Source organism: Ranitomeya variabilis, chromosome 4, assembly GCF_051348905.1.
Source record: "Ranitomeya variabilis isolate aRanVar5 chromosome 4, aRanVar5.hap1, whole genome shotgun sequence".
Lineage (NCBI taxonomy): Eukaryota > Metazoa > Chordata > Amphibia > Anura > Dendrobatidae > Ranitomeya > Ranitomeya variabilis.
Window position 1 is genome coordinate 24,719,169 of NC_135235.1, and position 72,089 is coordinate 24,791,257.

At 46.6% G+C, this 72,089-nt stretch overlaps 1 protein-coding gene across 2 annotated transcripts; it reads left to right on the forward strand.

Moving 5' to 3' along the window:
- The first annotated feature begins 10,559 nt into the window (after positions 1-10,559).
- Positions 10,560-59,717, forward strand: MFAP5 (microfibril associated protein 5). Of its 2 annotated transcripts, none has more exons than XM_077258148.1 (8): positions 10,560-10,823; positions 41,939-41,998; positions 43,126-43,167; positions 52,548-52,577; positions 53,202-53,237; positions 54,858-54,945; positions 58,625-58,698; positions 58,786-59,717. In XM_077258148.1, the coding sequence occupies exons 1-8, from the start codon at positions 10,586-10,588 to the stop codon at positions 58,872-58,874; spliced, it is 657 nt and encodes a 218-aa protein (XP_077114263.1). In that variant the 5' UTR covers positions 10,560-10,585; the 3' UTR covers positions 58,875-59,717. The 2 variants fall into 2 exon arrangements, with proteins under 2 accessions (XP_077114263.1, XP_077114265.1); XM_077258150.1 differs by having other exon boundaries at positions 10,685-10,819.
- The last annotated feature ends 12,372 nt before the right edge of the window (positions 59,718-72,089 follow it).

A 72,089-nucleotide genomic window follows, 5' to 3' on the forward strand; every position in this document is an offset into this window, starting at 1 on the left:
GTATAATGCAGCCCCTCTCCACCCATCATTGTCCTCATCACCACCTCCATCATTGCCTTCTCCCCCTCTACCTCCATCACTGCCCATTCCACCACCTGCATCATTGCATCCTCCCCACCATCATTGTCCATTTCATCACCTCCATCGTCACCTTCATCATTGCCTCCCCCCACCACAATCATTGCCCATCACCTCATCATTGCCTCCCCACCATCATTGCCTATCACCTCCATTGCCTATCACCTCCATCATTGCCCATCACTTCCATCATTGTGTCAGGACTCTGAACATTTTTTACCTTTTGTGCATTACTGCCCTTTCCAAGATGGCATCTTTGGTCTCATGTGCACTGTGTCTTCCTGCTATAAAACTCCACCCTAGCCTTCAGTCTGTGCTAGAGTATTCTGCCTTGCATCCAGCTCCTGACCTCTGATTACTCCCTGGCTATATACCTACTCCTGTGAACCTGTGTGGTGATCCTGCTACTCTGCTCTGAGTTCCTGCTGCATACACAAGTTTCCAGTAATCCTCCTTCATCTGCTGCTCGCGTTTGCTTCCATCTGCGTTTGCTGGTCATGTAAGCTGTTGCTGCTCTGCAGAAACCTGAGACTGTGAACCAGGCCTCCCTGGTTGAGCTAAGATATGATTTGAACTGCCTTATAAGCTTATCTATCTGTGTTTGGACTAAGACAAGGATTTATTCGTGTCAAGTATCCTCAAGAATAATTGTGCTTCATAGACTTTCTGCGTGATTGCATTTTCCTCTGAAGTTACCTATAGACTGCTGAGCTGCGTTTAATATTTGCACCAAGAGTTGTGGACTTGAGTTTCTCTCTGCACCTGTTTGAATCACCGTGTGATAATATAGACTTTACCACTTATAAAACTGTGTCCTGTAGTTGTCTTGTTCCATGCAAAGAGTCTCCTGAGTTATCCTCTATAATTATTACAGGATACTCTAGCCATAAAAAGAAAGGAGACTGCTGGAACAATGACTGCAGAAAGCAGATTAGAGCAGGTGTTTTCCATAATTAGATCACTGCAGAAAGATGTGGAAGGTCTGCAAAAGAAGTTTGGAAGCTTTGAACACAATCAACAAGTGTTTGGACAAACTTTGCAGGACTTAAGCAACCGCATGGCAGCCCAGGAAAACAAACTTGCTGGCATAGAGTCCCAGTATGGACGGGCTTTTCAGGACATAAGCACGCAAATAGCTGCACAAGTGACTTTACCCTCTGGGCAACCGCCACCATCTAGCCCACCTAAGTTGCCCCCATTCGCTACAAATTTTGTGGCTTTGTGAATCAATGTATGCTATATTTTGATGTGCATGCTGACCGTTTTCCTACCGATAGATCCAAAGTATTGTGTGTAATAATGCTACTGACCTCACGAGCGTTCGCCTGGGCGAATCCGATGATTGAGTCTCGTGACCCACGGTTAAATGACTTGTATGATTTCTTGGCCGCTATGGCATTAATGTTTGATGACCCTAATCGCCGTGCAACTGCTGAATCTGCTTTATTATCTTTACGCCAGGCTAAACGTTCTGTTATTGAGTATGCCACTGAATTCAGGAGATTAGCGGTAGATACCAATTGGGACAGTTATGCACAATTGCCTATTTTTAAAAGGGGTCTGTCTAGTATTATAAAAGATGAACTAGCTCACTCTGAGTCACCACAAGAGCTAGAGACATTTATACAGCATTGTGTGCGCATAGACATTCGCCTTACTGAGAGTAGGCAGAAGAAATTTGCTGCATATAACCGTATTTCTAACTTTTCCCTTCCTTCCAAAGAGCCTGCAGGTAAAACCTCTTGGGAGGTGGAGGAGGTGCCCATGCAAATTGATTCCATTCAGAGGCGCGAGATCAATGAGCGCCGGGAGCATCGCCTTCGTGAAAGTCTATGTTTCTACTGCGGCCAGTCTGACCACTTCTTGATCAATTGTCCTAAGTGTCCTAGACGGCCTAACAAGGTGCTAGCAGCAGTAGGGGAGTATGACAACTGTGATGATGAATCTGACATCTCTGAATGTAGCCTGCCTTTAAACGCTGTATTCCTTTCACTTTCTATGACTTCACCCCCCAAGGAGCTGAAGGAAAAGAACTCTCACTGTTCTCTCCCTATTAAGATCCTGTGTTCAGGACAGTGGATTTCCAGTGCAGCTATGATTGACTCTGGTGCAGGTGGCAATTTCATGGATATCGCATTTGCCAAGGACAATGGTATTGAAATTCAGCAAAGAGCCTCTCCAATTACCATGGAAACAGTGGATCGGTCACCTTTAATCTCTGGGCCTGTGGATCAGGAGACCGTACCCCTTGAAATTTTGTTGGAGCCTAATCATCAGGAGCAAATTTCTTTCTTGCTAATTTCTTCTCCTCATTTTCCTGTGATTTTAGGCATTCCTTGGTTGCGTTCTCAGAACCCAATTATCAACTGGGAGACCAAGGAGACTATCTTTCCAACAAGGAGCAACTCAGCGTTAACAGAAGCTGTCCCTGAGTCCACGGCTACGGAACCACATGTACAGGTATTTTCTTTACCTCCAGCATATAAAGAGTTCTCTGACATCTGTGACAAGAAGAATGCAGATCAGCTTCCTCCACACAGGCATTATGACTGTCCCATTGAGCTGCTTCCTGGGGCAGCTATTGCTTTTGGTAACATATACCCTTTGGCGGCACCTGAGCTTCAAGCCTTAAAGGAGTATATTGATGAAAATCTGGCCAAAGGCTTCATACATCCTTCTTCCTCACGAGCAGGGGCACCTATATTTTTTGTAAAAAAGAAGGATGGGACCCTAAGACCCTGTGTTGACTATCGGGAACTCAATAAGGTAACCATATGAAACCGTTACCCTTTGCCTCTGATTCCCAAATTACTGGAAAGAGTCCGCCATGCTAAAGGTGTTGTCAGGACTCTGAACATTTTTTACCTTTTGTGCATTACTGCCCTTTTCCAAGATGGCGTCTTTGGTCTCATGTGCACTGTGTCTTCCTGCTATAAAACTCCACCCCAGCCTTCAGTCTGTGCTAGAGTATTCTGCCTTGCATCCAGCTGCTGACCTCTGATTACTCCCTGGCTATATACCTGCTCCTGTGAACCTGTGTGGTGATCTTGCTACTCTGCTCTGAGTTCCTGCTGTATACACCAGTTCCAGTAATACTCCTTCATCTGCTGCTCGTGTTTACTTCCATCTGCATTTGCTGGACATGTAAGCTGTTGCTGCTCTGCAAAAACCTGAGACTATTAACCAGGCCTCCCTTGTTGAGCTAAGATATGATTTGAACTGCCTTATAAGCATATCTATCTGTGTTTGGACTAAGACAAGGATTTATTCGTGTCAAGTATCCTCAAGAATAACTGTGCTTCATAGACTTTCTGCTGGATTGCATTTTCCTCTGAAGTTTCCTATAGACTGCTGAGCTGCGTTTATTATTTGCACCAAGTGTTGTGGACTTGAGTTTCTCTCTGCACCTGTTTGAATCACCGTGTGATAATGTAGACTTTACCACTTATAAAACTGTGTCCTGTAGTTGTCTTGTTCCACGCAAAGAGTCTCCTGAGTTATACCCTATAATTATGGATCGCCCCCAGGCGCAGGGCAGTGGGGTACTCGGTACCGGGTCCCTCTGTCTCGGTTCTGGGGATGTCACGGTGGCCCGACCCGGTCCGTGACCCTGCTAAGGGGTGCCCAATTAAAGGTGTAGTTTGTCAAGTGTTCGTGACGCCACCTGTGGTATTCGGTCAGGGTGACCGACGCTGCTAGGGGTCCGCTGGGGTGATGGAATGGCAGCTAGATGGTATACCCTCCCACAGGTGAAGTATGTCCCCAGGGCTTCCCCTTGATGAGTAGGTGGTAATGGTGGATGTTTTAAGGTGCGATGAATAACGACACAAAGGTTGCAGTCTCTTTACCTTTTACTGAAGACTTCGGCGTCCACAGTCCAGAGTACCGTTCACAGGGCTGGCTGAATCCGGCCGTTCCGAAGGCACATCCAGAGTTCCCTTTGCAGGTGGAAATCAGTAGCCTTCCTACTAGCGCCTGTGTGTTGTAGTACTTCCCTGCTGAGCACCACGGGATAGTCCTCACAACTGTCGTGTATATTTCTGATGTTCTTTCTCTCCGTCCCCCAGATGGTATGGATAGGACGACCCGTATGACGGGGTAGGCTTGGAGCTATTTTATAGGGACCCTAGTGACGCCCCTCTCCCACAATTTGCCTCCGTTGTCTTCATTAGGTTAAAGGTTGGGCAGCCAACTTGGAATTAACTGTCCTGTCGTTGTTTGAAGTAATGCGTAGAGCCTATTACTCCCTCGGTGTTCCGGCCACCGGCTACGCGCCTCAGAAGGATGTTGCCGATCTTAAGGCAGGACTCCTCCTGGTATTATCTCCTTGTGCTGTGATTTTGTTTCTCACTTCTCCACAATATACTTCGCTTCTTGTCCTTTCTTAGGATGCTGCCACAATGAGGTGCAGGCGCAGCTCTGTAACGCTCTATCCCTTGCTATGTCTCTGTCAGGATCCCACCCCTGACAGAGACCCTCTGTCTGCAGCTCAGATGTTCCTCCTTTTCCCCGTCTGCCTGACAGGTCTTCTCTGGGTCGAACCCAGGTAGCTTCTCTCCTAACTTCCTATCCAACACCCAGTTTTACCCAAGTGTGAGGAGTGGCCTAATAGATACAACCTTTTGCTCCCCCTGGTGTCCGGAGTGTGAAGTGTAGTGTGTGACTGTGATACCTGGTCAGGTGAACTCCTTTAGTACCATCAGACGTACCATCACTCCCCCTGGTGGAAGAGCGACAATACTGCAACGACCAGGACTCTGGGGCGCTGCACTCCTCCCCCCGTTAAATCCAGTACTCCCAGACTGGGAAAAGAAGAACAACAATACATGTTAGCAAAAGACATACAACATTTTTTGAATGCTGTAAACAAGTAAGTAAAACAATGCTTCCCTTTATGGGAGGTGAGAACACTTGAACGTTGCAAACAAAAACATATTTACATTGTGCTTAAGATTTTAAATAACACTTATTAATAAACTAACTATAAATAACCGTTATTACCCATACGGGTATACTATCTACTAAGTGCAAATACAAAACAGTACTTTTCCTTTAAGGGCGTGGACCCACTAAAGGTATGCTACAAAACTCTAAAGTATAAATCAACATTCTCTTCATTTCTCTAAGTGCAAGGTCTATCAACCATCTATCTATGGCTCTCTGGAGGACTCACTAACCCCTACGGGTTCACTTTATTGAAATTCGGCTTTCAACTTTCTCTTGTCCTCAAATTCTAAAGTACGTCATTAAACCTTTCTTATTACTAGCTGACTAACTACATACTACTACTATGTAAAACATTATCACCATTTAACTTTCTTAAGGCAACATTATCATGTTTTAGGCTAAGTGCAACAAATGAGCATTCCCTTTAAGGGGGAACCAAGTCTCTTCTGAGGTAGTGCAAACCATCAATTTGCAAGTCAGTTCAAAGTAAGAACTTTCATGCTGTAATCAGGAACAGTCTCTTCAAAAAGCTCTTCTTTTTATAAAACCAGTAGGGAGCACCTTTAAGAAGGTGCAAACTATATACAGCAACAGTTTGTGAATCATTCACCGTCCATGATTCGTCAGTCTTTGATAAACGTAGAAAACTTGTGCAGAAACATAAAACAATAGGGATCCCGGGTCAACAAAGGGATCCCTTTAAAAAGTAACCCTTAACGGGTGTAGCAGCAAAACAACAGAAAAAAGTTTTAAAATAACTATATACGTACTCAGGTTTCCGAGGTTCATCCTCATAGTAGGTTGCAAGGCATCAGTTGGTAGTGAACACTTCCTGACCGGGGAAGCTTCAGTTCCATGGTCTCGTCTGATGCGGTGTCAGTGTCATTGGTTCGTCTCTCAGGTGCGGCCAGGTCACTAGGAGTCTGGATTCGAATGTCAGTTTTGGTAGCCAGTTCAGTGGCGGCAATAATGCACACAGTGGTGGTAGTGGTAGGATTTGTCAGTTCAGATTTAGTCGCAGTCAGGACGGCAGGTGGCACTACAGTAGGTTCACATCGCTTAACGTTCCGTGGGCACCAACCTTGTGCACTCCGTTGGCGAGTGTAGGTCACCTGGTCCCCTCTGCGCAAGATTCGGTTCCGATATCCGTTGCGGAATTGAACTTCTACGTCATAGCTGGCAACAAAGACTTCAGACGGTAGTCCCGGCTCCTGTATTAAGCCCCAAACCCTCTTCGGGTGAAAGGCTAGTACGGTTCCTTGTTTCACCGGGTTCTTATTACCACATTCGGTCTTTGGCTTTTGTACTCTTGGTGGGTCAATTTGTTCTGTCTCTTTTCTGTTTTTCCAGTGCGAAATTAGGCATTGTTTGTACTGCTCCCAGGTGAGCGCAGCAATATAGGTTCCTTCTTCTCGGGACCTGTCCGGTCTAATCTTTGGTGCGTCCCATTGGAAGATCACCCCCTCGGAGCTCACATCTAGTGGTTCTCCCATGGTTGTTGGTAACGGAGGCACTATCTGCTCCAGGGCATCAGGAGGTACCACGACGAGCTCAGCGGTGGGGGATCGGTTACTGTCGGGCCGGGGAGCGGTCACGGGAGCAGGATCGGTCGGTAGAGCAGGGGCGCTTTCCATACCAGCGTCTGATGTGATTCCACCGATGCCGATCTGTTCCATTGATGAGGACACTGGAATCGGCTGCGGCTCGGACCGCGGTTCTCCCCATGCGGTCTTCTGGCATAGTTCCGACTTCCATTTCCTCGCTGCTGTCGGCTTCGTGTCTGGGATTGGTTGGCTCGGCTCCTCCAGCTGCGGATCCAAGGAGTCCGGACTCTCCAGATGTGGCAGGTTCAGGTCCACCCCCGGTCGGCTGAGGCAGTCCTGGGTCACTTCGTCGTCGTTCAGGTACCCGCTGGTCACCCTCACCGCCTCGAGGTCGGCGACCGCACATACACACTGCTCCTCCATTTTCTCGGGGTGGAGCTCCTTCTTCCCCTCGTTCCCGCCGTTGCAAATCAGGGGGCGGTTCTCCTCTGCTTCGGGGCACGTCGTCATCTTGCAGCAGTAGTCGGAGGGGGCGGTCGTCACTTTTGGCGCCGCTTTGGTAGTCTCCTCCCATGGCACGCCCTCCTTCTTCTGCGCTCCTCGTGGAGCTGTAATGGCGGCGATTTTGGTGGGAATTTTTGGCGGCAAATGGCAGTACACAATTCTTGCAATAAATCACAGTTCCATACAGTTCCGACACAGTTCTTAGGCACACATGACCTGATTTTCAGGCTTAAGTAGATCCTGGTCGTGACGCTAAAGTTGGATCGCCCCCAGGCGCAGGGCAGTGGGGTACTCGGTACCGGGTCCCTCTGTCTCGGTTCTGGGGATGTCACGGTGGCCCGACGCGGTCCGTGGCCCTGCTAAGGGGCGCCCAATTAAAGTGGTAGGTTGTCAAGTGTTCGTGACGCCACCTGTGGTATTCGGTCAGGGTGACCGACGCTGCTAGGGGTCCTCTGGGGTGATGGAATGGCAGCTAGATGGTATACCTTCCCACAGGTGAAGTATGTCCCCAGGGCTTCCCTTGATGAGTAGGTGGTAATGGTGGATGTTGTAAGGTGCGATGAATAACGAGGACACAAAGGTTGCAGTCTCTTTACCTTTTACTGAAGACTTCGGCGTCCACAGTCCAGAGTACCGTTCACAGGGCTGGCTGAATCCGGCCGGTCCGAAGGCACATCCAGAGATCCCTTTGCAGGTGGAAATCAGTAGCCTTCCTACTAGCGCCTGTGTGTTGTAGTACTTCCCTGCTGAGCACCACGGGATAGTCCTCACAACTGTCGTGTATATTTCTGATGTTCTTTCTCTCTGTCCCCCAGATGGTATGGATAGGACGACCCGTATGACGGGGTAGGCCTGGAGCTATTTTATAGGGACCCTAGTGATGCCCCTCTCTCACAATTTGCCTCCGTTGTCTTCATTAGGTTAAAGGTGGGGCAGCCAACTTGGAATTAACTGTCCTGTCGTTGTTTGAAGTAATGCGTAGAGCCTATTACTCCCTCGGTGTTCCGGCCACCGGCTACACGCCTCAGAAGGATGTTGCCGATCTTAAGGCAGGACTCCTCCTGGTATTATCTCCTTGTGCTGTGATCTCGTTTCTCACTTCTCCACAATATACTTCGCTTCTTGTCCTTTCTTAGGATCCTGCCGCAATGAGGTGCAGGCGCAGCTCCGTAATGTTCTATCTCTTGCTATGTCTCTGTCAGGATCCCACCCCTGACAGAGACCCTCTGTCTGCAGCTCAGATGTTCCTCCTTTTCCCCCTGTCTGCCTGACAGGTCTTCTCTGGGTCGAACCCAGGTAGCTTCTCTCCTAACTTCCTATCCAACCCCCAGTTTTACCCGAGTGTGAGGAGTGGCCTAATAGATACAACCTTTTGCTTCCCCTGGTGGCCGGAGTGTGAAGTGTAGTGTGTGACTGTGATACCTGGTCAGGTGAACTCCTTTAGTACCATCAGACGTACCATCACTCCCCCTGGTGGAAGAGCGACAATACTGCAATGACCAGGACTCTGGGGCCCTGCAATTATTACACATTGCCTCCCCCACCACCATCATTGCCTCCCCACCATCATTGCCTATCACCTCATCATTGCCCATCACCTCCATCATTGCCTCCCCACCATCATTGCCTATCACCTCCATCATTGCCCATCACCTCCATCATTGCCTCCCCACCACCATCACTGCCCATCACCTCCATCATTGCCTCCCCCACCATCATTGCCCATCACCTCCATCATTGCCCATCACCTCCATCATTGCCTCCCCCACCTCCATCATTGCCTCCCCACCATCATTGCCTATCACCTCCATCATTGCCCATCACCTCCATCATTGTCTCCCCCCACCACCATCATTGCCCATCACCTCCATCGTCTCTCCCCACCAATATCATTGTCCTTCACCACCACACACACCTCACCGCAGCTCATCACACACAGGCAGGCACACACCCACACACACACACACGCAGGCACACACACACGCAGGCACACAGACACACTCTCACACATACGCAGGCACACACACATATGCAGGCACACACAGTCTCACGCAGGCACACACACGCAGGCAGGCACACACACACTCTCACATACACACACGCAGGCACACACACACGCAGGCACACACACACGCAGGCACACAGCACAGCTCACCTCCCCGCAGCAGCAGCTCATCCCAGCAGCCTCTTCCTCGCTGGAAGCTTTTTGTTTGAGACTGCACGCTGGATAATGACGTCATCCAGCTGGGCTGTCTCAGACAGGAAGCAGGATGCCGGGAGGTGAGCTGCTCTGTGAGTCTGTGTGCCTGCATGTGTGTGTATGTTTGCGGTGCTGTCTGTGTGTGGGTGTGGGTGGTGCTTTGTGCGTGTATGTGGTGCGGTGGTGGAGGGGCTTTACATGCGGGCAGTGTTAGCTGCACCCTGCGGCTAATGCTGCACGCTATTAAAGAGAAATGGTATTCACGCCTCTCCACGCCCATAGGGGCGTGGGGAAGCGTGAATATTAATTTTGCTTTAGCAGCGGGGACAGGATCCTGTCTCCAGCTGCTACTACGCTGGCACAGGGCGGGCCCCCTTGACTCAGGGCCCCATAGCCACTGGCTGGGGGCCCCTGGAGCAGTGGGGCCCTAGGCAGCTGCTGGCCAGTATGCCAGCAGGTGTCAGTGCCTGGGCCCACCGGAGAATCCTCCGGTTCTCCGGTGGGCCAGTCCGAGCCTGTCTATATGTATATATCTATTCTATCTATTCTTTCCTGTCAGGTCTTGCTGTGATTTTACTGTATGTGGCAGATGAATTTCCGGCGTTTCCACTATTTATCTGTCTATGTTATATATATATATATATATATATATATATATATATATATATATATATATATATATACACACAAATATATGTGTGTGTGTCACTGACATCTATATATCTATGTATTCTATGTGTATATATCTATTCTATCTATTCCTTCCTGTCGGGTCTTGCTGTGATTTTACTGTACACGGCACATAAATTGCCGGCTTTTCAAATGCGATCAGTGTGTAAAAACATGACGGCACTCGCATGTTTCGAGTGCTGTGTGACTTTTTTTTCCTCGCACTCACTGACTTCTATTGTGGGATGCGATTCGATTTCTGATTACAATCGCAGAATGCTGTGAGCTTTTTCCAGTCTGATCATGATCCTATCCGAGCTGGAAAAAAAACGCAGATGAGCACACAATGAATGATAGAATAACATTGGTCCGAACGCAATCTGATTTTTAATCGGATTGCATTTGTCCGATTTCATCTCAAGTGGAATGAGCCTTAATTCGGACTTAATCTTTTAGTGAATCCAAGCTCCTCTGCCCTGTAGGACACATACAGTATAAGCTTATCCTACTCGATCACAATAGTGGCTCAGTGTTTTGGGTTCGGCCATCTCTCTGGACTTCTGCTCCGGTGTTGCGGCGTTAGCATTCGTCGCCCCCATAGATCGGATATTCCTATTTTCCATAACGTAGGTGTGACATGTAGATGCCTTCTATACTTCCACAATATATGAGCACATGCAGACCCTGTGTCAAGGCCAAGCAGCTGCCCAAGTGCTCACTTTTTTTTTTCGTGTCTTTGGGTGCGGCTTTTAATTCAGGAATACTGGACAAAAGACAAATAACGAGGGGAATCGAAGGGGAGCAGAGAAGGGGACAGAGGAAAGAACGAGAGACATTGGGACGGGCGCAGAGGAGCCGAGATCCAGCAGACGGAGCAGTAAGTGGGGGCTTCACCTACTGGATTGTGACCTGGAGAGGATGGAGGACAGATGTGTGTGCAGGGGAAGGAGACAGAGGGAGATGGGGGCCAGGATTGCATAAATAGCAATTCCCTAACATATCTGTATCTCCAGACCCGTTACTAAAGGTTATTCACTGCATAACGAAAAGTTATACAATTTAGCTTTTCTCTCAACTCCTCAATATAGTCAATATCTCTGCTTGCTGACAGTAAACGGAAAGTTTGATATTTACACCCAGAGGCTGAAAACCCGGACAAACTTTTCTTTTATTGTTTTCTTTTGTTTAAACCAGAACAATTTTAAGAATGAAAATGTGGATACATTTTACGTGCTTTGATACATTGCAGCAAACTGTCAGGACAGGGAAGAGATTGCTGTCGCTGCTCTGTTTAGGTCTTACATGGATACAGTGTAACAAGTCTTGAACAAGGTCAGGACTGGTTTTCAGCATCTGGATGCAGAAGTTGCTCCTGTTCTCAAGCAGAGATATTGAATATGATGAGGAATTGAAACCTTTGAACTCACCTATGACTTTGTCTTTACCCTTAGATACATATTTTGAGTTGTTAGATATTAAGTGACCTGTAAGGAACTGATGCAAGAAATTGCCCTCTTTCTCCACTTATGAGCCACTTCTTTCCCCCCTGCCTCCTAAACTCATCATTCGCTGTGAAAGAGCTAAAACCAAGACAGACCCCGATCTCACACAGGAATCAGATTACAGCTGCCTATTGAAGTCTACTGAGAGTGTAGAGCTGAGTGAAAAAAAAAGACCAAGATATTTATCTTTCCTGTAGAAAAAAGACTCACATGCTGTATCACTGCTTTCTTGGAAGAGTTTTATCCCATCCCAGAGCTGGATTCACAGCTACATTGCTCAGTATTATTCGTCCTTGCTGCTGCTTCTAATCAAGGGCTACATAGTGACCAAATAGCAGGAATCTCTCATGTCTGTGTGAACGGTATATGTAGAGGCTCTGGAAGCCAGATGGTGCAAAATGTTTTATGAAACTCTATTGCAAAATTAATTTTAGATACAAGTCTATGCATTTAATTAAAGAAAAAGAATTTGCCACAGAAAGCGTTCATATCCTTTAAATGGTGACTTGTAGCTTATTTGTAAATTGTATATTATTTGTATATTGCATTGTCTTCTCGATCCACAGTTTGGTTCCTATAACCGTGAGTTAAACAGGAAGATGTAAATGTGGTAGATGTGGATGTTCCTGTACAAGTGTCTTCATAATATTGTCAGTTACTCTGCAACAGTGCGGACCATAATGTACCTGCAATCCTACAGTGTCAGTCTCAGAGTCCCTCTGCCAAGTTCAACCCCCAAGTGTTAGTCCCACTGCCCACACGACAAGCCAGAGAGCCTCCTTGTAGTTGTCGGGGTGATACTTTTTACCCTTGCTGTTGTCGGGGTGTTACTTGTTGCTTTTGTAGTTGTCGGGGTGTTACTTGTTGCTCTTGCAGTTGTCGAGATGTTACTTGTTACCTTTGTAGTTGTCGAGATGTTACTTGTTACCCTTGCTGTTGTTGGGGTGTTACTTATTGCTTTTGTAGTTGTCGAGATGTTACTTGTTACCCTTGCTGTTGTCGGGGTGTTACTTGTTGCTTTTGTAGTTGTCGGAGTGTTACTTGTTGCTCTTGCAGTTGTCGAGATGTTACTTGTTACCTTTGTAGTTGTCGAGATGTTACTTGTTACCCTTGCTGTTGTTGGGGTGTTACTTATTGCTTTTGTAGTTGTTGGGTGTTACTTGTTGCTTTTGCAGTTGTCGAAGTGTTACTTGTTACCTTTGTAGCTGTCGGGGTGTTACTTGTTGCTTTTGTAGTTGTCGGGGTGTTACTTGTTGCTTTTGTAGTTGTCGGGGTGTTACTTGTTGCTTTTGTAGTTGTCGAGATGTTACTTGTTACCTTTGTAGTTGTTGAGGTGTTATTTGTTACCTTTGTAGTTGTCGGGGTGTTACTTGTTGCTTTTGTAGTTGTCGGGGTGTTACTTGTTGCTTTTGTAGTTGTCGGGATGTTACTTGTTGCTTTTATAGTTGTCGGGGTGTTACTTGTTACCTTTGTAGTTGTCGGGGTGTTACTTGTTGCTCTTGCAGTTGTCGGGGTGTTACTTGTTACCTTTGTAGTTGTCGGGGTGTTACTTGTTACTTTTGTAGTTGTCGGGGTGTTACTTGTTACCTTTGTAGTAGTCGGGGTGTTACTTGTTGCTCTTGCAGTTGTCGGGGTGTTACTTGTTGCTTTTGTAGTTGACGGGGTGTTACTTGTTACCTTTGTAGTTGTCGAGTTGTTATTTGTTACCTTTGTAGTTGTCGGGGTGTTACTTGTTGCTTTTGTAGTTGTCGGGGTGTTACTTGCTGCTTTTGTAGTTGTCAGGGTGTTACTTGTTACCTTTGTAGTTGTCGAAGTGTTATTTGTTACCTTTGTAGTTGTCGGGGTGTTACTTGTTGCTTTTGTAGTTTTCGGGGTGTTACTTGTTACCTTTGTAGTTGTCGGGGTGTTACTTGTTGCTTTTGTAGTTGTCGGGGTGTTACTTGTTGCTTTTGTAGTTTTCGGGGTGTTACTTGTTACCTTTGCAGTTGTCGGGGTGTTACTTGTTGCTTTTGTAGTTGTCGGGGTGTTACTTGTTGCTTTTATAGTTGTCAGGGTGTTACTTGTTACCTGTGTAGTTGTCGAGGTGTTATTTGTTACCTTTGCAGTTTTCGGGGTGTTACTTGTTGCTTTTGTAGTTGTCCGGGTCTTACTTGTTACCTTTGTAGTTGTCGGGGTGTTACTTGTTGCTCTTGCAGTTGGGGTGTTACTTGTTGCTTTTGTAGTTGTCGGGGTGTTACGTGTTGCTTTTATAGTTGTCAGGGTGTTACTTGTTACCTGTGTAGTTGTCGAGGTGTTATTTGTTACTTTTGTAGTTGTCGGGGTGTTACTTGTTGCTTTTGTAGTTGTCGGGGTGTTACTTGTTACTTTTGTAGTTGTCGGGTTGTTACTTGTTGCTTTTGTAGTTGTCGGGGTGTTACTTGTTACCTTTTTAGTTGTCGGGGTGTTACTGGTTGCTCTTGCAGTTGTCGGGGTGTTACTTGTTGCTCTTGCAGTTGTCGGGGGGGGGGGGGGGGGGGGTTACTTGTTGCTTTTGTAGTTTGTGTCGATTCTCCAGGATCTTGGATGGAAAGAACTGACGCACGGACAAGTTCTGCTGCTTTAGGCTTTTTTCTTTCTGAAATGTGTGACGTTTCGGGGCATGGCTGCTGCCGTCTTTTATCTTTTATTTTGTGGCTTCACATACGGTGTTAAAAAATATCTAAACACACTGCGGAGAAGTTCTGGGCTCTCACTTTCTGGCCCTCGGGTAATTTGGCAGGACGCCGTCGTGCTCTGTAAGACTTTGCGGCGTGTTTGCACATTCCAGACAGATTGGTTTTGTTCTGGTTCCACCTCACAGACCAGCTATTCCTGAAAAGATCACGGTTAGTAACAATGTACCGTCCTCTAACGAGGCCCTCAACGCTGACAGCTCCAGGGCCACACGACACTTTCTATAGAACTGTAAAGCCAGACTGGAAAGAGAACTCCTGGTGGGAAATATCCCGACCCCATGTAATAGAAATGACCTAGTGTAAGATCCTCCCTTCTGGGTCCTGGGCGCTGTGTCTTTCCCGTTGCATTTCTGTATGGCTCAGCAGTGATACTCCACAATTACTCCTTTCACAGCCAGATCTGCATTTAAACTTCTGCAGATTCTAAGTAAGTTCACATCTTCTACCGGATCCCTGCTGGTTCAGTGTTGGTGCAGAATTACGCTGCCCGGACCCCAGGTGTAGTCAGGCATTTTATACTCTCATATGCTGCGGTGTTTCAGAGAAAATATACTTTAAAAATGGTTTATGCTTCTTGAATGTCCAGACCGAGGCAAGGACCCAGCTGGTTCCCCCTAACTAGAGATGAGGGAACTTGTTCGCAAAATGTTTCCCATTGCCTCCCGAAATCACATGTCTCTCTCCATATCAAAAATGGACATGTTGTTTTGCTGTCCCCATTTTCTCAGTGTTCCAGTGCAGAGAAGCCGCTCCTGCTGCTGCAAGTTGCCATATAGTTAGATAGGATCCCGTGTGAAATCGACCTCCCAGCATCTAAGTAGTTTGTGCTAATAGTGTTGTGCAGGCAGGAGGCCACATTTCCTAATCAAAATCGTTTGGGCTAAAACTGTGTTGCAGTCAGGACTCAGGAGGTCACATTTGCTAATCGAAATCATGGGCATCAGAGGTCTGCTCAACAGATTTACAGAACCCAGAGGAGCAAAACATCTACACCGATAGCCCAAATTTTTTCCTGTTGGATCTGGGTCCGGATGAAGTAGGGTCCAAACAGAATCAAGACCCTTGTCACCAGACATTAACCCCCAGGGGTGGAGGTGCATATGCGCGATCAACATGCCGTAGTCTGGGAATCACACTGTACTAAAATGCAGACTAGCGGGCCTCGCCAATCACTGACCGTCCCATCAACCACAACTGCTGCTTCTTCCTCCTCATTCATCGTGGCAAGTGTTTTCACACAGGTCTCTGGCCGCAGAACCTCCACTTGTTTACCCGCTACATTCAGGGTGAGTGAGAGCCTGTCAGCTGTTACAGAAGTGTAGATGCCTGCTCTTTTGTTTCACGGAGCACATCACATCTTTCTCAATCCACCATAACATCTCCGCCTGCACATCACTCACAGTCCATCAGTTTGTCCTGTTCACCCTACTGCACACTCTCTCAGCACAGCAGACAGCTCTCAGTCCCATAGTTGTGGTCACTTAAAAAAATGTTTCCTCTTACACATGTCAAAGCCAAGAGCTTGAACTCCGCCATCTCCAATCTGTTGGCCACGGAAATGCTGCCATTCCGTCTTGTGGATACAGAAAGTCTCCTAAAGTTGATGGCCGTCGCAGTCCCCATGTACCAGTTGCGCAGTCGACATTACTTCTCTAAGAAAGCTGTGCCTGTGCTACACCAGCATGTCGCAGACAACATTATCCCGTTCCCAGAAAAAAATCTGTATGCCAGGATGCTTTTCACCACTGGCACCTGGACGAGCAAACATAGGCAGGGGTATTACATCTTGCTGACTGGGCACTGGGTGACTCTGGTGGCTGTGGGGGCAGGCGGTTAAGGGGCTGCTCCACAAGTCTTTGAATCCCCAAGGCTTGCGGGACAAACCTTTGTATCTAACAGTTCCTCCACTGCTTCTGTCTTCTCCACCTCCTTTAGGACCTTCACATGCGTGCTAAACCTCTCCCTTAATCAGACACGCGTCCCAACACTGCAGATAGAATCCCCCCTACCTCTGTACTGCGCAGCCATGGCTCACCACAATCAGGCAGTGTTTAAATGTGCCTTTGAGATTGCAGTTGCACAGCTCAAGAGTTGTGAGCAACTATACATGCTGAGTTACCCTATGCCTGGGTAACCTCACACATGTGCCTTACATCTTTACATGGCTCACCTGGTGGTACAGCATTTTCTCTGCAACTATCCCGGCCTGGATGTGCTACTGCAAGAAAGCAAGGTCGCTGTGTGCTCACTTCCGCCGATCGCACCCCACAGGACATCGACTTGCAATGCTACAGAGGTCTTTCGACCTACTGGTTATCCATTTGATTTGCGATGTGCCAACATGGTAGAATTCCACTCTGCACATGTTGCAGCTACTGTGGCAGCAGCAACGATCCCTGGTGCAGTATGTTCTTTTGCATACCCTGGGCCAACGCAGTACGGATGTGGTGCAAATCACGCATGTGTAGTGGATACAGATGAAGGACCTCTGCACCTTTCCGCACAGTTACAAAATGGCTACTAAGATGGTTAGTGCTGACAATGCCATCATCAACATCACTATTCCAGTCATTTACATGCTGGAACACACTTTGAATACATGCTGGAACACACTTTGAATAGTCTGCTGGAGGAGGTGGTGGTCCCAGAGGAAGAGGTGGAAGCAGAGGAGGATGCGGAAGGGATAGCAATATCTCTATGTTCCGGACTGTTGTCGCACAGAGGGGTGGCATGGGAGGGTGGATTACAGAGATTGAGGGGGGCTCATGGTACTATACAAACTGTTACTGAAGGTGCAGGAGCTGAGGAACAAATGGAGGAGGATGAGGTGGAAGAGGTGATGGGTGCGCAAAAGTCAGGAGATGAAAAGGATAATGAGTATCTTTCTGTTATTCGTGGCTGGCGGAATGGGACAGAGGAAGCCAAGCTTGATTGTTACCCCTCCAGCCAGTAGCGTAGCTACCGGGGGAGCAGAGGGTGTGGGCGCCCGGGCCCGGTGCTCAGAGGAGACCCACCCGGATGCTACTGTAACTGTATCGGCGCACGCAGCGCGCTGATAGTTACCTTATGCAGCAGAGCAGGGAGAATCGATCTCCCTGCTCTGCCGCCGACTGCTAAGGGGCCCCTGAGCAGGCGGGGGTCCCGGTGCCAGCTGTGGGCCCTGTTGTGATCCTAATGGCAGAGGATCTCAGGGTCTTCAGCAAAGTCTGCAAACATAAAAACTAGCTCTTAGGGAGGTGGTAACTGAGCTGACCACAGACCTGATCCTAGCCCACAACTAATAGCAGCCGGGGAACGTACCTACGTTGGTTCTAGACGTCTTGCGCCAGCCGGAGATCTAACTAACCCTTTCAGAGAAAATACAGACCTCACTTGCCTCCAGAGAAAGGTACCCCAAAGTAGATACAGGCCCCCAACAAATAATAACGGTGAGGTAAGAGGAAAGGACAAACGTAAGTATGAACTAGATTCAGCAAAGAGAGGCCCACTAAATAATAGCAGAAATATAGAAAGCGGACTTATGTGGTCAGCGAAAAACCCTACAAAAATATCCACTCTGAATATCCAAGAACCCCCGTACCGACTAACGGTATGGGGGGAGAATATCAGCCCCCTTAGAGCTTCCAGCAAAATCAGGAATCACATTATGAACAAGCTGGACAAAAAACAAAATAATACAAATAACAAAAAAACAAGAAAGCAGGACTTAGCTTATGTTGCAAAAATCAGGACCAGTAGACAAGAGCAACCAGACAAGGACTGATTACATGGATGCCAGGCAATGGACTAAGACTCCAGGAAGTTTAAATAGAAACACCCAGAGTCTTAACGAACCAGGTGACTACCAACCTGGGGAAAGAGTATCCAAGAGCCATACCGCTAGTGACCACAAGAGGGAGCCAAAAAGTATAGTTCATAACAGTACCCCCCCTTTAAGGAGGGGTCACCGAACCCTCACTACGACCACCAGGGCGATCAGGATGGGCAGCTTGAAAGGCACGAACCAAATCGGCCGCATGAACATCAGAGGCGACCACCCAGGAATTATCCTCCTGACCATAGCCCTTCCATTTGACCAGATACTGAAGCCTCCGTCTAGAGAGACGAGAATCTAAGATCTTCTCCACCACATACTCCAACTCGCCCTTAACCAAGACCGGAGCAGGAGGGTCAACAGCAGGAACCACAGGCACAATGTACCGCCGCAACAAAGACCTATGGAACACATTGTGAATGGCAAACGACACAGGAAGATCCAAACGAAAAGACACCGGATTAAGGACCTCCAAAATTCTATAAGGACCAATAAAGCGAGGCTTAAACTTAGGAGAGGAAACCTTCAGAGGGACAAACCGAGAAGACAACCAAACCAAATCCCCAACACGAAGTCGGGGACCCACACCGCGGCAGCGGTTGGCAAAACGCTGAGCCTTCTCCTGTGACAACTTCAAGTTGTCCACCACATGATTCCAAGTCCGCTGCAACCTATCAACCACGGAATCCACCCCAGGACAGTCAGAAGGCTCAACATGACCCGAGGAGAAACGAGGATGAAAACCAGAGTTGCAGAAAAATGGCGAAACCAAAGTAGCGGAACTAGCCCGATTATTGAGGGCAAACTCAGCCAATGGCAAGAAGGTCACCCAATCATCCTGATCCGCAGAAACAAAACATCTCAAATAAGCCTCCAGCGTCTGATTAGTTCGCTCCGTTTGGCCATTAGTCTGAGGATGAAAGGCAGACGAGAACGACAGATCAATGCCCATCTTAGCACAAAAAGATCGCCAGAATCTGGACACAAACTGGGATCCTCTGTCAGACACGATATTCTCAGAAATGCCGTGCAAACGAACCACATTCTGAAAAAACAAAGGAACCAGATCGGAAGAGGAAGGCAACTTAGGCAAGGGCACCAAATGGACCATCTTGGAAAAATGATCACACACCACCCAGATAACAGACATTCCCTGAGACACCGGAAGATCTGAAATGAAATCCATGGAAATGTGTGTCCAAGGCCTCTTCGGGACGGGCAAGGGCAAAAGCAACCCGCTGGCACGAGAACAGCAAGGCTTAGCCTGAGCACAAGTCCCACAGGACTGCACAAAAGAACGCACATCCCGTGACAAGGAAGGCCACCAAAAGGACCTAGCCACCAAATCTCTGGTACCAAAAATCCCAGGATGCCCTGCCAACACCGAGGAATGAACCTCGGAAATAACTCTGCTGGTCCATTTATCAGGAACAAACAGTCTATCAGGTGGACAAGAGTCAGGTCTACCAGCCTGAAATCTCTGCAACACACGTCGCAAATCAGGAGAAATGGCCGACAAAATCACTCCCTCTTTAAGAATACCAGCCGGCTCTGAGACTCCAGGAGAGTCAGGCACAAAGCTCCTAGAGAGAGCATCAGCCTTCACATTTTTTTAACCAGGCAGGTATGAGACCACAAAGTCAAAACGGGAGAACAACAATGACCAACGAGCCTGTCTAGGATTCAGGCGTTTAGCAGACTCGAGGTACATCAGATTTTTGTGATCAGTCAAGACCACCACACGATGCTTAGCTCCCTCGAGCCAATGACGCCACTCCTCAAATGCCCACTTCATGGCCAACAACTCCCGATTACCAACATCATAGTTCCGCTCAGCCGGCAAAAACTTCCTGGAAAAGAAAGCACATGGTTTCATCACAGAGCAACCAGAGCCTCTCTGCGACAAAACAGCTCCTGCACCGATCTCAGAAGCATCCACTTCAACCTGAAAGGGAAGTGAGACATCAGGCTGGCACAAACAGGCGCCAAAGTAAACCGGCGCTTCAGCTCCCGGAAGGCCTCAATGGCCGCAGGAGCCCAATTAGCGACATCAGAACCTTTCTTGGTCATATCCGTCAGAGGTTTAACAATGCTAGAAAAGTTAGCAATAAAACGACGGTAGAAATTAGCAAAACCCAAAAACTTCTGAAGACTCTTAACAGACGTGGGTTGAGTCCAATCATGAATAGCTCGGACCTTGACTGGGTCCATCTCCACAGCAGAAGGGGAAAAAATAAAACCCAAAAAAGAAACCTTCTGCACTCCAAAAAGACACTTTGAGCCCTTCACAAACAAAGCATTATCACGCAAAACCTGAAACACCATCCTGACCTGCTTTACATGAGAATCCCAATCATCAGAAAAAACTAAAATGTCATCCAGATAAACAATCACAAATTTATCTAGATACTTCCGGAAGATGTCATGCATAAAGGATTGAAACACTGAAGGAGCATTAGAGAGCCCAAAAGGCATCACCAAGTACTCAAAATGACCTTCGGGCGTATTAAATGCAGTTTTCCATTCATCTCCCTGCCTAATGCGCACAAGGTTGTACGCACCACGAAGATCTATCTTGGTGAACCAACAGGCACCCTTAATCCGAGCAAACAAGTCCGACAATAGTGGCAGAGGGTATTGAAATTTAACCGTGATTTTATTCAGAAGCCGATAGTCTATACAAGGTCTCAAAGATCCGTCTTTCTTGGCCACAAAAAAGAATCCCGCACCAAGAGGGGAAGAGGATGGACGAATATGTCCTTTCTCCAAAGACTCCTTTATATAAGAACGCATCGCGGCATGCTCAGGTACCGACAGATTAAATAATCGTCCCTTAGGAAACTTACTACCAGGAATCAAATCTATAGCGCAGTCACAGTCCCTATGAGGAGGAAGAGCACTGGACCTGGACTCACTGAACACATCCTGATAGTCAAGCAAATACTCAGGAACTTCTGAAGGAGTGGAGGAAGCAATAGACACCGACGGGGAATCGCAATGAATTCCCTGACAACCCCAACTTGACACAGACATAGCCCTCCAATCCAGAACAGGATTATGAGCCTGTAACCATGGCAGACCCAAAACGACCAAATCATGCATCTTATGCAGAACAAGAAAACGAATCACCTCCCGATGTTCAGGAGTCATGCACATGGTCACTTGTGTCCAATACTGCGGTTTATTCTCCGCCAATGGCGTAGCATCAATTCCTCTAAGAGGAATAGGATTTCCCAAAGGCTCCAGGACAAAACCACAGCGCCTGGCAAACAACAGGTCCATAAGACTCAGGGCAGCGCCTGAATCCACAAACGCCATAACAGGGTAGGAAGACAATGAGCAAATTAAAGTCACAGACAAAATAAATTTAGGCTGCAAGTTACCAACGGCGACAGGACTAACAAACTTTGTTAGGCGTTTAGAGCATGCTGATATAACATGTGTAGAATCACCACAGTAAAAACACAACCCATTCTGACGTCTATGATTTTGCCGTTCAGTTCTAGTCTGAATTCTATCACATTGCATTAAATCAGGTGTCTGTTCAGACAACACCACCAGAGGATTAGCGGATTTGCGCTCCCGCAAACGCCGATCAATCTGAATGGCCAGCGTCATAGAATCATTCAGACTTGTAGGAATGGGAAAGCCCACCATCACATTCTTAATGGTTTCAGAAAGGCCATTTCTGAAATTTGCGGCCAGAGCACACTCATTCCACTGAGTAAGCACGGACCATTTCCGAAATTTTTGGCAATACACTTCGGCTTCATCCTGGCCCTGAGAAATAGCCAGCAAAGCCTTCTCTGCCTGAATTTCAAGATTGGGCTCCTCATAAAGCAATCCGAGCGCCAGAAAAAACGCATCAATATTTGCCAATGCCGAATCTCCTGGCGCCAACGAGAAAGCCCAATCCTGAGGGTCGCCACGCAAAAAGGAGATAACAATTTTAACTTGCTGAGCTGAGTCTCCAGACGAACGAGGTCTCAAAGATAGAAACAATTTACAATTATTCCTAAAATTCCTAAATTTAAATCGATCTCCAGAGAACAGCTCAGGAATAGGAATCTTAGGCTCTGACATAGGACTGCTAGTAACAAAATCCTGAATGCCCTGCACACGAGCAGCAAGCTGATCCACACTAGTAATCAGAGTTTGCACATTCATGTCTGCAGCAGAGTTTCAAGCCATTCAGAGATAAAGGGGAAGGAAGAAAAAAAAAAAAAAAAAAAAACTCAGAACTTCTTTTCTTTTAATCCCACTTCTGCAATGCATTACCTATTCACTGGCCTGGCATACTGTTGTGATCCTAATGGCAGAGGATCTCAGGGTCTTCAGCAAAGTCTGCAAACATAAAAACTAGCTCTTAGGGAGGTGGTAACTGAGCTGACCACAGACCTGATCCTAGCCCACAACTAATAGCAGCCGGGGAACGTACCTACGTTGGTTCTAGACGTCTTGCGCCAGCCGGAGATCTAACTAACCCTTTCAGAGAAAATACAGACCTCACTTGCCTCCAGAGAAAGGTACCCCAAAGTAGATACAGGCCCCCAACAAATAATAACGGTGAGGTAAGAGGAAAGGACAAACGTAAGTATGAACTGTCATGATCTCAATGGCAAGAGAACATAGCATAAGCATATATAGGAACTAGCTCTTGGAAGATGGGAACTGAGCTGACCATGAACTAAACCTAACGCACAACTAGCAGTGGCCGGGTAGCATGCCTACGTTGATTCTAGATGCCCAGCCCAGCCGGAGGACTAAATAAAGCTAGCAGAGGAAAATATTAGTCCTAGCTCACCTCTAGAGAAATACCCCGAAAGGAGACAGAGGCCCCCCACATGTATTGGCGGTGAGTTGAGATGAAATAACAAACGTAGTATGAAAATAGGTTTAGCAAATTTGAGGTCCACTTACTACATAGCAGAAGACAGAAAGGACACTTTCATGGTCAGCTGAAAACCCTATCAAAAAACACCATCCAGAAATTACTTTAAAACTCTGGCATTAACTCATAACACCAGAGTGGCAATTCCCGTTCACAAGAGCTTTCCAGACACAGTAACGAAACTACAGCTGTGAACTGGAACAAAATGCAAAAACAAACATGGACAAGAGTCCAACTTATCTAGTAGTTGTCTAGGAGCAGGAACAAGCACAGAGAGGCTTCTGATAACATTGTTGACCGGCAAGCAACTAACAGAGCAGCAAGGTTATATAGCGACTCCCACATCTTGATGGGAACAGGTGAACAGAGAAGATGAAGACACCAGTTCAATTCCACCAGTAGCCACCGGGGGAGCCCAGAATCCAAATTCACAACAGTACCCCCCCCTCAAGGAGGGGGCACCGAACCCTCACCAGAACCACCAGGGCGATCAGGATGAGCCCTATGAAAGGCACGAACCAGATCGGAGGCATGAACATCAGATGCATTCACCCAAGAATTATCCTCCTGGCCGTATCCCTTCCACTTGACCAGATACTGGAGTCTCCGTCTGGAAACACGAGAGTCCAAGATTTTCTCCACAACGTACTCCAACTCACCCTCAACCAACACCGGAGCAGGAGGCTCAACGGAAGGCACAACCGGTACCTCATACCTGCGCAATAATGACCGATGAAAAACGTTATGAATAGAAAAGGATGCAGGGAGGTCCAAACGGAAGGAAACAGGGTTAAGAATCTCCAATATCTTATACGGGCCGATAAACCGAGGCTTAAACTTAGGAGAAGAGACCCTCATAGGGACAAAACGAGAAGACAACCACACCAAATCCCCAACAGAAAGCCGAGGACCAACACGACGGTGGCGGTTGGCAAAAAGCTGAGTCTTCTCCTGGGACAACCTCAAATTGTCCACCACCTGCCCCCAGATCTGATGCAATCTCTCCACCAGAGCATCCACTCCAGGACAATCCGAAGATTCCACCTGACCAGAGGAAAATCGAGGATGAAACCCCGAATTACAGAAAAACGGGGACACCAAAGTGGCAGAGCTGGCCCGATTATTGAGAGCGAACTCCGCCAATGGCAAAAAAGCAACCCAATCATCCTGGTCAGCAGACACAAAACACCTCAGATATGTCTCCAGGGTCTGATTAATCCGCTCGGTCTGGCCATTCGTCTGAGGATGGAAAGCGGACGAAAAAGATAAATCTATGCCCATCCTAGCACAGAATGCCCGCCAAAATCTAGACACGAATTGGGTCCCTCTGTCAGAAACGATATTCTCAGGAATACCATGCAAACGAACAACATTTTGAAAAAACAGAGGAACCAACTCGGAAGAAGAAGGTAACTTGGGCAGAGGAACCAAATGGACCATCTTAGAAAAACGGTCACACACCACCCAGATGACAGACATCTTCTGAGAAACAGGCAGATCTGAAATAAAATCCATCGAGATGTGCGTCCAAGGCCTCTTAGGAATAGGCAAGGGCAACAATAATCCACTAGCCCGAGAACAACAAGGCTTGGCCCGAGCACAAACGTCACAAGACTGCACAAAGCCTCGCACATCTCGTGACAGGGAAGGCCACCAGAAGGACCTTGCCACCAAATCCCTGGTACCAAAAATGCCAGGATGACCTGCCAACGCAGAAGAATGAACCTCAGAGATGACTCTACTGGTCCAATCATCAGGAACAAACAGTTTATCAGGTGGGCAACGATCAGGTCTCTCCGCCTGAAACTCCTGCAAGGCCCGCCGCAGGTCTGGAGAAACGGCTGACAATACCACTCCATCCTTAAGGATACCTGTGGGCTCAGAGTTACCAGGCGAGTCAGGCTCAAAACTCCTAGAAAGGGCATCCGCCTTAACATTCTTAGAACCCGGTAGGTATGACACCACAAAATTAAACCGAGAGAAAAATAATGACCAGCGCGCCTGTCTAGGATTCAGGCGCCTGGCGGTCTCAAGATAAATCAAATTTTTGTGGTCAGTCAATACCACCACCTGATGTCTGGCCCCCTCGAGCCAATGGCGCCACTCCTCAAAAGCCCACTTCATGGCCAAAAGCTCCCGATTCCCAACATCATAATTCCGCTCAGCGGGCGAAAATTTACGGGAAAAGAAGGCACAAGGCCTCATCACGGAGCAGTCAGAACTTTTCTGCGACAACACTGCCCCAGCTCCGATCTCAGAAGCGTCGACCTCAACCTGAAAAGGTAGAGCAACATCAGGCTGACGCAACACAGGGGCAGAGGAAAAACGGCGCTTAAGCTCCCGAAAGGCCTCCACAGCATCAGGGGACCAATCAGCAACATCAGCACCCTTCTTAGTCAAATCGGTCAATGGCTTAGCAATATCCGAAAAACCAGCAATAAATCGACGATAAAAGTTAGCAAAGCCCAAAAATTTCTGAAGACTCTTAAGAGAAGAGGGCTGCGTCCAATCACAAATAGCTTGAACCTTGACAGGATCCATTTCAATGGAAGAGGGGGAAAAAATATATCCCAAAAAGGAAATCCTCTGTACCCCAAAAACACACTTAGAACCCTTCACACACAAAGAATTAGACCGCAAAACCTGAAAAACCCTCCTGACTTGCTGGACATGAGAGTCCCAGTCATCCGAAAAAATCAGAATATCATCCAGATACACAATCATAAATTTATCCAAATAATCGCGAAAAATATCATGCATAAAGGACTGGAAAACTGACGGAGCATTAGAAAGACCAAAAGGCATCACTAAATACTCAAAGTGGCCCTCGGGCGTATTAAATGCGGTTTTCCACTCATCCCCCTGCCTGATTCGCACCAAATTATACGCCCCACGAAGGTCAATCTTAGAGAACCACTTGGCCCCCTTTATGCGAGCAAACAAATCAGTCAGCAACGGCAATGGGTATTGATATTTAACAGTGATTTTATTCAAAAGCCGATAATCAATACATGGTCTCAAAGAGCCGTCTTTTTTTGACACAAAGAAAAAACCGGCTCCTAAGGGAGATGACGATGGACGAATATGTCCCTTTTCCAAGGACTCCTTTATATATTCTCGCATAGCAGCATGTTCAGGCACAGACAGATTAAATAAACGACCCTTTGGGTATTTACTACCCGGGATTAAATCTATGGCACAATCGCACTCTCGGTGCGGAGGTAACGAACCAAGCTTGGATTCTTCAAAGACGTCACGATAGTCAGACAGGAACTCAGGAATTTCAGAGGGAATGGATGATGAAATGGAAACCACAGGTACATCCCCATGAGCCCCCTTACATCCCCAGCTCAACACAGACATAGCTCTCCAGTCGAGGACTGGGTTGTGAGATTGCAGCCAAGGCAATCCTAGCACCAAATCATCATGTAGATTATACAGCACCAGAAAGCGAACAATCTCCTGGTGATCCGGATTAATACGCATAGTTACTTGTGTCCAGTATTGTGGTTTATTATTAGCCAATGGGGTGGAGTCAATCCCCTTCAGAGGAATAAGAGTCTCCAAAGGCTCTAAATCATACCCACAGCGTTTGGCAAAGGACCAATCCATAAGACTCAAAGCGGCGCCAGAGTCGACATAGGCGTCCGTGGTAATAGATGACAAAGAGCAAATCAGGGTCACAGATAGAATAAATTTAGACGGTAAGGTGCAAATGGAAACAGATTTACCAAGCTTTTTAGTGCGCTTAGAGCATGCTGATATAACATGAGTAGAATCACCACAATAGAAACACAACCCATTTTTCCGTCTAAAATTCTGCCGCTCGCTTCGGGACAGAATTCTATCACACTGCATACTCTCTGGCGACTTCTCAGTGGACACCGCCAGATGGTGCACTGGTTTGCGCTCCCGCAAACGCCTATCGATCTGAATAGCCATTGTCATGGACTCATTCAGACCCGCAGGCACAGGGAACCCCACCATAACATCCTTAATGGCATCAGAGAGACCCTCTCTGAAAGTCGCCGCCAGGGCGCACTCATTCCACTGAGTAAGCACAGACCATTTACGGAATCTTTGGCAGTAAATTTCCGCTTCATCTTGCCCCTGAGATAGGGACATCAAAGTTTTTTCTGCCTGAAGCTCCAAATGAGGTTCGTCATAAAGCAACCCCAAGGCCAGAAAAAACGCATCCACATTGAGCAACGCAGGATCCCCTGGTGTCAATGAAAAAGCCCAGTCTTGAGGGTCGCCCCGGAGCAAGGAAATCACAATCCTGACCTGCTGTGCAGGGTCTCCGGCAGAGCGAGATTTCAGAGACAAAAATAATTTGCAATTATTTCGAAAATTCTGAAACCCGGATCTATTCCCCGAGAAAAATTCCGGCAAAGGAATTCTCGGCTCAGATACAGGTGCATGACAAACAAAATCTTGCAAATTTTGTACCTTCGTGGCGAGATTATTCAAACCTGCAGTTACACTCTGAAGATCCATTACAAACAGGTGGACACAGAGCCATTCAAGGGTTAAGAGGAGATAAGAAGCAGCTAGACAGCAATTAAGGGCTAGGCAGCCAAACTCTGAGGGGAAAAAAAAAAAAAAATTTCCCTTCAACACTTCTTTTTCTCCTGCTTCAGCCCAAACAATTAACACTTTGCGGGCCGGTCAAACTGTCATGATCTCAATGGCAAGAGAACATAGCATAAGCATATATAGGAACTAGCTCTTGGAAGATGGGAACTGAGCTGACCATGAACTAAACCTAACGCACAACTAGCAGTGGCCGGGTAGCATGCCTACGTTGATTCTAGATGCCCAGCCCAGCCGGAGGACTAAATAAAGCTAGCAGAGGAAAATATTAGTCCTAGCTCACCTCTAGAGAAATACCCCGAAAGGAGACAGAGGCCCCCCACATGTATTGGCGGTGAGTTGAGATGAAATAACAAACGTAGTATGAAAATAGGTTTAGCAAATTTGAGGTCCACTTACTACATAGCAGAAGACAGAAAGGACACTTTCATGGTCAGCTGAAAACCCTATCAAAAAACACCATCCAGAAATTACTTTAAAACTCTGGCATTAACTCATAACACCAGAGTGGCAATTCCCGTTCACAAGAGCTTTCCAGACACAGTAACGAAACTACAGCTGTGAACTGGAACAAAATGCAAAAACAAACATGGACAAGAGTCCAACTTATCTAGTAGTTGTCTAGGAGCAGGAACAAGCACAGAGAGGCTTCTGATAACATTGTTGACCGGCAAGCAACTAACAGAGCAGCAAGGTTATATAGCGACTCCCACATCTTGATGGGAACAGGTGAACAGAGAAGATGAAGACACCAGTTCAATTCCACCAGTAGCCACCGGGGGAGCCCAGAATCCAAATTCACAACAATGAACTAGATTCAGCAAAGAGAGGCCCACTAAATAATAGCAGAAATATAGAAAGCGGACTTATGTGGTCAGCGAAAAACCCTACAAAAATATCCACGCTGAATATCCAAGAACCCCCGTACCGACTAACGGTATGGGGGGAGAATATCAGCCCCCTTAGAGCTTCCAGCAAAATCAGGAATCACATTATGAACAAGCTGGACAAAAAACAAAATAATACAAATAACAAAAAAAACAAGAAAGCAGGACTTAGCTTATGTTGCAAAAATCAGGACCAGTAGACAAGAGCAACCAGACAAGGACTGATTACATGGATGCCAGGCAATGGACTAAGACTCCAGGAAGTTTAAATAGAAACACCCAGAGTCTTAACGAACCAGGTGACTACCAACCTGGGGAAAGAGTATCCAAGAGCCATACCGCTAGTGACCACAAGACGGAGCCTGTTGTGAATTTACTTTTTGCTCCCTCTAGTGGTTACTAGTTTTTTGACTCTGGTTTTTCTGTCATTCCTTTTATCCGCACCTGGGTCGTTAGTTAAGGGTGTTGCTATTTAAGCTCCCTGGACCTTCAGTTCAATGCCTGGCAACGTAGTTATCAGAGCTAGTCTGCTGTGCTCTTGTCTACTGATCCTGGTTCCAGTTATATCAGCTAAGTCCGCTTTTTGCTTTTTGCTATTTTGTTTTGGTTTTGTATTTTTGTCCAGCTTGTTCCAAATATATATCCTGACCTTTGCTGGAAGCTCTAGGGGGCTGGTGTTCTCCCCCCGGACCGTTAGACGGTTCGGGGGTTCTTGAATTTCCAGTGTGGATTTTGATAGGGTTTTTGTTGACCATATAAGTTACCTTTCTTTATTCTGCTATCAGTAAGCGGGCCTCTCTGTGCTAAACCTGGTTCATTTCTGTGTTTGTCATTTCCTCTTACCTCACCGTTATTATTTGTGGGGGGCTTCTATCCAGCTTTGGGGTCCCCTTCTCTGGAGGCAAGAAAGGTCTTTTGTTTTCCTCTACTAGGGGTAGCTAGATTCTCCGGCTGGAGCGTGTCATCTAGAATCAACGTAGGAATGATCCCCGGCTACTTCTAGTGTTGGCGTTAGGAGTAGATATATGGTCAACCCAGCTACCACTGCCCTATGAGCTGGATTTTTGTATTCTGCAGACTTCCACGTTCCTCTGAGACCCTCGCCATTGGGGTCATAACAGTTTGCCAGGCCTTGAACTGAAGGTCCAGGGAGCTTAAATAGCAACACCCTTAACTAACGACCCAGGTGCGGATAAAAGGAATGACAGAAAAACCAGAGTCAAAAAACTAGTAACCACTAGAGGGAGCAAAAAGTAAATTCACAACAGTAAATCCTATTCCTCTTAGGGGTATTGATGCTACGCCATTGGCAGCAAATAAACCGCAGTATTGGACACAGGTTACCATGTGCATGACTCCTGAACACCGCAGGGTGATATGTGATCGCTTCTCAAAGATGGTCCATTTGGTTCCTTTGCCTAAGCTGCCTTCCTCTTCCGATCTGGTTCCTGTGTTTTTCCAGAACGTGGTTCGTTTGCACGGCATCCCTGAGAATATTGTGTCAGACAGAGGATCCCAGTTCGTTTCCAGATTCTGGCGATCCTTTTGTAGTAGGATGGGCATTGATTTGTCGTTTTCGTCTGCTTTCCATCCTCAGACTAATGGACAGACGGAGCGAACCAATCAGACTTTGGAGGCTTATTTGAGGTGTTTTGTCTCTGCTGATCAGGACGATTGGGTGACATTCTTGCCGTTGGCTGAGTTTGCCCTTAATAATCGGGCTAGTTCCGCCACCTTGGTTTCGCCTTTTTTCTGCAACTCTGGTTTCCATCCTCGCTTTTCTTCGGGTCATGTGGAGCCTTCTGACTGTCCTGGGGTGGATTCTGTGGTGGATAGGTTGCAGCGGATCTGGAATCATGTGGTGGACAACTTGAAGTTGTCACAGGAGAGGGCTCAGCGCTTTGCCAACCGCCGCCGCGGTGTGGGTCCCCGACTACGCGTTGGGGATTTGGTATGGCTTTCTTCCCGCTTTGTTCCTATGAAGGTCTCCTCTCCCAAATTTAAACCTCGTTTTATTGGGCCTTACAAGATATTGGAAATCCTTAATCCTGTATCTTTTCGTCTGGATCTTCCTGTGTCGTTTGCTATTCACAATGTATTTCATAGGTCCTTGTTGCGGCGGTACATTGTGCCTATAGTTCCTTCTGCTGAGCCTCCTGCTCCGGTGTTGGTTGAGGGCGAGTTGGAGTACGTGGTGGAGAAGATCTTGGATTCTCGCCTCTCCAGGCGGAGGCTTCAGTACCTGGTCAAGTGGAAGGGCTATGGTCAGGAGGATAATTCCTGGGTGGTCGCCTCTGATGTTCATGCGGCCGATTTAGTTCGTGCCTTTCATGCCGCTCATCCTGATCGCCCTGGTGGTCGTGGTGAGGGTTCGGTGACCCCTCACTAAGGGGGGGGTACTGTTGTGAATTTACTTTTTGCTCCCTCTAGTGGTTACTAGTTTTTTGACTCTGGTTTTTCTGTCATTCCTTTTATCCGCACCTGGGTCGTTAGTTAAGGGTGTTGCTATTTAAGCTCCCTGGACCTTCAGTTCAATGCCTGGCAACGTAGTTATCAGAGCTAGTCTGCTGTGCTCTTGTCTACTGATCCTGGTTCCAGTTATATCAGCTAAGTCCGCTTTTTGCTTTTTGCTATTTTGTTTTGGTTTTGTATTTTTGTCCAGCTTGTTCCAAATATATATCCTGACCTTTGCTGGAAGCTCTAGGGGGCTGGTGTTCTCCCCCCGGACCGTTAGACGGTTCGGGGGTTCTTGAATTTCCAGTGTGGATTTTGATAGGGTTTTTGTTGACCATATAAGTTACCTTTCTTTATTCTGCTATCAGTAAGCGGGCCTCTCTGTGCTAAACCTGGTTCATTTCTGTGTTTGTCATTTCCTCTTACCTCACCGTTATTATTTGTGGGGGGCTTCTATCCAGCTTTGGGGTCCCCTTCTCTGGAGGCAAGAAAGGTCTTTTGTTTTCCTCTACTAGGGGTAGCTAGATTCTCCGGCTGGAGCGTGTCATCTAGAATCAACGTAGGAATGATCCCCGGCTACTTCTAGTGTTGGCGTTAGGAGTAGATATATGGTCAACCCAGCTACCACTGCCCTATGAGCTGGATTTTTGTATTCTGCAGACTTCCACGTTCCTCTGAGACCCTCGCCATTGGGGTCATAACAGGAGCCAAAAAGTATAGTTCATAACAGGGCCCCCCGCCTGTCATCGCAGGGTCAGCTGTACAGGCATTTAGCCGATACAGCTGACTGCAATAATGACTGACGTCGGCGACGCTGACGGGGCGCGATGACGTCACTGCCCGGCGCCCGCTGTCAGGAGACAAGCAGGAGTTCAGAGCAGCGCAGGACCAGGAAGAAGAGAGGTGAGTATTTTTTTTATTTATTTTAAGGGGTGCTGCCTTATATTACAGGATCTGCCTATGGGGGTCTGCCTATGGGGGGGTCTGCCTAATGCTGCAGGGTCTGCCTATGGGGGGTCTGCCTAATACTACCTGGTCTACCTAATACTACAGGGTCTGCCTTAATACTACAGGGTCTGCCTATGGGGGGTCTGCCTAATGCTACAGGGTCTGCCTCTGGGGGTCTGCCTAATACTACAGGGTCTGCCTGTGGGGGGTCTGCCTTATACTACAGGGTCTGCCTATGGGGGGTCTGCCTAATACTACAGGATCTGCCTAATGGGGGGTCTGCCTTATACTACAGGGTTTGCCTATGGGGGGTCTGCCTAATACTACAGGGACTGCCTATTGCCTATGGGGGTCTGCCTTAATACTACAGGGTCTGCCTATGGGGGGTCTGCCTAATGCTACAGGGTCTGCCTCTGGGGGTCTGCCTAATACTACAGGGTCTGCCTGTGGGGGGTCTGCCTTATACTACAGGGTCTGCCTATGGGGGGTCTGCCTAATACTACAGGATCTGCCTAATACTACAGGGTCTGCCTATGGGGGGTCTGCCTAATACTACAGGGTCTGCCTATGGCGGGGTCTGTCTTATACTACAGGGTCTGCCTATGGGGGGTCTGCCTTATACTGCAGGGTCTGCCTATGGGGGGTCTGCCCAATACTACAGGGTCTTCCTATGGGGGGTCTGCCTAATACTACAGGGTCTGCCTATGGGCAGTCTGCCTAATACTACAGGGTCTGCCTATGGGGGTCTGCCTTATACTACAGGGTCTGCCTATGGGGGGTCTGCCTTATACTACAGGGTCTGCTATTGGGGGTGCTGTCTTATACTACAGGATCTGCCTATGGGGGTACTGTCTTATGCTACAGGGTGTGCCTATAGGAGTGCTGCCTAATACTACAGGGTCTGCCTATGGGCAGTCTGCCTAATACTACAGGGTCTGCCTATGGGGGTCTGCCTTATACTACAGGGTCTGCCTATGGGGGGTCTGCCTTATACTACAGGGTCTGCTATTGGGGGTGCTGTCTTATACTACAGGATCTGCCTATGGGGGTACTGTCTTATGCTACAGGGTGTGCCTATAGGAGTGCTGCCTTATAGTACAGGGTCTGCCTATGGGGGTGCTGCCTTATAGTACCAAGTCTGCCTATGGGGGTGCTGCCTTATCATACAGGGTCTGCCTATGGGGGTGCTGCCTTATAGTACAGGGTCTGCCTATAGGGGTGTTACCTTATACTACAGGGTCTGCTTATAGGGGTACTGTATTATACTACAGGGTCTGCCTATAGGGGGTGCTGCTTTATACTACAGGGTCTGCCTGTTGGGTGCTACCTCATACTTAAGGGTCTGCCTATGGGGTGCTGCCTTATACTACAGAGTCTGCCTATGGGGAGTGCATTATGCAATATAGAGTAGGCATATGGGGAGTGCATTATACTATATTGAGGACTATCTGGTACATTATACTATATTGAGGACTATCTGGTACATTGTAGTATATTGAGGACTATCTGGTGCATTATACTATAAAGAGGCTATCTAGAGGGGCATCTAGAGGGGCATCATACAGTGTGGGGATTACAGTGTTGGAGCCATCAAACAGTTTGGAGGCTACTAAGGGGTCAGTATACTGTTTATAAGAGAGCATCACACTGTGCATAGGGAAGCTGCACAGGGGGGAGACTCGGGACATTATTAAATGTAAAGTGGGCACACAGGGCAAAATTACTTTCTAGGGGACAAAATATAGGCACTGTTTTCTAGGGCACTTGTGCCCAGCATTACTATATTATAGAGGGGTGCTTTAGAATTTAGAGGGCACATAGAACCACACAGCAGGTGCAGTAATAAGGACAAATACGGCAGCAGCGGCTCAGTATTGGGGTATCAGGTGCAGTAATATGGACACATACGGCAGCAGCGGCTCAGTATTGGGGTATCAGGTGCAGTAATAGGGACACATACGGCAGCAGCGGCTCAGTATTGGGGTATCAGGTGGAGTAATAGGGACACATACGGCAGCAGCGGCTCAGTATTCGGGTATCAGGTGTAGTAATAGGGTCACATGGCAGCAACGGCTCAGTATTGGGGTATCAGGTGCAGCAATAGGGACACATACGGCAGCAGTGGCTCAGTATTGGGGTATCAGGTGCAGTAATAGGGACACATACGGCAGCAGCGGCTCAGTATTGGGGTATCAGGTGCAGTAATAGGGACACATACGGCAGCAGCGGCTTAGTATTGGGGTATCAGGTGCAGTAATAGGGACACATACGGCAACAGCCGCTCAGTATTGGGGTATCAGGTGCAGTAATAGGGACACATACGGCAGCAGCAGCTTAGTATTGGGGTATCAGGTGCAGTAATAGGGACACATACGGCAGCAGTGGCTCAGTATTGGGGTATCAGGGGCAGTAATAGGGACACATACGGCAGCAGCGGCTTAGTATTGGGGTATCAGGTGCAGTAATAGGGACACATACGGCAACAGCCGCTCAGTATTGGGGTATCGGGTGCAGTAATAGGGACACATACGGCAGCAGCGGCTCAGTATTGGGGTATCAGGTGCAGTAATAGGGACACATACAGCAGCAGCGGCTCAGTATTGGGGTATCAGGTGCAGTAATTGGGACACATAAGGCAGCAGCGGCTCAGTATTGGGGTATCAGGTGCAGTAATAGGGACACATAAGGCAGCAGCGGCTCAGTATTGGGGTATCAGGGGCAGTAATAGGGACACATATGGTAGCAGCGGCTCAGTATTGGGGTATCAGGTGCAGTAATAGGGACACATACGGCAGCAGCGGCTCAGTATTGGGGTATCAGGTGCAGTAATAGGGACACATAGGGCAGCAGCGGCCCAGTATTGGGGTATCAGGTGCAGTAATAGGGACACATACGGCAGCAGCGGCTCAGTATTGGGGTATCAGGTGCAGTAATAGGGACACATACGGCAGCAGCGGCTCAGTATTGGGGTATCAGGTGCAGTAATAGGGACACATACGGCAGCAGCGGCTCAGTATTGGGGTATCAGGGGCAGTAATAGGGACACATACGGCAGCAGCGGCCCAGTATTGGGGTATCAGGTGCAGTAATAGGGACACATACGGCAGCAGCGGCTCAGTATTGGGGTATCAGGTGCAGTAATAGGGACACATACGGCAGCAGCGGCTCAGTATTGGGGTATCAGGTGCAGTAATAGGGACACATACGGTAGCAGCGGCTCAGTATTGGGGTATCAGGGGCAGTAATAGGGACACATACGGCAGCAGCGGCTCAGTATTGGGGTATCAGGGGCAGCAATAGGGACACATACGGCAGAGGCTGAGTATTGGGGTATCAGGTGCAGTAATAAGGTCACATATGGCAGCAGCGGCTCAGTATTGGGGTATCAGGTGCAGTAATAGGGTCACATATGGCAGCAGCGGCTCAGTATTGGGGTATCAGGTGCAGTAATAGGGACACATACGGCAGCAGCGGCTCAGTATTGGGGTATCAGGAGCAGTAATAGGGGCACATACGGCAGCAGCGGCTCAGTATTGGGGTATCAGGGGAAGTAATAGGGACACATACGGCAGCAGCGGCTCAGTATTGGGGTATCAGGTGCAGTAATAAGGACACATACGGCAGCAGCGGCTCAGTATTGGGGTATCAGGTGCAGTAATAAGGACACATACGGTAGCAGCGGCTCAGTGTTGGGGTATCAGGAGCAGTAATAGGGACACATACGGCAGCAGCGGCTCAGTGTTGGGGTATCAGGTGCAGTAATAAGGACACATACGGTAGCAGCGGCTCAGTGTTGGGGTATCAGGAGCAGTAATAGGGACACATACGGCAGCAGCGGCTCAGTGTTGGGGTATCAGGAGCAGTAATAGGGACACATACGGCAGCAGCGGCTCAGTGTTGGGGTATCAGGAGCAGTAATAGGGACACATACGGCAGCAGCGGCTCAGTATTGGGGTATCAGGTGCAGTAATAGGGACACATACGGTAGCAGCGGCTCAGTATTGGGGTATCAGGTGTAGTTATAGGGTCACATACGGCAGAGGCTCAGAATTGGGGTATCAGGAGCAGTAATAGGGACACATACGGCAGCAGCGGCTCAGAATTGGGGTATCAGGAGCAGTAATAGGGACACATACGGCAGCAGCGGCTCAGTATTGGGGTATCAGGAGCAGTAATAGGGACACATACGGCAGCAGCGGCTCAGTATTTGGGGTATCAGCAGGATGAGGATTTTGTGCAGGTTGGGAATAGATGATGATGGGGCTAGAATGTGAGAAGTGAAATGTGTCTTTGTTGTATTCTCTGCAGCCGAGTCCTGGCTGGAGAAGCTGTCATTTCGTTCTGGGCCAGATGAGAAAAGTGAACGATTCCATCAGAAAGAACGTCAGCGGTAAGTCATTATCTGTAACTGTGCTGTGATCTCATATGTTCTGTAGGGCTGGTATCTACCACTGACCATATGGCGGTAATATCAATGTTGGTCGTTATATAGAGATTATCTTCAGTAACAGCGCGGTCATCTGCTGAGGTTCTCCTCCAGTATTAGGGCGCATCACCCAGCTGTAATCAAGGTTACCTGGTTAGGGGCCACTCAGAAGCTTCGCCCCCCCTGAACCAAAACCCTAGCTACGCCTCTGCCTCCAGCAACACACCATGGACTTCATGGAAGCGCCCGACACACGAGTGCCTTTCTGCTGCACTATCTGCAACAAAATGCCCGTATTGTTAGGATTAGAAATAGTGCTGACTACCGGGCTGCCTCTCTGTTAGATCCACGGTACAAGAGTAAATTTTTCCAGATGCCTCCTCCCCTGGAAAGGGGCATGTGCATGCTGGAGTATTGAAACACACTTGTAGACAATCTTAAGACTGGTTTTACCCAAGACAGCAGTGAGGCACACAGTGTATATCGCAGTTCTAGACGTCCAACCCCGGGAACATCGAGTTGTCAAAAAAACATTAGCAGCAGCATTGTAAGTGGCAGAAGCAATTTCTGTGAGTCGTTTCACACATAATTTTTTAGACCAGCCCATGCAGAACAGAGTAAAAGTCTGACACATTGTGAACGACTGGAGAGGATGGTGCAGGAGTATCTCGAGCTCAGTATCAATGCCATCAGGGGGAATTTGAACCCTTTTGCATTTTGGTCTTCAAAAATGGAAGCATGGCCTGAGCTCACCAGTCACACCTTGAAGGTTTTGTCATGCCTGGTAGCAAGTGTTCTCTCAGAACGTGTCTTTAGTGCTGCTGGTTGTGTCCTGACGGATAAGCGCATCCGGCTATCCCCTGAAAGTGTAGACCGCCTAACTATCATCAAGATGAACAAGTCATGGTTCTCCAATAACTTTTTCACCCCAGTCACAGCGATGGTGCTGTTTTTAGTGTCATGCATTGATCTCGCGTTATTGCAGTCTGTGACACCTTTGTTGTGGATTCTGCATCTGTTGTTGCTTCTGCTGCTGCTGATGTTACAAACTATTTTTTTAAATGCGAGGACTACAAGTTGGGTCTCCATCGGGACATTCGACAAACCGAACCGAACCGAATCTTGAAAGGTTCACTCATCTCTATCCCTAACAGTTCCCCAAACACACATAGGAAGAGATCTGTCAGTCAACGGGAATGGGGTGGAGAGACCTCATTGTGGACCCTCCCCAGACTGGTCATTCAAAATGCATAGTCCCTATTCAAAGCATGTTTTCTCTGAAATGCCCCAGAATTTCTATAGTATAACATACTGTACCTTGGATACTGGAGAAATGGACGCACCACTGGTTCCATGATTTATCCATTTTGTACTGCAAGGGACACTAGACATCACATTCCAGGAATAAAGCGTCAAACAGCACAACATTGGGCTACGAGCCACACGCCCGGGTACAGATGCTCCATTGACCTCATGTCATTGTTCTCAAAGGTAATGATGGCACAGAGCAAGACTGCAATGGAGGCAGGCAGTAATGTGTATACGTGTGCACTATGTCTATGCATGTGTAATGTGTATATGTGTGCACTATGTATATACATGTGTAATGTGTATATGTGTGCACTATGTCTATGCATGTGTAATATGTACAGTACATGTGTGCACTATGTATCTGCATGTGTATATGTGTGCACTATGTATCTGCATGTGTAATGTGCATACTGTATGTGTGCACTATATGAAGGTGTAATATGTATATGTGTACACTACGCATGTGTAATATATGTGTGTGCTCTATGTATATACATTAACATGAGTTAATGTCAAAGACCTCATGTTCTGTCTCATCTGACCACAGCACCTTCTCCCAATCACTCACAGAATCATCCAGGTGTTCATTGGTAAACTTCAGTCGGGCCGCACATGTGCCTTCTGGAGCAGGGGGACCTTGCCGGCACTGCAGGATTTTAAACCTTTATGCATACCTCCCAACTTTCAAGGAAGGGAAAGAGGGACAAAGTCAGCGGCGCGTGTAGCGCGCCGTGGCAAATTTTAGCCCACACCCATTTCACAACTAGCCACGCCCCAACCACACCCATTTAGCACTTCTGATCACAATGTTTCGTTAACAATAATTATGAACAAAAAAATATGGCCACACACGACGCTCCATACTGTACAATGGCCACACACGATGCTCCATACTGTACAATGGCCACACACGACGCTCCATATTGTACAATGGCCACGCACGACGCTCCATACTGTACAATGGCCACGCACGACGCTCCATACTGTGCAATGGCCACACACGACGCTCCATACTGTACAATGGCCACGCACGACGCTCCATACTGTACAATGGCCACGCACGACGCTCCATACTGTGCAATGGCCACGCACGACGCTCCATACTGTGCAATGGCCACGCACGACGCTCCATACTGTACAATGGCCACGCACGAGGCTCCATACTGTACAATGGCCACACACGACGCTCCATACTGTACAATGGCCACACACGACGCTCCATACTGTACAATGGCCACACACGACGCTCCATACTGTACAATGGCCACACACGACGCTCCATACTGTACAATGGCCACATACGATGCTCCATACTGTACAATGGCCACACACGACGCTCCATACTGTACAATGGCCACACACGACGCTCCATACTGTACAATGGCCACACACGACGCTCCATACTGTACAATGGCCACACACGACGCTCCATACTGTACAATGGCCACACACGACGCTCCATATTGTACAATGGCCACACACGACGCTCCATACTGTACAATGGCCACATACGACGCTCCATACTGTACAATGGCCACATACGACGCTCCATACTGTACAATGGCCACACACGACGCTCCATAGTGTAGAATGGCCACACACGACGCTCCATACTGTACAATGGCCACACACGACGCTCCATACTGTACAATGGCCACACACGACGCTCCATACTGTACAATGGCCACATACGACGCTCCATACTGTACAATGGCCACACACGACGCTCCATACTGTACAATGGCCACACACGACGCTCCATACTGTACAATGGCCACACACGACGCTCCATATTGTACAATGGCCACACACGACGCTCCATACTGTACAATGGCCACATACGACGCTCCATACTGTACAATGGCCACATACGACGCTCCATACTGTACAATGGCCACACACGGCGCTCCATAGTGTAGAATGGCCACACACGACGCTCCATACTGTACAATGGCCACACACGACGCTCCATACTGTACAATGGCCACACACGACGCTCCATACTGTACAATGGCCACATACGACGCTCCATACTGTACAATGGCCACACACGACGCTTCATACTGTACAATGGCCACACACGACGCTCCATACTGTACAATGGCCACACACGACGCTCCATACTGTACAATGGCCACACACGACGCTCCATACTGTACAATGGCCACACACGACGCTCCATAGTGTACAGTAGTCACACACGACGCTCTATACTGTACAATGGCCACACACGACGCTCCATACTGTACAATGGCCATCGGCCACACGACGCTCCATACTGTATAATGGCCCCACATGATGCTGCGTACAGTATACTTGCCCCACGTGATGGTCCATACAGTATAATGGCCCCACATGATGCTGCGTACAGTATACTTGCCCCACGTGATGGTCCATACAGTATAATGGCGCCACATGATGCTCTGTACAGTATAATGGCCCCACACGATGCTGGGTATAGTATAATGGCCACACATAATGCTGGGTACAGTATAATGGCCACACATGGTTACCCCACCCCCATCATTGCCTTCTCCATCACTACACACAGACACCTTTCACCACGCTCCCTCGCAGCAGCCGGCAGCTTCCACTCCCACGGCGCTGAATGGTGTCATCCAGCTGTGCCGCTGACTGCTCATGTCGCTGCAGCTGTGATACGCCACTGATAAAGACCTCCGTGTCTCCTGTGCCAGTCAGTGTCAGAGCGAGGAGCAATATCTGCTCCGATCTGACAGCCAGAGTCTGCTCCGTACACCTCGTACACATGCGACTCCGCTCCATTCCATACACCTTGTACATACACGACTCTGCTCCATACACTTCGTACACACACAGCTCCGCTCCATACACCTCGTACACACACGTCTCCGCTTCGTACACCTCATACACATACGGCTCCTCTCCGTACACCTCACACACACGGCTCCACTCTGTACACCTCGTACACACACGGCTCCGCTCCGTACACATTGCACACGCTGCTCTGCTCCATATACCTTGCACACACATGGCTCCGCTCCGTACACCTCATACACACACGGCTCCGCTCCGTACACCTCATACACACACGGCTCCGCTCCGTACACCTCATACACACACGGCTCTGCTCCATACACCTTGCACATGTGGCTCCGCTCCGTACACATTGCACACGCTGCTCTGCTCCATATACCTTGCACACACACGGCTCCGCTCCGTACACCTCGTACACACACAGCTCCGCTCCGTACACCTCATACACACACGACTGCGCTCCATACACCTTGTACATGCGGCTCCGCTCCATACACCTTATACACACACGGCTCCGCTCCATACACATTGCACACGCTGCTCCGATCCACACACCTTGTACACACACGGCTCTGCTCCATACACCTTGTACACACACGGCTCTGCTACATCCACACTGTAAACACCTCCTGACCTCACACATGCTGACCTTCCAGCGTCATGACAACCAGCAGAGTCCTGTACACGGAGGTCCTCCCGATCATGTGACCCCCTGACTCCTCCCATCCTGTGACTTCACAGGTCCTGAGCCTATGCGCACAGAGCAGCCAATATGCTGCAGTTCTCTGCGGGCGGGTGCAGGGGCTCAGGGACTGGGTGATATGTACACCTCCCAACCAGTGCGGGACAACTAATGTCCCTCCCGGGATCCCGGGGCTGACTGTCAAAATCAGGACAGTCCCGCGGGATCCGGGACGGTTGGGAGGTATGTTTACGGTGTAATGTGTTACCAATGGTTTTCTTGGTGACTGTGGTCCCAGCTGCCTTGAGATCATAAACAAGTTCCCCGGTGTAGTTTTAGGCTGATCTCTCACCTTCCTCATGATCAAGGATACCCCACGAGGTGAGATTTTGCATGGTGCCCCAGATCCATATCGATTGACAGTCATTTTGTATTTCTTCCATTTTCTTACTATTGCACCAACAGTTGTCTCCTTCTCACACAGCGTCTTACTTATGGTCTTGTAGCCCATTCCAGCTTTGTGCAGGTCTATGATCTTGTCCCTGACATCCTTATAAAGCTCTTTGGTCTTGCCCATGTTGTAGAGGTTAGAGTCTGACTGATTAATGGAGTCTGTGGACAGAAGTCTTTTATAAAGGTGACTATGTAAGACAACGGTCTTTACTGCAGGTAACGAGTTGATTAGGAGTCTAACTGGTCTGTAGGAGCCAGAACTCTGAATGGTTTGTAGGGGATCAAATACTTATTTCTCACTGCAAAATGCAAATAAATGTATATAATTTATACAATGTGATTTTCTGGATTTTATTTTTGATATTCTATCTCTCAATGTTAAAATTATCCTACCCTTAAAATTATAGACTGTTCATGTCATTGTCAGTGGGCAAACTTATAAAATCAGCAAGGGATCAAATACTTATTTCCCCCACTGTATACAATATGTGTATACTTGTGTGTAATGTTGCTTCCTCTCGGCAGAGATGCCAGGACTGAACACTCGTCATTGCTGCCTGTTGCTCCTCACAGTTTTGGCCGTCGGTGAGTATTATACTGGGGTCTCACTGTAGACCTGAAACTTACAATACAAATCTGAGGTTTGTGCTAAGAAGTGCAAAAAATGCAAAAATCCTTTAATTCGACAATCTGATAATCCGTCATATAGCTGCAAGATAATCCAACCAGGTATGACGATATCAGAATGATCAATCAAGTAAATAAGGCAGCACACTGCAGCGCTGAAAGATGCAAACATGAAACATGAAAACTGAACTGCATTACTGCACTAGAAATATGAAAAATGAGAGCGTTTAGCGCATAAAAATGGCCAATTTTATGTGTACCTGGTAGCCACTTTACGGCATCTCTCGTATATCAGGTCCTACACTTTCCTTTACTCGCTGAGAATAAACGTCTCCATCTGAATGGGTACCTGTGAAAACCTCTTCTTAGACTAACATTCTCTCTCTCTGTGGAGGGGTACTGGACCTGTTGCGATTAAAACACCTGTGGCTAGGAGGCGGAGTGCTCGGTCAGAAGGCTAAAGAATACATTTCAAAAAACTGACCGTCACATCCAAACATAGACTAAGTGTGAACCTCCTAGCCACAGGTGTTTTAATCGCAACAGGTCCAGTACCCCTCCACAGTGAGAGAGAATGTTAGTCTAAGAAGAGGTTTTCACAGGTGCCCATTCACATGGAGACGTTTATTCTCAGCGAGGAAAGGAAAGCGTAGGACCTGGTATACGAGAGATGCCCTAAAGTGGCTACCAGGTACACATAAAATTGGCCATTTTTATGCGCTAAACGCTCTCATTTTTCATATTTCTAGTGCAGTAATGCAGTTCAGTTTTCATGTTTCATGTTTGCATGTTTCAGCGCTGCAGTGTGCTGCCTTATTTTCTTGACTGTATATGAGTTGGTGACTCTAAGTTCAGCACCTGTTCACACTTAGTCTATGTTTGGATGTGACGGTCAGTTTTTTGAAATGATATCAGAATGATTGGCTCTGCATTAAAGGGGCGGTTCTGCTCTTTTCTCTCCTTGTCTGAGGGCATCCATCATCATCATACTGAGGTTTTCTGCTCCTCATGCCCCGGTAATGTCATTTTTAGCACATAACATTACATAATGGCTGATGGGTGTCCTATCTCTTTGTGTCCCGCAGTTCTGCCGGCTCTGGGGAATGTGGTCGTCCGGAGAAATTCGGGTGAGTTTGATCTAATCTGAGCTATGCTGTGAATTGCTGCCGTCACCCGGTGACGCGTTATCCATTAGGTGCAGCGCCCTCATCTTCCTTCCTTGATGCACATTGTAGGGTTTAATGATCTCCAGAGGCAGAAACGTTACGCCTCCCGTATATTGTCATGAGTCCAGAAACTTGCTGAGGCTTGAGGCAGCGCACATTCCTGTCTTTGGTCATGCATTCCCTTTTCACAGCAGTGAATTGCCCTTCTTTCTGCCTCCATCACTGACTTTCTATATGTACATCACACATTTTTACATTCGGTGGTTTTGAAACAAAAAAACTGCAAGTAGCTACCACAAGGGGGCGCTCACTGCAAAGGGATTTATACAATGCTCAATGATGAATACCAGTGAGCCCCCCATAGTGGCAGGGCCGGTTTTAGGCAAAATGGGGCCCTAGGCAAAGTTTACAATTACAAATACTAACATATTGGACATCACACAGGAGCATTTCTGCTGTATTTACAAGCGCTGAGTTCAGGCCGCTAAATGAGTGTGATCGACAATATTGAAATCGTTCAACGCTTGTTTCCCGGCCTCTTTCCACCATCTGGGACAGAACGATCACTAATAGATCACTAACAGATCACCATACAGTATCATGTTACCAGCAGCACATCTACAGTTTACACCGGCGATGTGCTGCTGAGAACAAGGATTTCTGTTCCGGCATAAACAATCCAATCACTCGATGAATAGGCAGCATTTTGCTTGTTTAGTATAATACACCCCATAGTCCTCCATATATTATAATGTGCACCACAGTCCTCCATATTGTAAAATGCACACCCCATAGTCCTCCATATAATATAATACACTCCTCAGTCCTCCATATAATATTATATACTTCCCATAGTCCTCCATATATTAACATACACTGCTCAGTTCTCCACATAGGATAATACACTCCTCATAGTGCTCCATATAGTATAATGCACCGCCATAGTCACCCATGTAGTACAATTCACTTCCCATAGTATAATGCACCCCATAGTTCTTCATATAGTATAATGTATTCCCCATAGTCCTCAATACAGTATAATGCAGCCCCCATATAGTATAATGCAGCCACCCCACAGAGCATAATGCAACCACCCCACAGAGTGTAATACAGCCACCCCAGAGTATAATGCAGCCCCGCCATACAATATAATGTAACCCCCCATAGAATATAAGGCAGCCCCCCTCATATAGTATAATGTAGCCCCCTCATAGAGTATGATGCAATCACCCCTCATAGAATATAAATATAATACAGCCTCCCATAGAATATAATGTAGCCCCCATAGAATATAATACAGCCCACCTCCCTATAGAATATAATGTAGCCCCATCAAAGACTATGATGCAATAATCCCTCATAAAATCTAATACAGCCTCCATAGAATATAATACAGCCCACCTCCCCATAGTAAATAATGTAGCCCCCCATAGAATACAATGCAACCCTCCATAGTATATAACACAGCCTCACCCATAGAATATAATGTACCCCCCCATAGTATATAACACAGTATCCCCCATAGAATATAATGTACCCCCCATAGTATATAACACAGCCTCCCCCATAGAATATATTATACCCCCCAATAATATATAACACAGCCATATAGTATATAACACAACCCGCATAGTATATAGCACATCCCCCATAGTATATAACACAGCCGGCATAGTATATAATAGAGCCCGCATAGTATATAGCACAGCCCGTATAGTATATAGCACAGCCTGCATAGTATATAGCACAGCCTGCATAGTATATAGCACTGCCCGTATAGTATATAGCATAGCCCGCATAGGATATAGCACAGCCCGCATAGTATACAGCACAGCCCGCATAGTATATAGCACAGCCCGTATAGTATATAGCACAGCCCGTATAGTATATAGCACAGCCCATATAGTATATAGCACAACCCGCATAGCATATAGCACAGCCCGCATAGTATATAGCACAGCCCGCATAGTATATAACACAGCCCGCATAGCATATAGCACAGCCCGCACAGTATATAACACAGCCCGCATAGCATATAGCACAGCCCGCATAGTATACAGCACAGCCCGCATAGTATACAGCACAGCCCGCGTAGTATACAGCACAGCCCGCATAGTATACAGCACAGCCCGCATAGTATACAGCACAGCCCGCATAGTATATAACACAGCCCGCATAGTATATAGCACAGCCCGCACAGTATATAACACAGCCCGCATAGCATATAGCACAGCCCGCATAGTATACAGCACAGCCCGCATAGTATACAGCACAGCCCGCGTAGTATACAGCACAGCCCGCATAGTATACAGCACAGCCCGCATAGTATACAGCACAGCCCGCATAGTATATAGCACAGCCCACATAGTATATAGCACAGCCTGCATAGTATATAGCACAGCCTGCTTAGTATATAGCACAGCCCGCACAGTATATAGCACAGCCCACATAGTATATAGCACAGCCCGCTTAGTATATAGCACAGCCCGCATAGTATATAGCACAGCCCGCATAGTATGCCTGGCACACAGTGAGTGCGCGATGACATCATCATGCACCCGCAGCGTCAGTGGCAAAGCGGGGAATGATGGGAGAGGGAGCGTCAGCTGACGCTCTCTCCTTCATCATTGCTTTGATCTGTACCGGCAGACTCCGGTATAGTTCAATGCGGCTGTGGCGCCATTTATTTGAAAAAAAGTGCCGTCCTAACAGTAAGATCCAAAGTATCCTCATAACGGACCCCAGCATCTGGAGTTCTTACCCTGCCCTGCAGATATTTTTAGTTGAGGATGAGAGGAGAATAAAAGCTAACCTTTCATGTTTAGACATAACGGATGAGGATGAGGCGCGTGGGTTTTCTGGGATACTAGTTGTCTGCGCTGCCATTTTTTATTTTGTCACGTCACTGACATCTAGTGGCCAATTTAAAAATTACATCTCGTAATAAATCACCTGTATAATATAATAATCAATTTTATTCGTATAGTGCCAACATATTCCGTGTCAATAATATATATTGAGAAACAAAACCCTTTCCAAAAGCCATAACTTTATGTTTTTTATATATTTTTCTGTCCACGCAGCCTTAGGCCCCTTCACATGTCCATATAAAACTGGTACTGGAAAAAACAGACCAGCGTGATCAGTGTATTTCCGGTATAAAAAACATAAGATAAAGAAAAAGAAATGACATATTTTCTGTATTTTGCAATGTTAGACACGTACAGCACACGGGCGACACACGGACTGTACACTGATGCCATCCGCATTTTTCACGGACCCATAGACTTGTATTGTCATTTGTGCTGCCGGTAAAAACGGACGTCTCTGTGTGGTTAACGCTTTTTATTTATACTCTCTGGGGAGTCAAAGTGAGGATTGAAAACACAAACTGTACAATTGTGGAATTTTATATATATATCAATAGTACATTGCACTACAATATGGGGCCAGACAAAATGTGGGCGCTCACGGAACGGCTGGAGGCCTTTTGTGTCCACGTCCAGCACTTCATGGAATAAAGAATTTGCATCATTTAATCGATCAGTGAACGGTCACTTATTATTCTATTGCATCTTTAAGTTATTTAATATTTTATTAATAATAATAATTTTATATATTTTTTTATTATTATTATTAGAATGGGAAAAGGGTGATTTGAACATTATTTTTTATGGGATAAGGTGTTATCTGAGCATGCTCGGGTGATAACCAAGTGTCTTCGGCATTCTCGGAAAATATGTTCGAGTCCGGGCGGCTGCATGTCTCGTGGTTGTTCGATAGTCACAACACATGCAGGGATTATCTAACAAACAGGTAATCCAGGTACGTTCTGCGGCTGTCTGCACTACTTGTTCTGTGTTGTTTCCTACTCAGGACGTTGCTGTGTTCGTTTTTCTGCCTTCCACACTAATCGTCGGCCCCAGGATGCACTGATTTGTATAGGACAATTTTCTCTGCCTAAAAACCTAAATAGTTTTCTCTTTTACAGGCATAATGTAATGGAATATGCCCAAATTACTTTAATGTATATGCAAGTACATTGTAGGTTTTTTAAATAAAAAAAAAGCTTAAAAGTTATTACAAATAAAAAAAACATTTACAATAAACTCAGTATTTTTGTAAATAAAGAAGCAGTAAAAAAAAACCAGTCATATTCAGTATTCTCATAATCATTATATTATATACTTTTTTTTAACTTAATCCGTGATATGTTATTATAAATGTAAAAGTTACATATTTGCAAAAAACAAGATTTCATAAGTTTACCTTAAAATAAAAATAATATTTCATTGCAGTTATAGCTATAAATGAGTGTGGGAAGGGGAAACAAAATAACTCTCCCAGCCGTATGACCAGGTACATCACTAAATTTTGACAATTTCTAAAATTTTCTCCCTACTTTTAAGGTTATGTTCACTCACAGTGGATTTTTGGTAGATATTAGAGGAAGATATATTTTTATAATTTTTATGTGATACTTTTATATGTGCTTAATATAATTGTATAATGTGTATATATACTGTACAATTCGTGCTTAACATGTATACTGTGTGTAATGTATGTACATACGTATAAAAAAAACTTATATAAACTATATTTATAATAATGCTATCTGAAAATTAAAAAAAAAAGAAAAAAACATATTATGCCACCTGAATAATTAAAGTCTTCATCTCCAAATTTATGTTAGAAAAAGATTTAATTTACTAACTTTAGGACGTACAGCTGCCTCTTTCGTTTTTTAAAAAGATGTTCACACAAGGGACGCTTTTAAGAGAAAAAAACATATCAGATATTGTAGTGTAAAGAGCTACCACCAGGTGGCGGTAGAATCCATCCATCCATTACGGGCGCGTTTGATAGATTGCTATGTGGCTCAGTGGTTAGCACTGTACGTTGTCTCAGTGGTTAGCACTGTTGCTTTGCAGCGCTGGAGTCCTGGGTTCAAATCCCACCAAGGACAACATCTGCAAGGAGTTTGTATGTTCTCCCCGTGTTTGCGTGGGTTTCCCCCGGGCACTCTGGTTTCCTCCCACATTCCGAAGATATATGGAACACCCGCCAAGGCCATGGGGTACTTGGTACCGGGTCCGGTACTTAAAGGGATATGTCACGGCGACCCGATCCATGGCTCTGGGCGCCCAAATAAAAGGGAATGTCTTTAAAGGGGTTATGTGAATAAAGTTTATTCGTGACGCCACCTGTGGTATTCGGTCAGGGATGACCGACGCGGTTTAAAGGGGTCCTCTGCGCTGATGTTGAGGCAGCAAGGATGACATGGCTTCCCACAGGTGAAGCTGGGTCCCCAGGGCTCCCGGTGTAGTAGTGGTAGGTGGTGTAGAAAGAAACGGAGGACACAGGGTTGCAGTCTCTTTACGTTTTTACTGATACAACGCAGCCACAGTCCAGGGTACGGATCACAGGTGCTTGTGGTGGTCCGGCCGGCTTGGAAGCGTCTCAGGAATCCCCCTTACCAGGTGGAGTTGGAAGCCTTCCTTCTAGTGCTGTGTTGTAGTCCCTTGCTGCCTTAGGCCTCACACAAGGTCCTCACATTCTCTCTGTCCCCCTTTAGGTAGGACACTAACCCGTACAACAGGTAACTCCAGCCTTTTTACAGGGTCTCTATCACGACCCGGGCTCTATGTGTTACTGCATCTTCATGTGTGGGGTGGACGGGGGACTTGCAATCTGCTGGCCTCCGGTTTCTGCTGTGAGGCGTAGACTGCTGCACAACCTCGGTCTTCCGGATACCGGTTTCATGCGCTTCAGCGTGGAAGAAGCTCAGTCGCAGCTTCTCCTCAGCTCTTCCCTGCGCCTGTGCTTCTTTTCTCCTTCACGCTCTCTACAATCTGTTCTAATTTCCTTTCTCTCTCGTTTCAGGAGCTGCAGCACCCTCGTGGCTGCATGGCTCCTCTCTTGCTCTCTCAGACTCTCTGCCTCAGACTGCTCCAGTCTGCTGTCTGGCCTTCACTCACTGACTCCTCTCACCAACTAACTAACTTTCCCTCCAGACCAGAATATATATACGGGAGCCACCCAAAAGCTGGATCAGAGCTCCCCCTTGTGGCCTGGACTAAGAACATGTTGTATGCTTGTGATTACCTGATAAAAGAGATCCTTCATCACTTCCAAGCGTGACATCACTCTACCAGTGAGGAAAGCAATGTCACTGTGACAAGCAGGACCCTGGGGTGTCACACATACTGATAGGGAATTTAGATTGTGAGCCCCATCGGGGACAGCGATGATAATGTGAGCAAACTGTAAAGCGCTGCGGAATATGTTAGCGCTATATAAAAAATAAAGATTATTATTTGTTTTTGTCACTCTGCAACTTTTACCAAACACTAGTTTACCATACTATACTATTCCAAATTATAGCGTACTATACCGTACTATACTGTATTATACCATACTATACCGTACTATTCCGTATTATACCGTACTATACTGTACTATTCCGTATTATACCGTACTATACTGTATTATACCATACTATACTATACCGTACTATACCATATTATACCGTATTATACCATACTATGATAATAGTAATAATTTTATTTACGGTATATAGCGGCAACATATTCCGCAGCGCTTTACGATTATAGAGGGGATTTGTACAGACAAAAGACATTACAGCATAACAATAATCACAGAACAGTTACCAAGAGGAATGAGGGCCCTGCTGCTCGCAAACTTACAAACTATGAGGAAAAGGGGAGACACGAGAGGTGGATGGTAACAATTGCTTTCGTTGTTCGGACCAGCCATAGTGTAAGGCTCGGGTGTTCATGTAAAGCTGCATGAACCAGTTATCGGCCTGAGTATGTAACAGTACAGACACAGAGGCTATTAACTGCATAAAGTGTATGAGAACATGATGTGAGGAGCCTGATTATGGTTGAAGTTTATTGAATGGGCCACACAGGGATAGTTAGGTTAATGCGTTGAGGCGGTAGGCCAGTCTGAACAAATGCGTTTTTAGGGCACGCTTAAAACTGTGGGGATTGGGGATTAATCGCATTATCCCGTATTATCCTGGGTAGTGCATTCCAAAGAATTGGTGCAACACGTGAAAAGTCTTGGAGACGGGAGTGGGAGGTTCTGATTATTGAGGATGCTAACCTGAGGTCATTAGTGGAGCGGAGGGCACGGGTAGGGTGGTAGGCTGAGACCAGGGAGAATATGTAGGTTGGTGCTGAGCCATGGAGAGCTTTGTGAGTGAGGGTAGTAGTTTTGTACTGGATTCTGGAGTGGATGGGTAACCAGTGTAATGACTGGCACAAGGTAGAGGCATCGGTGTAACGGTTGGTGAGGAATATGATTCTGGCAGCAGCATTCAGGACAGATTGGAGCGGGGAGAGTTTGGTAAGAGGGAGGCCGATTAGTAGAGAGTTACAGTAGTCCAGACGAGAATGAATAAGGGAAACAGTAAGAGTTTTTGCAGAGTCGAAAGTAAGAAAAGGGCGAATTCTAGAAATGTTTTTGAGGTGCACATAAGAAGAGCGAGCCAGTGAGCGGATGTGGGGGGGTGAATGAAAGCTCAGACTAAAGTATGACCCCAAGGCAGCTGGCATGTTGCTTGGGAGTAATGGTGGAACCGCACAGAGGGAGGAAACACGAGGGAGGAAACACGAGGAGTTCAGTTTTTGACAGGTTCAGTTTCAGATAGAGGGAGGACATGATGTTGGAGACAGCGGTAAGAGAATCACTGGTGTTTTCTAAAAAGGTCGGCGTGATAACAGGAGAAGAGGTGTATAATTGGGTGTCATCAGCATAGAGATGGTACTGGAAACCAAATCTACTGATTGTTTGTCCAATAGCGGTAGTATACGAAGAGAAGATTAGGGGGCCTAGGACTGATCCTTGAGGAACCCCAATAGTAAGGGGAAGGTGAGAGGAGAAGGAACCAGCAAAAGGTACAGTGAAGGAGCGGTCACATTGATAGGAGGAGAACCAGGAGAGAACGGTGTCCTTGAGGCCAATGGAGCGGAGCATAGTGAGGAGGAGCTGATGATCCACAGTGTTGGATGCTGCAGAGAGATCCAAGAGAATTAGCATGGAGTAGTGACCATTAGATTTAGCTGTTAGTAGGTCATTAGAGACTTTAGTGAGGGCAGTTTCAGTAGCGCGTAAAGAGCAGAAGCCAGATTGAAGAGGGTCGAGAAGAGAGTTATCTGAGATATAGCGGATTAGACGGGAGTGGACCAGGTGGTCGAGGAGTTTGGAGATGAAGGGGAGATTAGAGACTGGTCTATAATTAGTGGCACAGTTTTGGTCGAGGGATGGTTTTTTAAGTAATGGATGTATGATGGCATGCTTAAATGAGGAGCGAAAGATACCAGAAGAGAGAGAAAGGTTGAATATTTTTGTTAGGTGAGAGGTGACAGCAGGGGAAAGGGACTGTAGGAGATGTGACGGAATGGGGTCACTGGTGCAAGTGGTTGGGCAAGAAGATGCAAGGAGCCTGATTACTTCTTCTTCTGTGACTGGTTCAAAATCAGAGAATAAGCTAGATACAGTGGGGGAGGGAGGACAGTGCATGGTATGAAGAGATTGGGAGATGATTTCCTGTCGGATGTGGTCAATTTTTTCTTTGAAGTAATTGGCCAGATCATCAGCGCGGAGATCCGTGGTTGGGGCCTGCACTCTTGGGTTGAGTAGGGAATAAAAAGTGTCAAAGAGACGTTTAGGTTTATTTGACAGTGAGGTGATGAGGGTGTTGAAATAAGTTTGTTTGGAGAGGTGAAGGGCAGAGTTGTATGTTTTAAGCATGAACTTATAATGGATGAAATCTTCGGGTAGATTGGATTTTCTCCACAGACGTTCAGCGCACCTGGAGCACCGCTGCAGGAAACATGTTTGCAGCATGTGCCACGGTTGCCGCCGTCTGTGCCGAGTTGTTCTTTGTATAGAAGGTGCAATTTCATCCAGGGCACTTTGCAGGGTTTCATTGTAATGCTTCAGAGCAGAATCAGGACATGAGATGGAGGAGATTGGGGCCAATGAGGACTGCAAGTTCTTCATAAGTTTCTGGGTGTTAATGGCCTGTATGTTTCTATAAGTGTGGAAAGTGGGGGTGACCTGAGCGGGATGGCAGTTCTTGATAGAGAACAGTACCATACGGTATTATACCATACTATACCGTATTATACCGTACTATACTGTACTATGCCATACTATACCATATTATACCGTACTATACCGTACTATACTGTACTATTCCGTATTATACCGTTTTATACCATACTATACCATACTATACCGTATTATACCGTATTATACCATACTATACGATACTCAGCTTGTAATGGCTTGTTTTTCTTGTCACACAGATGATACCGCCACTACGTCTCCAGACACAGGTGAGGTGATGAGTCAGAGCTTGGCCCTCGGTGCAGATGCTGTACCCGGCCCCCCACTATTATCACGTCTGAGCCCATTTATCTACCCCCAGGGCCCCAATCGCCAGTTCCTGTAGTCTAATAAAGTTCTTGTGTCCCAATACAATCTTTATATGTGTGCCAAAATCTCTTTTATTGTTATATGCAAATTAGCCTGGACTAGTCCGGCTGACATTTTTTCCCCGACTCAGGCCCCGTAAAATTACGCCCCGGCCCCTCGGCCTGACTGACGTCTTCCTCAATGTCCCCAAAATCTGTTTGCAGCAGGTGATCTCGCGCATGCGCACAACATCCCGCCCTGATGACAGGATCTGACCCGGACTAGCCTGGTGGTAGACAACTCTCCGGACTGGTCCTTAAAAGATATGGGTTTTATTTGTGAAAACGACCGCCTGAATGGGGCCCGAATGGTGATTTTGGTGCTCAGCTATGAAGATTGTTTTAGGGCGTAAAAGACTTTATACGGCTCAGATGCATTACGGTGGCGGCTTGGGGGCTTTGGGGGTCCTGGCAGGATTTCTTTGTGTGTTATTTTATATCTATTTTCATGTCCATTGAGAATAACATAAACTGTGTCTCTTACAGATGATGCTGGGAGTAAAGTGACTCCAACCCCTGGAGGTGAGTAGACGCCGTATGTGAGGGAAGATACACTGCACCGACACCACTCCTGTTTTATGCTATAAATACTATAAAACATTAATAATCTGATAAAAAATTAAAAGGGCACTCCACTCAGAGATAGCATTTCCTCCATTATTCCATCCCTAGGGTCCCATACGGTCCGTGAAATCTCCGGCTTCTGTGCCTCTACAGACGTTGCTGCATTCTGCTGTTTTGGTGTTTCTATAGGGAGCTTGAAAGAAAAAACAGCAATTTAAAAAAAGCTGTTGCATTTTTAAGGGCAGAATAAAAAAAAAAAGCAGGAAACAGGCAATAATCAGAGAAGATTGTTATTGTGCTGTGTGGTGAGGACACCTGCAGAAAAGAAAGCAGTAGAAAAAGACGCAGAATTTGCGGCCTCAGCGTTACACTTTTATTACATTTTTTATGAGTTTACTAGAGAAAAAATATCATCACAACTTTTTTTTTTACACCATTTACCGATTCCCATAAATAAACTGAAATCTTTGTTACGTTTACAGAGACACCAAACATGTCTGGTATTTGGTAATTTATGATGTTTATTATTTAAAAAAAAAAATCAATAAAATTTACATTATTGTAATTGTTTTTCTTTTTTTTTTAGTAATTTTATAGGAAGAAAAACTCATTTATTCTCACCTCTAGAATCTAGGGATATAGAAATACATAGCTATGGACAGATGTATCCGTATAATCTGCCTGTAGAGTCAGAGCCTGCAATACACATTAAGTACACAAAATTCTCCCAGTGACATTACCAGAGCCTGTGCATCAATTGCTTTATCTCCTGCCTGTAATGTTGAAGATTGTGGGTTTAAATCCTCAGAAAACTCACAATAAATATTTGTTATTTTTTGGTAGTTTTATGGGAACAAAAAAAATCTGACTTTTTCTTCACCTCTAGTATACAGGGAACATAGAACTACATTGTTATATTCAATGTATCTCTATGTACGTGTATAATCTGCGTCTGCCTGCGATACAGCCCAAGATTACCAAATTCGGAGAGCAGAGAGGTGAGTATTAGAAGTCGGGACTGAGCCCTCAAATCGGGACAGTCCCGCTGAATCCGAGGCGGTTGAGAGCTATGAAAGTACGATATCTGAAAATATAAAATTGTTCAATCTGTACTGTAAACAACATAAAGACAATAAAATGAGAAAAAAAATACTGATTTATAGTCGCTGCATCTCCTTAAAAAAATGCAATAAAAAGTGATCTATATGTTGTATGGACACCAAAATGGTACCAATAAAAATGTCAGCTGCTGCTGATCAGTGACCCATGATTGGCTGCAGCGGTCACGTGATATAAACAATGTCACAAAAACCACCAGGAAACACTGCACTGAGAAATGGTGTCTGTCCAGAAGGTTAGTATTACGCTTTATTTTGTTTTTTTGCACCCTGGGTTTCATTATAATTCAAAAAGTAAGGTCTTACCTACAGATCATTGTAGAGGGTTTGGAGCTGTGTGTCAGAAAACAGGAGCTCTGACCTCTGACCGCTGCATAGATGCATGAAGTTAGAGAACTTGTAGCCTACAATGTTGGAGTTGCCCGTTATTTCTTTTACCTGTTTCCTTTCTCTCTCGTAGACTGTAAGGAGGTGAAGTATCCCTGCACCCGCGTGTATTCGGTGCAGAAGCCGGTGAAACAGTGCATCAGCTACCTGTGTGTCACCAGGTCTGTATCACACATTTCTCAAAGTACAAACAGAAAGGTATTTTATTTAGCATTTTTTATTTTGGCATTTTTAAATAGTTTTGAAAATCCGATGCGCAGATAACTTCTTTCTTGGAGTTTTCAAGTCCTGTAGAAAAACACAAGAAAAAACTCCACATCTGGAGCATGTTTGGATAAAAACAAAAACAAAAAGCAAAACTTCAGAGCAAAAATGAAAAACCTCAGACGTAACACAAAAAGCCCAGAAATACCCAAAGCTAAAAAATGTACTGGAGACTTTATGCACTGGCGACTTTATGCACTGGTGACTTTATGTACTGGAGACATTATGCACTGGAGACTTTATGCACTGGAGACTTTATGCACTGGAGACATTATGCACTGGAGACTTTATGCACTGGCGACTTTGCACTGGTGAGTTTATGCACTAGCGACTTTATGCACTGGAGACTTTATGTACTGGAGACTTTATGTACTGGAGACTTTATGCACTGGCGACTTTATGAACTGGAGACTTTATTCACTCGAGACTTTATACACTGGAGACTTTATGCACTGGAGACTTTATGCACTGGAGACTTTAGCTCCTTTTTAACATGTGACATACATGTACATGTGATGCTGGGAGCTAATGCACATGATGGGTGCTGGCTGGTTAAAGTTTGGGAGGTCCTAATCGTGGGGTTCCAATTTTGTCATCGTACATCGCTGCCAACTGTTCTGAGACACCTGGGGGAAAAGAAGGAGAGTTTTTTTGGTAACACCATAAGTGGGCGATCGGTGGTAGACTTTTGTTATCACGGGGGGTGTCGGTGTTCCCTGGAGGTGTGGGATTGGGGTGGGACATAAACGCCCACAGAAATGTTGACAGCTATGAATGCCCCAATGTCACCATGTCCACAAAAGTGCAATCTTTCACAAAAAAAAACGAGAAAAAGATATAAAATGATTGCAATAAAGTGAAAATTAGTAAAAAAGGAAAGAGTTCACAGTGTCATCTGGTTAAAAAGGACACTGCAACAAAAATGATGCCCAAAAATGGCCAAAATCTGTGTGTGACACCACCCTAAGGTTTCCTTCACTCATAGTTTGGGCAGATTTTTCATAAACTTGTAAAAGATGTCATAAATGTTGAGGTTTTTACAAGGTTTTTGGGGGCTTTTTTAATTAAACCTTTTTTTATAGTGAAACTTTTTGTGAAAATGACTGAAAAAACTGCCAAACCTAGAATAGGCTGCAATTAAAAAACAAAACATCGTGGACCCCTCAAAAAAGCCACTGTTTAGTCGAGGGTTAGACTATTGTGGTGTCAGCACAGTGTTATATGGATGTCTTAGAGCCAAAACTTTACAAAATCTTTCTAAAAATGTATAGGCTCTGCTCCGAAAACTCATCAAGAAGACACCTTGTGCACAGCTAAAACCTTCGGAAGATTATATTTAGGGGGCAGACAGAAGATCGTATCTCTCATGCGAGGATCGTATTGGAATCCTCAGACTGACTGTCGTCCTGAGCGATGCCGGGCCAGTCCATGCACTGCGATGCGATCCTCACACAAGAAATACGCCCGCCAGTCCGCCCCCTTAGTCTTGCTATATGTGTGAGTCCATTTGCATCAGGACGGAGTCACAAATTTGTGAAATTTGGGGTTTGTGATCTCATTTCCTGTTTGGTTAAGTTGCATCAAGGTGGAATGAAAAGTCAATGGACAAACTTACCTACAACTTACACCAAAGTCATCATCTAGCTGTGGCCAATGAGTCCCTTCCCCAAGTTAATGGGGTAAGCCTTCCAACAGATTTGTATTGTATGGGCCTTTACTATGGCACCCACATTGTACTTCCATGTACAGTACAGATCAAAAGTTTGGACACACCTTCTCACTTAAAGATTTTTCTGTATTTTTATGACTATGAAAATTGTACATTCACACTGAAGGCATCAAAACTATGAATGTGGAATTATATACTTAACAAAAAAGCGTGAAACAGCTGAAAATATGTCTTATATTCTAGGTTCTTCAAAGTAGCCACCTTTTGCTTTGATGACTGCTTTGCACACTCTTGGCATTCTCTTGATGAGCTTCTAGAGGTAGTCACCGGAAATGGTCTTCCAACAATCTTGAAGGTGTTCCCAGAGATGCTTAGCACTTGTTGGCCCTTTTGCCTTCACTCTGCGGTCCAGCTCACCCCAAACCATCTCGATTGGGTTCAGGTCTGGTGACTGTGGAGGCCAGGTCATCTGGCTTAGCACCCCATCACTCTCCATCTTGGTCAAATAGCCCTTACACAGCCTGGAGGTGTGTTTGGGGTCATTGTCCTATTTAAAAATAAATGATGGTCCAACTAAACGCAAATCGGATGGAATAGCATGCCGCTGCAAGATGCTGTGGTAGCCATGCTGGTTCAGTATGCCTTCAATTTTCAATAAATCCCCAACAGTGTCACCAGCAAAGCACCCCCACACCATCACACCTCCTCCTCCATGCTTCACGGTGGGAACCAGGCATGTAGAGTCCATCCGTTCACCTTTTCTGCATCGCACAAAGACACGGTGGTTGGAACCAAAGATCTCAAATTTGGACTCATCAGACCAAAGCACAGATTTCCACTGGTCTAATGTCCATTCCTTGTGTTCTTTAGCCCAAACAAGTCTCTTCTGCTTGTTGCCTGTCCTTAGCAGTGGTTTCCTAGCAGCTATTTTACCATGACGGCCTGCTGCACAAAGTCTCCTCTTAACAGTTGTTGTACAGATGTGTCTGCTGCTAGAACTCTGTGTGGCAGTGACCTGGTCTCTAATCTGAGCTGCTGTTAACTTGCGATTTCTGAGGCTGGTGACTCAGATAAACTTATCCTCAGAAGCAGAGGTGACTCTTGGTCTTCCTTTCCTGGGGCGGTCCTCATGTGAGCCAGTTTCTTTGTAGCGCTTGATGGTTTTTGCCACTGCACTTGGGGACACTTTCAAAATTTTCCCAATTTTCCGGACTGACTGACCTTCATTTCTTAAAGTAATGATGGCCACTCGTTTTTCTTTACCTAGCTGCTTTTTTCTTGCCATAATACAAATTCTAGCAGTCTATTCAGTAGGACTATCAGCTGTGTATCCACCAGACTTCTGCTCAACACAACTGATGGTCCCAACCCCATTTATAAGGCAAGAAATCCCACTTATTAAACTTGACAGGGCACACCTGTGTAGTGAAAACCATTCCCGGTGACTACCTCTTGAATCTCATCAAAAGAATGCCAAGAGTGTGCAAAGCAGTCATCAAAGCAAAAGGTGGCTACTTTTTTTGAACCTAAAATATAAGACATAATTTCAGTTGTTTCACCCTTTTTTGTTAAGTATATAATTCCACATGTGTTAATTCATAGTTTTGATGCCTTCAGTGTGAATTTACAATTTTCATAGTCATGAAAATACAGAAAAATCTATAAATGAGAAGGTGTGTCCAAACTTTTGGTCTGTACTGTACCTCTAATTTTATATGGTTACACCAGGAAAAAATGTGGTATGTTCCATCGAATGACTCTCCTCTAGACACTACGTGGTGGCACATGGAGGTCTGTAGGGTCCAAGCATGTGCCAATATCAACCTTCACAGACATCCCTCATCCCGTCCTTTCCACCGAGATTCCCGTACCTCCCTTTACCTCTAACCATTACGTTCTTCTTACAGCGTCCGACGTATCTACATGATAAACAAGGAGATCTGCACGAAGATCATGTGCAAGGAAGACGAGATCATGCAAGGTGAGTCTTTCAGCATAGACACGTCATGGTGGACCATACACAAAGCCCACCTGTCTCATTGTGATGTCTCTGCTCTCTTATGTACAGAAGACAAATGCCGCCAGCTGGCTGGACTCCCTCCCCGACGCCTCCCTGAACCCCAAGAACCTGCTGAGGATGAAACTGATGGGAACTAACCACAGAAAAGTCCATACATGAACCCCCACTATTATACACTCCAGTAGTGGGGTGACCTTCTCCAGGACACTGAATCCACAGCAATACTGTTATATGGGCCCTTTGTCACTCACCCTGACCCTATGACCTATTCAGTCTCCACATACCCCCATGTAGTGCAAAAACATAGGTGTTAGCCATAGCATCCTCTCCGATTCTGGAATGCTTTCTATGGTGGTGCTGGCATAGAAGAAGTTGGGGGTCACTGCACATAAAGGACAACTTTTTAAAAAGCGGCACAATCATTAAAGAGCAATTCTAGTCTGATATATTAACTTTCCAAGCATATTTTGATCATGGGGACAGTATTATAATGGGTATAATTGGCGGTATTATAGTAGTTCTATTTTATACCTTGGGGGGGTAGTATTATAGTACTAATATTTTTTGTCCATAGGGGGCAGTATTATAGTACAATTTTTTGTCCCTAACAGAACAGAATTGTAATACTATTATTTTTTTGTCCATGGTGTGCGGTATTATAGTACTAATATTTTTTGTCCATAGGGGGCAGTATTATAGTACAATTTTTTGTCCCTAACAGAACAGAATTGTAATACTATTATTTTTTTGTCCATGGTGTGCAGTATTATAGTACTAATATTTTTTTGTCCATAGAGGGCAGTATTATAGTGCTTTTTTTGTCCATAGGATTCAGAATTATAGTGCAATTTTTTTGTCCATAAGAGAACAGTATTATAATACTATTAATTTTTGTCCATGGGTTGCGGTATTATAGTAATAATATTTTTTATCCATTGGAGCAGTATTATAATACTATTAATTTTTGTCCATGGGTCACAGTATTATAGTAATAATATTTTTTGAGTATGGGGGGTAGTATTGTAGTACAATTTTTTTTCTATAGGAGAACAGTGTTATAATACTAGTATTTTTTGTCCATGGGTTGCGGTATTATAATAATAATAGTTTTTATCCATTGGAGCAGTATTATAATACTATTAATTTTTGTCCATGGGTCACAGTATTATAGTAATAATATTTTTTGAGTATGGGGGGTAGTATTGTAGTACAATTTTTTTTCTATAGGAGAACAGTGTTATAATACTAGTATTTTTTGTCCATGGGTTGCGGTATTATAATAATAATAGTTTTTATCTATTGGGGCAGTACTATAATACTAAGACTTTTTGTCCATGCAAGGCAGTATTATGATAGTCTTATGCTTACAGCTAGGGGGCCATCATGGATTTCCTTGAGGAGGAACACACATTTCCGTACAGAAATATGGTATGCTATACTCAGTAATTAACTGTAGGTAATAATAAGCAGATCAGATCTATAAACTCTGCACTAATAATGCTGATATCAGTAGTGACTGGATTTTCTCTCTAAGTGCAGGGATCAGTATATACCTCAGCTGGATGGAGACAGGCTGTATACCGGTGTCAGGGGGTGGATATTAGGGACTAGTATAAGATTCGTCTACAGGGATCACTCGGTTGCACTATGTATTACGTGACATTTCCTTTCTAATATATCTGTGCCTTTGTATCCCTATACATGTAATAATGTAACAAATGCTATATAAAGACATTTACTGAAGCCAGCTGTATCCTGTATTGTGTGTATACTCATCATATAGTCGTCCATATTGTATAATGCACCCCCCATAGTCCTCCACATAGTATAATACACTCCCCATAGCGTCTATATAGTATAATACACAGTGTAATGCACAGCCCATATACCTCAATATATTATATTAGGCACCCATAGTCCTCCATATTGTATAATACACCCCATAGTCCTCCATATAGTATAATGCACACACCATAATATAATGCACCAAATAGTCCTTCATATAAAATAATGCATTCCCCATAGTCCTCCATACAGTATAATGCATTCACCATAGTTATCCAAACATCAGACAAAAATAGGAGAAAAAGGAGCAAACTGATTACATCCGGTAAAAATAGTCATATAACTTTATTAATTCGTAGAAAATATAAAACATCTCAACAGTACATAAAGAGCCATAAACAATGCAGATTGCTATATACCCCACCCCCCACCTATCACCACCTCACATTGCACATGAGTCCCTGAAAAAAATAACATAAAGGTCCAAAGACCATAACCCTGAGGGAGCAGTGCATCCAAAAGTGGACACCTGGAGGTCAGCATGCATCCATAAAGTGACTAAGGATAAAGTAACACCTGTCTATCTTTCATATAAAGTGCGGACGTAACTAGCAAAAGGTGCAATGCTTACCAGCAGATGAGTGGGAACAAGGGGGGTCGGATGGAGGATCATGTGCAATGTGAGGTGGTGATAATGCAGTCTCAGTATAATACAGCCCTATATAGTGTAATGCAGCCTCATAGAGTATAATGTAGCCTCATAGAGTATAATGCAGCCCCATATAGTATAATGCATCCTCAGAGTATAATGCAGCCCCATAAATTATAATGTAGCCCCTAAGAGTATAATACAGCCTCAGTATAATGCAGCCCCATATAGTATAATGCAGCCACATATAGTATAGTGCAGCCCCATAGAGCATAATGCAGCCTCATATAGGATAATGCAGTCCCATCGCACTGCAGTATTATGGCCACCACAATGTACTCACCAATTAAAAAAAAATACAACACTCACCTCTCCTTATTCCCCCTGCTCTGGTGTCTGAAACACATTTCCTCAGCAGGGTGGTGAGCGATGAAGTGACGTCATCGCACCCACTGTGTCAGACACGGAGGGGGAATGATGGGAGAGGGAACATCAGCTGACACTCTCTCCTCCATCACTGCTCTCAACTTTATCGGCATCTATGATGCTGGTACAGCTGAATGCGCGATGTGGTGGGCGCCAGCACAGGGCAATGACTCACGAGCCCAATACCGGCCGTGTGATATGCTACTATTAGTGGCAAGCCACTGGCAGGAGTCCTGTGGGGGAGTGGGTGCCCTAGGCAAATGCCTAGTTTGCCTGCCCCTAACACTGACCCAGATAACTATAGTGAATGTGGCTGTTCACATGTGCATGACTTTTCACAGACAGAGCAACATGTCTAATATTAATCTGAGTGTCAGATCAAAATCAGCAGTGCAAGTCTATGGGTCCGTGAAAAATCTGTCATCACTCGGGTGCCATTTTCATTCATTGCTAGATAAGAGAAGGTAGAGAAACCTTTTTTTTGCTTGTAAAACTGATGAAACTTAGACAGGGGTGGATTAGCCAGGGCCCCGGGCTGTTCAGACTCTGTGGGCCCCCCGCTCATGTGACGGGGTCATCATATACCTGAACCAGATTATTCCAGAAAAATAGTTGCTGTGTGAAACTATAACCTGTCAAACTTCCATTGATCTAGTCAATTTACCCTTCAGTTAGGAAGGAAAAAAAAAAAAGCACAATACTATCACCGTAAGTGTCAGTATTCACAGGAGATCTGTACTTAGCATCCATTGTCTGTGTAGAGGTAATCCAGTGATCACCGGTGACATTATACACAGGACCTCTGTATATAGTATACAGTGTACAGTGTCAGTGTATAGGTAACACACTTACTCATTAGTGACGTCTCTAGGTGAAGTCCTTCATCTTTCATCCAGCACAGACCGCCATCACTTCATCCAGCCAGGACTCGTCTCTGCAGGAAATAACACAGTTATCTCGAGCTCCGCTTGCAGAACACATTACTTAGTTTTTCCCAACTTCTACATTACACCACATGAAGAAAAAGAGGCAACATAGTGTCACTCTATACAGTAACAGGACCACCCCCCCATTTAAAACAGTGTCCTCAAAAAATAAAATAAATACATCACTGCACTAATAATATCCCTTAATTAACCCCTATGCTAATAATAATATCCCCCATCCTGGCCCCGTGTATCTCATTCCTGGCGTCAGCCATATGTTCTCCCATCCTGCCCTCATGAGTATCCATCCTGCCCCATATGATCTGCCCATCCTGCCCCATCTGTCTTCATCGTATTCATCCTGCCCCATGATCCTGCACGATCTGTCTCCAATCCTGCCTGTTGTGGATTCTGTTTGCGGGCTCCCTCTGGTGGTTACTGCTGGTACTGGGTGACTTTGGTGGGTTGCGGCCTTTGGTTTCCATCTGTCCATCAGAGGCTGGGTGTTTCCTATTTTACCTGGCCTTTCTGTCATTTCCCTTGCCGGCTATCAATGTGTTCAGATGTGCTCAGTTTGGTTCCTGCCTACCTGCTCCCAGATCTTTCAGGATAAGCTAAGTGCTGATTTTCAGTTGTTTGGTTTTTTGTCCAGCTTGCTTAGAATGTCTCTTTGTTAGCTGGTTGCTCTAGTGGACTGAGGTTCTCCCCATGTGCCATGAGTTGGCACATGGGTTCTTGTAATCTCAGGATGGGTTTTTTTTGATTAGGGTTTTTTGCTGACCGCTCAGTCCCCTTTTGTGTCATTCTGCTTTCTAGTTTTCAGCGGGCCTCTATTTGCTAAAGCTATATACATCATCTCTATGTGTGTGCCTTCCTCTCATTTCACCGTCAATACTTGTGGGGGGCAACTATATCTTTGGGGTTAATTCCTCTGGAGGCAAGTGAGGTCTTTGTTTCCTCTGCAGTACTAGTTAGCTCTTAGGCTGGTGCGTGGCGTCTAGAACCAACGTAGGCACGCTCCCTGGCTATCTCTAGTTGCGTTTGTCAGGCGTAGGGCAGCGGTCAGCCCAGGTTCCATCACCCTAGAGCTCGTCCGATATTTATTATACTTTGCTAATCCTGTGCTATCCCTAGCCATTGGGGATTCATGACAGTATAGCCGGCCCACAAAGTGTTAATTGTTTGGGCTGAAGCAGGAGATATAGAAGTGTTCAAGGGAATTTTTTTTTTTTTTTTCCCTTCAGAGTTTTGCTGCCTAGCCCTTAATTGCTGTCTAGCTGCTTCTTACCTCCTCTTAACCCTTGAATGGCTCTGATCTTAGCTGTTTATCATGGATGTCCAGAGTTTGGCTTCCAGCCTGAGTAATCTCGCGGCAAAGATTCAAAACATACAGGATTTCGTTGTTCACACTCCCATGTCTGAACCTAGAATTCCTATTCCAGAGTTCTTTTCTGGAGATAGATCTACCTTCCTGAATTTCAGGAACAATTGTAAATTGTTTCTCTCTTTGAAATCTCGCTCCTCTGGAGACCCTGCTCAACAGGTCAAGATTGTTATATCGTTCCTACGGGGCGACCCTCAGAATTGGGCATTTGCATTGGCACCAGGGGATCCTGCATTGCTCAGTGTGGATGCGTTTTTTCTGGCATTGGGATTGCTCTATGAGGAACCTAACCTAGAGATTCAGGCTGAAAAGGCTTTATTAGCCCTCTCTCAGGGGCATGATGAAGCGGAAATATATTGTCAGAAATTTCGGAAATGGTCGGTGCTTACTCAGTGGAATGAGTGCGCCCTGGCTGCAAACTTCAGAAATGGTCTTTCTGAGGCCATTAAGGATATTATGGTGGGGTTCCCTGCGCCTACAGGTCTGAATGAGTCTATGGCTATGGCCATTCAGATTGATCGGCGTTTACGGGAGCGCAAACCCGTGCACCAGTTGGCGGTGTCTTCTGAACAGGCACCTGAGACTATGCAATGTGATAGAATTCAGTCCAGAAGTGAACGGCAAAATTATAGGCGGAAAAATGGTTTGTGTTTTTATTGTGGTGATTCAGCTCATGTTATATCAGCATGCTCTAAACGCACAAAAAGGGTTGATAAATCTTTTGCCATTGATACTCTGCAGTCTAAGTTCATTTTGTCTGTGACTCTGATTTTTTCACTGTCTTCCATTTCCGTCGATGCCTATGTGGATTCAGGCGCTGCCCTGAGTCTTATGGATTGGTCATTTGCTAAACGCTGCGGTTTTAGTCTAGAGCCTCTGGAAGTTACTATTCCTCTGAAAGGAATTGATTCTACACCATTGGCTATGAATAAGCCGCAGTATTGGACACAAGTGACCATGCGCATGACTCCCGTTCATCAGGAGGTGATTCGCTTCCTTGTACTGTATAATTTACATGATGTACTAGTGCTTGGTCTGCCATGGTTACAAACTCATAATTCTGTCCTGGACTGGAAAACAATGTCTGTGCTAAGCTGGGGATGTCAGGGGGTTCATGATGATGCACCTCCGATTTCTATCGCTTCATCTACTCCTTCGGAGATCCCTGCGTTTTTGTCGGATTATAGGGATGTTTTTGAGGAGCCTAAGCTCAATTCGCTCCCTCCCCATAGAGAGTGTGACTGTGCTATAGAATTGATTCCTGGCAGTAAGTTCCCTAAGGGTCGTTTATTTAATCTGTCACTGCCAGAGCATACTGCTATGCGGAATTATATTAAGGAGTCCTTGGAAAAGGGACATATTCGTCCATCTTCGTCCCCTCTGGGAGCAGGTTTTTTTTTCGTGGCAAAAAAAGATGGTTCCCTGAGGCCTTGTATAGATTATCGCCTTCTGAATAAGATTACAGTCAAATACCAGTATCCATTGCCATTATTTACTGATTTGTTTGCTCGCATTAAGGGGGCTAGGTGGTTCACTAAAATAGATCTTCGTGGTGCGTATAATCTGGTGCGGATAAAACAGGGTGATGAGTGGAAAACCGCATTTAATACGCCTGAGGGCCATTTTGAGTATTTGGTAATGCCTTTTGGACTCTCCAATGCTCCGTCAGTCTTTCAGTCCTTTATGCACAATATTTTCCGTGAATATCTGGATAAGTTTATGATTGTGTATTTGGATGATATTTTGGTGTTTTCTGATGACTGGGAGTCTCATGTTCTACAGGTCAGGAAGGTGTTTCAGGTTTTGCGGACCAATTCTCTGTTTGTGAAGGGCTCAAAGTGTCTCTTCGGAGTCCAGAAGATTTCTTTTTTGGGGTACATTTTTTCTCCTTCTACTATTGAGATGGATCCCGTTAAGGTTCAGGCTATTTGTGACTGGACACAACCTACATCTGTTAAGAGCCTTCAGAAGTTCTTGGGGTTTGCTAATTTTTATCGTCGGTTCATTGCTAATTTTTCCAGTATTGTTAAACCTTTGACTGATTTGACTAAAAAGGGTGCTGATGTTGCTGATTGGTCTCCTACGGCCGTGGAGGCCTTTCGGGAACTTAAGCGCCGGTTTTCTTCTGCTCCTGTGTTATGTCAACCAGATGTTTCACTTCCTTTCCAGGTGGAGGTTGATGCTTCCGAGATTGGAGCGGGGGCGGTTTTGTCACAGAGAAGTTCTAATGGCTCGGTGATGAAGCCATGTGCTTTCTTCTCTAGAAAATTCTCGCCTGCCGAGCGCAATTATGATGTGGGTAATCGGGAGCTTTTGGCCATGAAGTGGGCATTTGAGGAGTGGCGTCATTGGCTTGAGGGTGCTAAACATCGCGTGGTGGTCTTGACTGATCACAAGAATCTCATTTACCTTGAGTCTGCCAGGCGTTTGAATCCTAGACAGGCTCGTTGGTCGTTATTTTTTTCTCGTTTCAATTTCGTGGTTTCATACCTGCCAGGTTCAAAGAATGTGAAGGCAGATGCTCTTTCCAGGAGTTTTGTGCCTGACTCTCCTGGAGACACTGGGCCTGCTGGTATCCTTAGGGATGGGGTAATATTGTCCGCCGTATCCCCAGACTTGCGACGCGCATTGCAGGAGTTTCAGGTGGATAAACCGGATCGATGTCCACCAGAAAGACTGTTTGTTCCGGATGATTGGACCAGTAGAGTCATCTCCGAGGTCCATTCTTCTGTGTTGGCTGGTCATCCTGGAATATTTGGTACAAGAGACTTGGTGGCCAGGTCTTTTTGGTGGCCTTCCTTGTCTAGGGATGTGCGTACCTTTGTGCAGTCTTGTGAAGTGTGTGCTCGAGCTAAGCCTTGCTGTTCACGGGCTAGTGGGTTGTTGTTATCCTTGCCCATCCCGAAGAGGCCTTGGACGCACATTTCCATGGATTTTATTTCTGATCTCCCGGTTTCACAGAAAATGTCCGTTATCTGGGTTGTGTGTGACCGCTTTTCTAAGATGGTTCATTTGGTGCCCTTGCCTAAGTTGCCCTCCTCCTCTGAGTTGGTTCCTTTGTTTTTTCAGAACGTGGTTCGTTTGCATGGGATTCCGGAGAATATCGTTTCTGACAGGGGATCCCAGTTTGTGTCTAGATTTTGGCGGACGTTTTGTGCCAAGATGGGCATTGATTTGTCTTTCTCGTCTGCATTCCATCCTCAGACGAATGGCCAGACGGAGCGAACTAATCAGACCTTGGAAACTTATTTGAGGTGTTTTGTTTCTGCTGATCAGGATGACTGGGTTGCTTTTTTGCCACTGGCCGAATTTGCTCTTAATAATCGGGCTAGTTCGGCCACGTTGGTCTCTCTTTTTTTTTTGTAATTCGGGGTTTCATCCTCGTTTTTCCTCTGGTCAGGTGGAGTCTTCGGATTGTCCTGGAGTGGACGTGGTGGTGGACAGGCTACATCACATTTGGAATCAGGTGGTGGACAATTTGAAGTTATCTCAGGAGAAGACTCAGCAGTTTGCTAATCGCCGTCGCCGCGTGGGCCCCCGACTTTTTGTTGGGGACTTGGTGTGGTTGTCTTCTCGTTTTGTCCCTATGAAGGTCTCTTCTCCTAAGTTCAAGCCTCGGTTCATCGGTCCTTATAGGATCTCGGAGATTCTTAACCCTGTATCTTTCCATTTGGATCTCCCAGCATCGTTCGCTATTCATAATGTGTTCCATCGGTCGTTGTTGCGGAGGTATGAGGTGCCTGTTGTTCCTTCGGTCGAGCCTCCTGCTCCGGTGCTGGTGGAGGGAGAATTGGAGTATGTTGTTGAAAAGATCTTGGATTCTCGTGTTTCCAGACGCAAATGGAGCGCCCCCACACCGCCGCTGGGCCGAGGGGTACCCGGAGCCGGGCCTCTAGGTCTCAGTCCTGGGGTTGTCACGGTGGCTAGACCCGGTCCGTGGCCCTGTCCGTCAGTGGGGGGGACGTCCGGTGAAGTAGGTGCTGTTAACGGTGGTATAGCGGTGCAGTTGTGGGGTGCAGGTCGCGGTAAATAACGAGGACACCAGGTTGCAGTCTCTTTACCTCTTTACTGAAGATGTGGGAGACCTCAGTCCAGAGCGCTGTTAACTGGGTTTTCAGAGACCGGCCGGTCCAACGACACATCAGGAGCTCTCTTTACAGGTGGGAATCAGTATCTACCTTCTAGCGCTGTGTGTTGTAGTTCTTCCCTGCTGAGCTCCCGGGATAGTCCTCACAACTGTTTCTTTCTGTCTCTACTGTTCCTTCTTCGTCCTCCAGGTGATATGGTAGGACGCACCCGTATGACGGGGTAGGCCTGGAGTTCTTCCGGGACCCTAGAGTCGCCCCTCTCCCACAGCTGCCTCCGTTGTCTGCTTAGGTGTTAAGTGAGACAGCCAACCTGTAGTTAGCTGCCCTGCCGTGGTTTGCAATGTACTTAAAGTCTCTTACTTGCTCGGCGTTCCGGCCACCGACTGTTTGCGCCTCAGAAGGATGTTGCCTCGGTCTAACAGCAAGACCCCTTCTGGTATTTCTCCTTTTCTGTATTCCCGTTGTTTACTGGTTAGTTCTGCTCTGAGGAGTCTGCCAGGATCCTATCCCTGACAGATCCTCTCACTAGCTCTTCCCAGCTACTTCTCCCTGTCTTCCTGTCCAACCCCCAGTTTTACCAGAGTTGTGAGGAGTGGCCTACTAGATAGGACCACCCCCCCTGGTGGCCGGAGTGTGAAGTGTGGTGTGAGTGTACCTGATCAGAGAAACTCCCTAGTGCAATCAGACGCACCATAGCTCCCCGTAGTGGCGGAGCCACAGCACTGCAACAACCAGGACTCTGGGGTGCTGCACAAACTCCAGTATTTGGTTAAGTGGAAGGGTTATGGTCAGGAGGACAATTCCTGGGTGGTCGCCTCCGATGTTCATGCGACTGATTTGGTCCGCGCCTTCCATAGAGCTCACCCTGATCGCCCTGGGGGTTCTCGTGAGGGTTCGGTGACCCCTCCTCAAGGGGGGGGTACTGTTGTGGATTCTGTTTGCGGGCTCCCTCTGGTGGTTACTGCTGGTACTGGGTGACTTTGGTGGGTTGCGGCCTTTGGTTTCCATCTGTCCATCAGAGGCTGGGTGTTTCCTATTTTACCTGGCCTTTCTGTCATTTCCCTTGCCGGCTATCAATGTGTTCAGATGTGCTCAGTTTGGTTCCTGCCTACCTGCTCCCAGATCTTTCAGGATAAGCTAAGTGCTGATTTTCAGTTGTTTGGTTTTTTGTCCAGCTTGCTTAGAATGTCTCTTTGTTAGCTGGTTGCTCTAGTGGACTGAGGTTCTCCCCATGTGCCATGAGTTGGCACATGGGTTCTTGTAATCTCAGGATGGTTTTTTTTTTATTAGGGTTTTTTGCTGACCGCTCAGTCCCCTTTTGTGTCATTCTGCTTTCTAGTTTTCAGCGGGCCTCTATTTGCTAAAGCTATATACATCATCTCTATGTGTGTGCCTTCCTCTCATTTCACCGTCAATACTTGTGGGGGGCAACTATATCTTTGGGGTTAATTCCTCTGGAGGCAAGTGAGGTCTTTGTTTCCTCTGCAGTACTAGTTAGCTCTTAGGCTGGTGCGTGGCGTCTAGAACCAACGTAGGCACGCTCCCTGGCTATCTCTAGTTGCGTTTGTCAGGCGTAGGGCAGCGGTCAGCCCAGGTTCCATCACCCTAGAGCTCGTCCGATATTTATTATACTTTGCTAATCCTGTGCTATCCCTAGCCATTGGGGATTCATGACACCTGCCCCATGTCTTTCATTCTGCCCCGTGTCTCCAATCATGCCCCGTATCTACATTCTGCCCATGTCTACAATCCTGCCCCATCTGTCTTCAGTCCTGCCCCCAGTGTGTCCAGCATGTCTGCCCCCAGTGTCCAGCATCTCTGCCCCCAGTGTCCAGCATCTCTGCCCCCAGTGTCCGGCATCTCTGCCCCCAGTGTCCAGCATCTCTGCCCCCAGTGTCCAGCATCTCTGCCCCCAGTGTCCAGCATCTCTGCCCCCAGTGTCCAGCATCTCTGCCCCCAATGTGTCCAGCATCCTGCCCCCAGTGTGTCCAGCACTCTGCCCCAGTGTGTCCAGCATATTGCCCCCAGTGTGTCCAGCAATCTTCCCCAGTGTCTCCAGCATATTGCCCCCAGTGTGTGCAGCATTCTGCCCCAGTGTGTCCAGCATATTGCCCCCAGTGTGTCCAGTATTCTGCCCCCAGTGTGTCCAGCATATTGCCCCCAGTGTGTCCAGCATATTGTCCCCAGTGTCTCCAGCATATTGCCCCAGTGTCTCCAGCATATTGCCCCCAGTGTCTCCAGCATATTGCCCCCAGTGTCTCCAGCATTCTGCCCCAGTGTGTCCAGCATTCTGCCCCCAGTTTGTCCAGCATTCTGCCCCAGTGTATCCAGCAATCTGCCCCCAGTGTGTCCAGCATATTGCCCTCAGTGTGTCCAGCATATTGCCCCCAGTTTGTCCAGCATTCTGCCCCAGTGTGTCCAGCATACTGTCCCCAGTGTGTCCAGCAATCTGCCCCAGTGTCTCCAACATATTGCCCCCAGTGTGTCCAGCAATCTGCCCCCAGTGTCCAGCATCTCTGCCCCATTGTCCAGCATCTCTGCCCCCAGTGTCCAGCATCTCTGCCCCCAGTGTCCAGTATCTCTGCCCCCAGTGTCCAGCATCTCTGCCCCGATGTGTCCAGCATCCTGCCCCCAATGTGTCCAGCATCCTGCCCCCAGTGTGTCCAGCATATTGCCCCCAGTGTGTCCAGCAATCTGCCCCAGTGTCTCCAGCATATTGCCCCCAGTGTGTCCAGCAATCTGCCCCAGTGTCTCCAGCATATTGCCCCCAGTGTGTCCAGCATTCTGCCCCAGTGTCCAGCATCTCTCCCCATTGTCCAGCATCTCTTCCCCCAGTGTCCAGCATCTCTGCCCCCAGTGTCCAGCATCTCTGCCCCATTGTCCAGCATCTCTGCCCCCAGTGTCCAGCATCTCTGCCCCCAGTGTCCAGCATCTCTGCCCCAATGTGTCCAGCATCCTGCCCCAAATGTGTCCAGCATCCTGCCTCCAGTGTGTCCAGCATTCTGTCCCAGTGTATCCAGCATATTGCCCCCAGTGTGTCCAGCAATCTGCCCCAGTGTCTCCAGCATATTGCCCCCAGTGTGTCCAGCAATCTGCCCCATTGTCTCCAGCATATTGCCCCCAGTGTGTCCAGCATTCTGCCCCAGTGTGTCTGGCATATTGCCCCCAGTGTGTCCAGTATTCTGCCCCCAGTGTGTCCAGCATATTTCCCCCAGTGTCTCCAGCATTCTGCCCCCAGTTTGTCCAGCATTCTGCCCCCAGTGTGTCCAGCAATATGCCCCCAGTGTGTCCAGCATATTGCCCCCTGTGTGTCCAGCATATTGCCCCCAGTTTGTCCAGCATTCTGCCCCAGTGTGTCCAGCATACTGTCCCCAGTGTGTCCAGCAATCTGCCCCCCAGTGTCTCCAGCATATTGCCCCCAGTGTCTCCAGCATTCTGCCCCAGTGTGTCCAGCATTCTGCCCCCAGTTTGTCCGTCATTCTGCCCCCAGTGTGTCCAGCAATCTGCCCCCAGTGTGTCCAGCATAGTGCTCCCAGTGTGTCCAGCATAGTGCTCCCAGTGTGTCCAGCATATTGCCCCCCGTTTGTCCAGCATTCTGCCCCCAGTGTGTCCAGCATATTGCCCCCAGTTTGTCCAGCAATCTGCCCCAGTGTCTCCAGCATATTGCCTCCAGTGTGTCCAGCAATCTGCCCCAGTGTCTCCAGCATATTGCCCCCAGTGTGTCCAGCATTCTGCCCCAGTGTGTCCAGCATATTGCCCCCAGTATGTCCAGCATTCTGCCCCCAGTGTGTCCAGCATTCTGCCCCCAGTGTGTCCAGCATATTGCCCCAGTGTGTCCAGCATATTGCCCCAGCGTCTCCAGCATATTGCCCCCAGTGTCTCTAGCATATTGCCCCCAGTGTCTCCAGCATATTGCTCCCAGTGTCTCCAGCATTCTGCCCCAGTGTGTCCAGCATTCTGCCCCCAGTTTGTCCGGCATTCTGCCCCCAGTGTGTCCAGCAATCTGCCCCCAGTGTGTCCAGCATACTGCTCCCAGTGTGTCCAGCATATTGCCCCCAGTTTGTCCAGCATTCTGCCCCCAGTGTGTCCAGCAT

Bases quoted from the DNA above. Each gene is read 5' to 3' on its own strand.
- MFAP5 (XM_077258148.1), top strand. From the start codon at position 10,586: ATGCCTTCTATACTTCCACAATATATGAGCACATGCAGACCCTGTGTC. The intron at 10,824-41,938 runs GTGGGGGCTTCA...TCCTCTCGGCAG, and splicing joins TCCAGCAGACGGAGCAGTAA to AGATGCCAGGACTGAACACT. The intron at 41,999-43,125 runs GTGAGTATTATA...TGTGTCCCGCAG, and splicing joins CCTCACAGTTTTGGCCGTCG to TTCTGCCGGCTCTGGGGAAT.